Source organism: Bufo bufo, chromosome 10, assembly GCF_905171765.1.
Source record: "Bufo bufo chromosome 10, aBufBuf1.1, whole genome shotgun sequence".
Classification (NCBI taxonomy): domain Eukaryota; kingdom Metazoa; phylum Chordata; class Amphibia; order Anura; family Bufonidae; genus Bufo; species Bufo bufo.
Genome location: NC_053398.1, coordinates 64,109,957 through 64,182,045, shown reverse-complemented (window position 1 = coordinate 64,182,045; position 72,089 = coordinate 64,109,957).

Here is a 72,089-nt window from a genome sequence, read left to right as displayed (position 1 = left end):
TTTAAAGTACAGGTATTACAAGCAACTCTGTATGTAAAGAGAGTTCAGGTATCCCCGGCTGTCAGAATAGGCCACAGTCAGGCCCTTCTATCAGCTACCGCGAAATACACCATAGATAGAGCCTGTCTCAAGGTGTACAGCATACCGTCTGGTACAAGAATTACGAATCAGGAGAATCTGTTTCTGGGGCAGCTTCCTAAAACAGTAATAATAGGTTTTGTTGAAAATGAAGCCTTTAGCGGTTCATACAATCGGAATCCGCTATGCTTCCACCACTATGATGTGAATCAGGCATCGCTGTACCTGGACGGCCAGCAGATACCCGCAAGGCCCTTTCAACCGAATTTTGAGACGGAATCGGCTGTCAGGGAGTACGCGTCGCTTCTCCATATATCGGGAAAACAGAGAAATGATAGTGGATTAGCTATAGACAGAGATGAATTTATAAACGGCTACACATTTTTTGCATTTGATTTGTCACCAGATCAAGAACCTGGTGGTCATTTTTCGCTCATTAAAACTGGAAATCTTAGAGCAGAGGTGCGGTTTGCAGTGCCAACACCCCACACAGTAAATATGATAGTTTACTCTATAAATACAAATATAGTGGAAATTAATAATAGAAGGGAGATAGTGTGTGACTTTTAACTAAGCATCCCTGCAGCTTTGAGGAATGAGTAATCTACAGCTTACGATTCTGGCTAAATCTGATCCGTATATGAGCCACCTATTCGCGGGTGTATTTCCGTGTGACTTTCTACCGGACGAGCCTGTGCTACAGAGGCCTGCTGCATACATTGTGAATACAGATGATTCCCGTAAACAGGGTAGTCACTGGGTCTTAATTATACTGTATGATAAGGACGCTATATTCTTTGACTCTTATGTGCTATCACCGACTTTTGAAATGTACCCTCGTAGCTTTATTCAATTTATAAAAAGGAATTGTGGGCGATATATCTATCAAAATAACCAGTTACAAGACATGAACAGTTGTGTTTGCGGTGAATACTGTATCTTTTTTTTATATTATCTGGCGCGTGGCGTCTCTTATAAGAGTATTTATATTTCTTTAATAAAAAATTTGATCATAATGATAAAATAGTTGAAATATTTATAAAAAATAAGTTAAGAGTCGACCTATGCATTTCTTTACCATGGTGTGTTTATCACCAGGTTTGCACTGCGTATTGTTGTTTGTTTATCTAACAATAAAGCTGTTGAAACCATTATCTGTTTGGTATGTTTTTATTTTTTATCTGGCCAATAAAGCTGTTGAAACTATCTGTGTGGGAATGTAAAAACCTGTTAGAAATGAGTCATACTGACCCCAGAGACCCCTTCCCCATCTACCATAATAATATCAAATACATAAGACCCCTGCCATGAGATGGCAATATTTGTTTATCTATCAATAAAGCTGTTGAAACTATCTGTGTGGGAATGTAAAAGTCTGTTAGAGATTACTCCTGACCCCAGAGACCCCTGAGGCATGTTCAGACACGCTTCTACCATAATAATATCAAATACATGAGACCCCTGCCATGAGAGGAGGTCGAATAATAATATCAAATACATGAGCCCCTTGCCCTGAGAGGAGGATGCTATCTATCATAATAATATAATGTGACATGTCCAGGCCCATATCTACCATAATATTATAATGAGCTGTTGGAAAAAATGTTGGGCATTCTTCCCAATGTTGCAAAAAAATTAGTTTTTTGGTGCTTCTGTTTAGAACGGCATTCATCTTGGCATTTTTTGGGGCCTTCAGTATCGGGGAGTTGGTGGCTAGTTCTGAGTCTTCTGAATCAAGTCTGTTGGTTTCGGATGTCGTAGTTTGTAAGGGCATGATAAAAATTTGAATTAGACATTCTAAGATGGATCAGTTGGGCCGGGGTCAATTTATTTAGTTAAATAGTTAGTCCAATTCTTTGTTGTGTCCAGTCAGAGCTGTTACAGCTTGGCTGGAAATTAGACTGGTAGTGCAAGGTACTTTTTTAATTCACTCTAATTTAAGCCCGCTAACGAAATTTCAATTCAATTCTTTGCTTAAGAAATGTTTAAGTACACTGAATATGAGTCACCTCCAGATATCCTCCCATTCTTTCCGAACTAGAGCGGCTACGGAAGCAGCTAGGATGGGACTAGAGGATACAGTAATTAGGAAGATACGCTGTTGGTCTTCTAACAGATATAAACTATATGTGAGACCAGATTTGTTGTTAGATTGATCTTCTTATGTTTTTCAGGTTTTCAATTAATCATATGGGTTATTGGACATTCGTTAATTTATTGGGCTCAGAAGAGAGCTGGGAGGAGGTTTTACTCTGAGAACTTATCATTTGAGTCCAATAAAATGCATATTTTTGGTGCAGTGTAAAGGGTTTGAAATGGAAGAATCTTATGAATGAAATTAAAAGATTGGCGGTTAAATGGCCTGCCCCGGATGTTTTATATTTGCATGCTGGGGGTAACGACATAGGCAGTATGAAAACTTTAGATTTAATATGGGAAATGAAAAAAGACATGGCCCTGTTGAATGCTCATTTCTGGATGCAACTCTGGTTTTCTCTGAGATTGTCCTGAGATTAATATGGTCTGCTAAAGATGGTTTGGTTTTTAATAAGATTAGAAAGCGGATCAACAGGTCCATGTCAACATTTTTGACAGTCTTAGGAGGTTTTAGTTACAGACACATTGATCTGGAAGGCTTTGTCCCAGGCCTATACAGGTTTGACAATGTGCACTTGTCAGAGGTGGGTTTGGATATTTTTAATTTGGGACTTCAGAATGCAATTAAAAAGTGGCTGTGTTTATTTATTTATTTTAAATTTTTTTTGGGGTGGGGGGGCATGCTCTGTTAGAGGCATGGCTTGTGGGATTTTGTCACCCAGCTAATGCTAGGTGGACTTTTGGTCAAGATTTATTGGTTATTGATGAGATTAATATGATCTATTTATCTATTTATGGTTATTTATTATTTATGCATTATTTAATTGAATATTTATTGTTGAAATTTTATGGGTAACCCCAAAATAAAGCAACACTGCCTTGTTTATCCAAATACATGTTTTTGCTTCTTATCTATTTAGAGCAGGCATGCTCAACCTGCGACCCTCCAGCTGTTATAAACTACAACTCCCACAATGCCCAGCTGTAGGCTGATAGCTGTAGGCTGTTCGGGCATGCTGGGAGTTGTAGTTTTGCAACAACTGGAGGGCCGCAGGTTGAGCATGCCTGATTTAGAGTATTATGTGAATTGTGTCACCATGCATGGGGCCCTCCAGAGCGTTTAGCTTGGGGGACTCATGGGGACACAGTCACTAGGATTATGTGTGGGTTTTTGTTTTAATGTTTTGGCTGTTCAGTGGTTTTTGTGTTCTCCCCCCCTTCCCTATGTTTGTGTTTTGTGTTCACAGGTCTTACCTGAGGTAAATCCTGTTCTAGCTGGTCTAGTTTCTTCTGCCTGGCGATGGTTCCTGATGATCCAGCTATTCATTGGTTCCAGTGTCTTGAGGCGGGATCATTTTTCTCAGCTGATTGGCTGGATCCTCTGGCGGCTGGAAACTTATTTATAAGAAGGGACATTGCCATTAGTACAACTTTATTAGGGTGGCTCACCTGATTATAACCATATATCGGGTGCTCAAAATCTATCTGATTCACCCAATCATCAAATTTAGGATCTATGATGTATTGTATAGACGAGCACTCCTCACCTGGTCTAATGCAGAGCTTTGTATTTATTACTTAAAAATATATATATTTTTAATTATTAAAAAATTCACAATGTATATATAAGATTATACAAATGAAATATATTAACTACTACTAATCTATTGGGACGTTGTGCAACATAACCTCCAGCAATCTATTCATGTACTGTTGGCAACACCAACAACCATAGAAGGATACTACAATTGTCCAACAGGGGAACAGCGACTACAAGACTACCGTATATTTATATATATATTTTTTAAATATATTTTTTGATTTTTCACCAAGAATTACCTACACCAGCTAATCCAACCTCACTAGAACCAATCTGTCCACCAAACAGACTGGACACTACCTTCCCTAATTTATTCTATATTTTATCATTTTTAACTACCCATTTTTCTATTGCACTTGCACTTTTTTCACTATCATTTGCACCATTTGCAATTAAGTTTGTATTGAATACATGTCCGCATCCATGTGGGAATCCTAATAAGCAACTGTACACGCCATTTGATTATTTCATTTGTATAATCTTATATATACTGTAGGAGAGTACCTGGGGTGGTGGTAGACGGGAGGTACGTGCCACCGGGGGTCCTGGCCCCGGTGGAGTAAGAGCCGGAAAAGTGCATTTTGCAGCGGTTATGCTGTTAACACGGCGGATCCGGGCCGGCTCTTACTGAGAGCAGGCAGAAATGCGGGTGGGTGCCTGTCTCCCCACGGTCCAGGCCAAGTTTTGCAGGGAAGGGTTAAAACCCGACCAGCAACAAGGGTGTGGTGTGCAATGTAGAGGCTTTTGTTCTCTGGCTGTGAGAGCTGGAGGTGAGCTGGGCTGTGTGCTAAAGCCTGTAAAGGACTGTTCGGGGAACCGCAGCTGAAGCCAAGATGGATCCGTGTTCCGTGGCTAGAAGCCGGACCCAGGGACTTACTTCACCAAGGAGAAAAAGGTGACATTACTCCTGTCTTTAAATAGATTTCGCTTTATGTGACGGAAACAGGCCTCAAGTAGCCGGCAGCAGTTTTGGGGCCCATTCCGGGACTTGCTGTGATTGAACTATTATTTTGCTGTTGTGTGTAACCACCCTCCCTATGAACTGCACCGCCTTTCACCTTTGCACTGTGTGAATAAACAAAGCACCGTGTTTTACACCAAGACCGGTCTGTGTTGCCTCCATACTGCACTCGCTACCACTGCCTACCAGAGCGTATCCCCACAATACATTGTGTATTTTTTTATAATAAAAAAATAAAAAAAAAGATTTTTTTTAACCAATAAATGCCAAACTCTGCATAAGACCAGGGGAGGAGTGCTCGTCTATACAATACATCATACATCGCCATTAGTACCTGGCAGTTTGAAGAAGATCAGGACCAGCGCCCCACCCTCCCTCCCCTATTTTAGTCGTGTTGCCTTTATTTGGGGGATTTTGTCTGGGTGGACTTTTGGTCAAGATTTAATGGTTATTTATGAGATTAATATTATCTATTTATGGTTATTTATTCTTTATGGAATATTTAATTAAATATTTATTAGTGCAATTTTATGGGTGACCCCAAAATAAAGCAGCACGGCCTTGTTTATCCAAATACATGTTTTGGTGTCTTCTTATTTATTTAGAGTATTATGTGACTTGTGTCACCATGGCACCGGCCAAGAAACCCAATCGTCTCAGTGGGGGGAGGAGTCAGAAAGAACTGGCTCCCCGGGCACACTGACCAGAATGGCCACGTGTATGCTTGCTTGCTTACGCAGTGACAGGCATATCGTTGACATCAAGCAGTCTGATGATTACTGGATAGCCATGCTTTTAAACCCTTGCTACAAAGGCAAAATGGAGGAATGTTTTCCTCTGGCAGAAAGGGAGGACAAATTATGTTACCGTTAGGAAACACTGTGTACACAGCTGGCTGCAGCACTGAAGCCTACTGCCAACGTGTCTAAGCGGGAGGGCCTCGCTCCCACCACCACAAGCAGCATCAGTAGCAACAGCCATTTCAGTCTCCTCAACATCATGGATCAGTTTTTTTCATTTGCTGCGCCAGGCTGAGGCCAGTCAGCAAGCCGACAGCTCCAGCCTCAATGCCCAGGTTCAGGCGTACCTAAACTATGGCCAGTCTCTGCTGCATACCTAGTTCCCTGATCCCATGGATTTCTGGGCAGGCAGACTGGAATAGTAGCCCGAACTGGCACAGCATGCTCTCTAACTTCTTTTTTGCCCTGCCTCCAGTGTCATCTCGGAGAGGGTTTTGTTCAGCATCGTGCAGGGCGTGGTGACACCCAACTGGATCAAGCTGTCCTCTGCCAGTGTCCAAAACATCACTTTTGTCAAAATGAACCAAGCTTGGATTCAGGAGGATTTTCACACTCCTCCGGTTGATTCCGATGTATAGACCTTGCCCAACCTCGTCTTTCTGGTGGTGCCCCATCTTGGCATTGTTGCTGTCTGTGTCACGGTCCCTCCCATGACAGAGGTGAGAAGATCTGAGAGACTGGCAGCACGTGAGGGTATCTGACAGTCTCTCTGTTTTCTCCTTGCAGTGTTGTTGTTTGGTAATGACCACACCTCTTGTCAGGTGCAGCTTGTGGTCATTATTGAGACTCTATTTAGTTCTGACTCACACTGCTTACCATGCGGTTGATATTTCCTGCTGGAGTTGATTAAGTTGGTGTGTTGTTCATTTGGATCTCCTGCTCCTCATCCTTCTTTAAGCTAAGTGCATTTTGTATTGCATTTTGTTGTTTGCTTGTGTTTGTTTTTTTCTAGGCCTCAGGGATAGGGATCGACTGATTATCGGAAGTATCGATATTATAGGCCGATATTCAGGATTTTGTACATTATTGGTATCGGCATCTAACCTTGCCGATATACCGATAATGCGTATAAAGCGAATACTAGTGAGTAGGGTTGAGCGAACCCGAACTATAAAGTTCGGGTTCGTACCGAACTTTAGGATTTTTGGACCCCGGACCCGAACCCAAACATTTCCGTAGAAGTTCGGGTTCGGTGTTCGGCGCTTTCTTGGCGCTTTTTGAAAGGCTGCAGAGCAGCCAATCAACAAGCGGTTAACTGTCTGACCTTAGAAGCCATCACAGCCATGCCTACTAATGGCATGGCTGTGATTGGCCAGAGCAGCATGTGACCCAGGCTCTATATAAGCTTGAGTCACGTAGCGCTGCACGTCACTGTGCTGTTACAAGTGTAGGGAGAGGATGCTGCTGGACTTGTGATTTCAGGGATAGAATAGGAGAGGATCTAACTCACCGATCTACAGAGAAATAGTTGTGTGGGTGCAGTGCACAATCGTTTTACCCTGCCCTGAGGCCATTGACCAAAAAAAACAAAACTTTTATAATTCTGTTAGTTAGGTGGGTGGCGGCGGCGGCAGCCATTTTATGCAAGCTCAGTGCACCAGCACTGCATCTGAGCTTTTGGGACATTGCAAATCACCATTTTTGGGAAAACTACAACATTTGGATTAGTCAGTGTGCAATTTAAGGTAGAAATACACCCATAATTTTTTGGGGTTTGAAAAACACACTTTTTTTTCTCCAAAAAACAGTATTTTCATGATCTGCAAGTGTTAAATTCAAGTTTAATATATACAACATTCATATTCTGTTACCAAAAAAACACATTTTTGGCAATCTACAACATCTGGATTAGTCAGTGTGCAATGTAAGCTAGAAATACACCCATCATTTTCTGGGGTTTGAAAAACACACTTTTTTTAAAAAAAACAACACTATTTTCAGGACTTGCAGCATCAGCACGTGTGAAATTACAGGCTTATATACTACTGTCAAATTCAGTTGTTAAACAAACACTCGTTTGGCCGAAAAAAATTTAGTTGCCAGCCTTTAATGCAGATGTCATTGTGAGATACACCCTTAATTCATTTGGGTTAGATTCAGAGATTTGAAATACCGCCATTTGGTGCACCAATATTGAATTCAGCCCTACACTGGTTCAGGCCCTGTGAGATACCCCCTCTACATACAGGGGTTTACTTAAGGGATTTTAAATACAGCCATTTGAAATACAGCCATTTTGGGCAAAGAAATATTTACTTCAGGCCTACACTGGTTAAGACCGTGTGAGATACCCCCTCTACATACAGGGGTTTGATTCAGGGATTTGAAATACAACCATTTGAAATACATCCATTTTGTGCAAAGAAATATTTAATTTAGGCCTACATTGGTTCAGACCGTGTGAGATACCCCCTCTACATACAGGGGTTTGATTCAGGGATTTAAAATACAGCCATTTGAAATACATCCATTTTGGGCAAAGAAATATTTACTTCAGGCTTACACTGGTTCAGACCGTGTGAGATACCCCCTCTACATACAGGGGTTTGATTCAGGGATTTGAAATACAGCCATTTGAAATACAGCTATTTTGGGCAAATAAATATTTACTTCAGGCCTACACTGGATCAGACCATGTGAGATACCCCCTCTACATACAGGGTTTTGATTCAGGGATTTGAAATACAGCCATTTTGGGCAAAGAAATATTTACTTCAGGCCTACACTGGTTCAGACTGTGTGAGATACCCCCTCTACATACAGGGGTTTGATTCAGGGATTTGAAATACAGCTATTTGAAATACAGCCATTTTGGGTAAAGAAATATTTACAACAGGCCTACACTGGTTCAGACTGTGTGAGATACCCCCTCTACATACAGGGGTTTGATTCAGGGATTTGAAATACAGCCATTTGAAATACAGCCATTTTGGGCAAAGAAATATTTACTTCAGGCCTACACTGATTCAGACCGTGTGAGATACCCCCTCTACATACAGAGGTTTGAATCAGGCATTTGAAATACAGCCATTTGAAATACAGCCATTTTGGGCAAAGAAATATTTACTTCAGGCCTACACTGATTCAGACCGTGTGAGATACCCCCTCTACATACATAGGTTTGAATCAGGCATTTGAAATACAGCCATTTGAAATGCAGCCATTTTGGGCAAAGAAATATTTAATTCAGGCCTACACTGGTTCAGGCCGTGTGAGATACCCCCTCTACATACAGGGGTTTGATTCAGGGATTTGAAATACAACCATTTTGGGCAAAGAAATATTTACTCTTAGGCCTACACTGGTTCATGCCCTGTGAGATACTCCCTCTACATACAGGGGTTTGATTCAAGGATTTGAAATACAGCCATTTGAAATACAGCCATTTTGGGCAAAGAAATATTTACTTCAGGCCTACACTGATTCAGACCGTGTGAGATACCCCCTCTACATACAGAGGTTTGAATCAGGCATTTGAAATACAGCCATTTGAAATACAGTCATTTTGGGCAAAGAAATATTTACTTCAGGCCTACACTGATTCAGACCGTGTGAGATACCCCCTCTACATACATAGGTTTGAATCAGGCATTTGAAATACAGCCATTTGAAATGCAGCCATTTTGGGCAAAGAAATATTTAATTCAGGCCTACACTGGTTCAGACCGTGTGAGATACACCCTCTACATACAGGGGTTTGATTCAGGGATTTGAAATACAGCCATTTTGGGCAAAGAAATATTTACTTCAGGCCTACACTAATTCAGACCGTGTGAGATACCCCCTCTACATACAGAGGTTTGAATCAGGCATTTGAAATACAGCCATTTGAAATACAGTCATTTTGGGCAAAGAAATATTTACTTCAGGCCTACACTGATTCAGACCGTGTGAGATACCCCCTCTACATACATAGGTTTGAATCAGGCATTTGAAATACAGCCATTTGAAATGCAGCCATTTTGGGCAAAGAAATATTTAATTCAGGCCTACACTGGTTCAGACCGTGTGAGATACACCCTCTACATACAGGGGTTTGATTCAGGGATTTGAAATACAGCCATTTTGGGCAAAGAAATATTTACTTCAGGCCTACACTAATTCAGACCGTGTGAGATACCCCCTCTACATACAGAGGTTTGAATCAGGCATTTGAAATACAGCCATTTGAAATACAGTCATTTTGGGCAAAGAAATATTTACTTCAGGCCTACACTGATTCAGACCGTGTGAGATACCCCCTCTACATACATAGGTTTGAATCAGGCATTTGAAATACAGCCATTTGAAATGCAGCCATTTTGGGCAAAGAAATATTTAATTCAGGCCTACACTGGTTCAGGCCGTGTGAGATACCCCCTCTACATACAGGGGTTTGATTCAGGGATTTGAAATACAACCATTTTGGGCAAAGAAATATTTACTTCAGGCCTACACTGGTTCATGCCCTGTGAGATACACCCTCTACATACAGAGGTTTGATTCAGGGATTTGAAATACAGTCATATGAAATACAGCCATTTTGGGCAAAGAAATATTTTATTCAGGCCTACACTGGTTCAGACCGTGTGAGATACCCCCTCTACATACAGGGGTTTGATTCAGGGATTTGAAATACATCCAATTGAAATACATCCATTTTGTGCAAATAAATATTTAATTTAGGCCTACACTGGTTCAGACCGTGTGAGATACCCCCTCTACATACAGGGGTTTGATTCAGGGATTTGAAATACAGCCATTTGAAATACAGCCATTTTGAGAATAGAAATATTTACTTCAGGCCTACACTGGTTCAGACTGTGTGAGATACACCCTCTACATACAGGGGTTTGATTCAGGGATTGGAAATATAGCCATTTGAAATACATCCATTTTGGGCAAAGAAATATTTAATTCAGGCCTACACTGGTTCAGACCGTGTGAGATACACCCTTTACATACTGTCGTTCTATTCTACTATTAATTAAACACCCATTTAGGGCAAGATACTAAATTCGAAAAAAATATGAGGAGAGCGTCAAATAAGGGACGTGGCCCAGATCGTGGTGCTGTTGGTGGAGCTCCTGTTGCAGGGAGACGACGTGGTCGATCTGTGCCAGCTACACGCACAAGTGAAACCCCTTCCTCAGGTGTGAGTAGGTGACAAAACCTGCAGCGGTATTTGGCCGGGCCTAATGCTGCTCTACGAATGGTGAGGCCTGAACAAGTACAGGCGATAGTAGATTGGGTTGCTGACAGTGGATCCAGTTCCTTTACATTGTCTCCCACCCAGTCTCCTGCTGAAAGACCACAGTTGGCACCTGCAGCCGATGTTCACAGTCTTTCACCTCACCCCCTTGCAAATCAGCCAAGCAGTCTGAGCCCCAAGTCATGCAGCAGTCTCTTCTGCCTTTTTATGACTCTGTTAGCAGGGTTTCCCAGGGCCATCCACCTAGCCCTGCCCTAGAAGTGGAAGAGATTGAGTGCACTGATGCCCAACCACTTATCTTTCAAGATGAGTACATGGGAGGACCATCGCAGCACGTCTCGGATGATGACGAAACACAGGTGCCAACTGCTGGGGCTTTCGAAAGTGTGCAGACCGACAAGGAAGGCAGGGGTGAAGACTGGGTGGAAGATGATGTGGAGGACGATGAGGTCCTCGACCCCACATGGAATCAAGGTCATGCGAGTGACTTATGTAGTTCGGAGGAAGAGACGGTGGTCGCACAGAGCCACCAGCACAGCAGAAGAGGGAGCAGGGTGCAAAAGCGGAGCGGCTGTCCTCTAGACAGTACGCCTCCTACTGCCCACCGCAGCAAGGGAACGAGCACACCAAAGCCAGCCACAAGGAGTTCCCTGGCGTGGCAGTTCTTCAGACAATGTGCTGACGACAAGACACGAGTGGTTTGCACTCTGTGCAATCAGAGCCTGAAGCGAGGCATAAACGTTCTCAACCTGAGCACAACCTGCATGACCAGGCATTTAAGTGCAAAGCACGAGCTGCAGTGGAGTAGACACCTCAAAAACCAAGAAAGGTCTCTGGCTCCTCCTGCTTCCTCTTCTGCTGCAGTCACGGCCTCTTCATCCACCTCTGGAGTGACAGTGCCACCTGCCACCCTGCAAGCAGAGGATCTGCCAGCAACACCAACACCTGGGTCACCAAGCATCTCCACAATGTCCCACGGAAGCGTTCAGCTCTCCATCTCCCAAACGCTGGAGAGGAAGAGGAAGTACCCCCCTACCCACCCGCTATCCCTAGCCCTGAATGCCAGCATTTCTAAATTACTGGCCTTTGAAATGGTGTAATTCCGTTTGGTGGAGACGGATAGTTTTAAAGGCCTTATGGCGGTGGCTGTCCCAAAGTACGTTCGGCCCAGCCGCCACTACTTTTTAAGGCGAGCCACCCTTCCCTGCACAACCAAGTAGGGGACAAAATCAGGTGTGCACTGCGCAACGCCATCTGTGGCAATGTGCACCTGACTACGGATTTGTGGACCAGTAAGCACGTCAGGGCCATTATATCTCCATAACAGCACACTGGGTAAATGCAGTGGCGGCTGGGCCTGAGGCGGATAGCAGTTTGGCGCATGTCCTTCCACCACCGAGGATTGCAGGGCGCTTCAGTTTGCCTCCTGTTGCTTCCTCCTCCTACTCTGCTTCCTCATCCTCTACCATCCTCTCCTCATCCTCTACCTCTACCAGCTCCTCATCCGGTGAGCGTAACAACACCTTCACCACCAACTTCAGCACATCCAGGGGTAAACGACAGCAGGCAGTTTTAAAATGTATCTGTTTGGAGGACAAACCCCACACCACGCAGGAGCTGTGGACAGGCCTTGAACAACAGACCGATGAGTGGTTTGGGCCAGTCAGCCTCAAGCCCGGCCTGGTGGTGTGCCATAATGGGCGAAATCTCGTAGCAGCTCTGGGACTAGCCGGTTTGACGCACATCCCTTGCCTGGCGCATCTGCTGAATTTGGTGATGCAGAGATTCCTTAAAAATTACCACGATATGTCAGAGCGGCTGCATAAAGTGCGGGCCTTCTGTGCGCGCTTTCGGCGTTCTCACCCTGCTGCTGCTCGCCTGTCAGCGCTGCAACGTAACTTCGGCCTTCCTGCTCACCGCCTCATATACGACGTGCCCACAAGGTGGAACTCCACCTTGCACATGCTGGCTAGACTGTGCCAGCAGCAGCAGGCGATAGTGGAGTTTCAGCTGCAGCACGCACGGGTGAGTCGCTCGGCAGAACAGCACCACTTCACCACCAATGACTGGGCCTCCATGCGAGACCTGTGTTCCTTGTTGCACTGTTTCGAGTACTCCACCAACATGGCCAGTGCCAATAACGCCGTTCTCAGCATTACGATCCCACTTCTATGCCTCCTTGAAAAAACGCTCCTGGCGATGATTGAAGAGGATGTGGCACAAGAGGAGGAGGAGGAAGAGGGATCAATTAGTAGGGTTTCCGGCCAGTCATTCCCAAGTGGCTCCGAGGGTGGGTTCCTGCATCCATAAACCCAAGGTACACAATTGTCCAGCCAGGGCACAGTTCTGGAGGATGACGAGGTGGAGGATGATGAGGAGGAGATGGAGGAGGAGGAACCATGTTCACAGCAGGGTGACACACAGACCAGCTCATGGCCATCACTGGTGCGTGGATGGGGGGGATACAGAGGATACAGACGATGCACGTAACACAGAGGACAGCTTTTTGTTGCCTCTGGGCAGCCTGGCACACATGAGCGATTACATGCTGCAGTGTCTCCGCAACGACCGCTGGGTTGCCCACATTCTAACTTGTGCTGATTACTGGGTGGCCACGCTGCTGGATCCCCTTTACAAGGACAACGTACCGTCCTTAATTCCGTCACTGGAGTGTGATCGTAAGATGCGCGAGTACAAGCGCACGCTGGTAGACGTGCTGCTGGTGGCATTCCCACCTGACAGCGGGGGCACAGTGGAAGCACAAGGCGAAGGCAGAGGACGAGGAAGAGGTCGCCAATGCAGATGGGGCACCGCCAGCACCTCAGAAGGCAGGGTTAGCATGGCCGAAATGTGGAAAAGCTTTGTCAGGATGCCACAACAACCAGCACCACCAGCTGATATGGAACGTCTTTGCAGGAGGCAGCATTTCACCAACATGGTGGAGCAGTATGTGTGCAAACGCCTACACGTACTGAATGACGGTTCTGCCCCCCTTCAACTTCTGGGTCTCCAAATTGGGCACATGGCCTGAGCTTGCCCTTTACGCCTTGGAGGTGCTGGCCTGCCCTGCAGTCAGTGTATTATCTGAACGTATGTTTAGCACGGCAGGGAACGTGATCACAGACAAGCGCAACCGCCTGTCTACAGCCAATGTGGACAAGCTCACGTTCATTAAAATGAACCAGGCATGGATCCCTCAGGACTTGTCTGTACCTTGTGCAGAATAGACATGTATACCGGCACTAACCAGCCATTGTTATACTGCAGCGCAATTGCTCATGTTTGTATTTTGGATATTTCACACTCTTTTGGAGTGTACCTTAATTTTAAAAAATTTAATTAAAACCAAAAACCTGTGTTGGCTATCTCGTCCTCCTTCACCGCCGCTTCCACCTACTCCCCTACGTCCACCGCCTCCTCATTAACATTTTCTGGTGAAATTAACCAATTTGTGGGTGTATAGTACCACTGCTATACCTAGTAGGCCGGTAAAAAATAAAATAAAATTGTCATTAACATTTCCGGGTGAAATTCACCAATTTTTGGGTTTATAGTACCACTGCTATACCTAGTAGGCCGGTTAAAAAAACTAAAATTGTCATTAACATTTTCTGGTGAAATTAACCAATTTTTGGGTGTATAGTACCACTGCTATACCTAGTAGGCCAGTAAAAAATAAAATAAAATTGTCATTAACATTTTCTGGTGAAATTAACCAATTTTTGGGTGTATAGTACCACTGCTATACCTATTAGGCCGAATAACAAAAAAAATAAGTTTCTCAGTTACATTTTCAGTTGAAATTCAACAATTTTTGGGTGTGATGTACCACTGCTATACCTAGTAGGCCGGTTCACAAAAAAAAATTATTTGTCAGTTACATTTTCTGGTGAAATTCAGCAATTTTTTGGTGTGAAGTACTACTGCTATACCGGTAAAAAAAAAAAAAAACAATTGTCAGTTACATTTTATGGTCAAATTCACCAATTTTTGGGTGCAATATACCCCTCCTCTACCTAGATGACAGCTTAATAAATTTCAATAATTTTTATTTTACATTTTCAGGTGACAATAAACAATTGTTTTCTGTCATAGACCCCTGCTCTACCAAGTAGACAGGTTAATTAATTTCTGTAATTTTTCTGTTACATTCTTGGGTTGACATTATACAATTTTAGACGTGAATAACATTCCTGAAATGCTTCTTTAATTGATGCGCGCCACCTCCTTTGATTCAATGCTTAAACTTAAACAAGTTGTACCACATTTAAGCTTCAATACTTTGTCCCGCATTTCCGCTATACTCTTTTGGCCAACATTTGCGCCTCAATAGCTTTTCCCACAATTCCGTTTGACTCTTTTGGCCCACATTTGGGCTTCTGTAATTTGTCCCACATTTGCGCCATAGCTTTTCCCACATTTCTTCTCGATTCCAATTTTTTAAAATAAATTTATCTCCCTTAAATTTGGTCTTTTTTTCTCACGCTTCCTCTCCGGCCTGGAACCCTGATTCCCCGCTACCCGTAATCACTATGGTAGGCGCATAAAAGAACATTGAAATTTGATAGAGCAGATATCAAATTAGATCGTGAACATCACGGGGACGTGCGACATGGTGGGGCAGTAAGTATGCACACGCCTACACTAACTAACTGACAGGGGTCAGCCCCTGCAACTTCTGGGTCTCCAAATTGGGCACATGGCCTGAGCTTGCCCTTTACACCTTGGAGGTGCTGGCCTGCCCTGCAGCCGGTGTATTGTCTGAACGTGTATTTAGCACGACTGGAGGGTTATATTTCCCAATGTTTTGGGGTGTACCCTAATTTAAAAAAATAAAAATACATTTTAAAACAAAAAGCAGTGTAGGCTACCTCCTCCTCCTCCACCACCACTTCTACCTAAACCGCCACATCCACCACCTCCTCAACCTCCTACTCCATATGGACCTGGTCCTCCTAGATCAAGATTATTATTTTTTATTTTTACGTATTTTATGTAATTTAAAGTCATTTCCCTATCCACATTTGTTTGCAGAGCACTTGCCATGCTCTTAACCACATTTTGACAACATTTGCAGCCCTCTAGCCTTTCCATGACATTTTTACAGGCATTTTAGTGCTCAAAAGTTCGGGTCCCCATTGACTTCAATGGGATTCGGGTTCGGTGTCAAGTTCGGGTCCCGAACCCTAACATTTTTTGGCCAAACCCGTCAAACCCGAACATCCAGGTGTCCGCTCAACTCTACTAGTGAGCACTTCCATTATGGAAGAGCGCACTAGTATGCATCGGGTCCCGGGAGCAGGAAAGAAGTGCAGCAAACGCTTCCGATACTCACCCTCCCTGGTCTACTATGATGGGGCCCGCGCTGTCCTGACCCTGTACAGCGTCAGGACGTAGTGCGCGCACTATGACCTGACGCTGCATGCTGTCAGGTGACAGTGCATCGCGGGCCGGAGAACACAGGGGAGTGAGACGCGGACCCGGAGATGAAGAGGAGCCACGGCGCAGGAGAGATGAGGAGATTTTTATTTTATTCTTCTGAGGTCTGATAGGGGTTAATAAAGGTCTGATCTGAGGTCTGATAGGGGTTAATAAAGGTCTGCTCTGAGGTGTGATAGGGGTTAATAATGGTCTGATCTGAGGTCTGATAGGGGTTAATAAAGGTCTGATCTGAGGTCTGAAAGGGGTTAATAAAGAGCTAAAGTCAGTGAGGAGGGGGGGATGGTGTGGAAATTGGCATTTGCCACTAGTATATTATAAATGTAAATTATAAATTGACAACCAACTACGGATTTTATTAATTTATCATTTACATTTATAATATACTAGTGCCAAATGCAAATTTCCACCACCTCAGTGGCTACCAACTAGTATAATATATATTATGAGACATAAAATATCTGTATAAATTATCGGCCTGAAAGTTCACAGATTATTGGTATCGGCTCTAAAAAATAAATATCGGTCGATCCCTGCTCAGGGAGACACTGGTTCCTTCATCTGGGAAGGAACCAGTAGTTTCATTCCATGTTACCACTCCTAGGGCTTTCCAGAGTCTCCAGGGCTAAGGTTCCAGGGTATGAGTATTTCCACCTTCAGGGTCTACTCATATTGACAGGAGTCAGGGAGAGGTCTAGGGATTCCTAGAAGGTCTCAATCCCTCTCCCTTAGCTTTGAGGGCTAGACTCCGGTCTATTTCCTTCTGTGTGTTATCTGGTGTTTTCCCCTCCCCATTACCTGTGACAGTCTGCTGTCTGCCTATTATATTATAACATTCTGTACAGATGCCTGCATCATGCTACTAATGCCTCTCAATCGTCAGTTTATGTGTATTCACTTTTCACATGGTTGAAATGGAATTATTTATTTTAAAGAAGTTGGTTTGCAGATAGTGATGAGGAGCCACAAAGGAATGACCAAGACAAACAACCAAAGATAGAGATGTCGAGAACATAAAATTTTCCGTTCGCGAACGGCGAACGCGAATTAATGCACATGTTCGCGAACAGTAGAACCGCCATAGACATTAATAGGCAGGCAAATTTTAAAACCCACAGAGACTCTTTCTGGCCACAATAGTGATGGAAAAGTTGTTTCAAGGGGACTAACACCTGGACTGTGGCATGCAAGAGGGGGATCCATTGCAAAACTACCATGGAAAATTACGTAGTTGACGCAGAGTCTGGTTTTAATCCATAAAGGGCATAAGTCACATAACATTCCTAAATTGTTTGGAATAACGTGCTTTAAAACATCCAGTGTGTGTATACGATCAGGTATGATGTTGTATCGATCAGTTAGTGTAAGGGTTACGCCCGCTTCACAGTGACAGACCAAACTCTGACAGACCAAACTCCCCGTTTAACGCGCCGCAAACAACCGCAAAAAGTTGTCGTCAATAGTTGACACACTCATGACATAAATTTTATTCCTCTATGCGTCAATCTTGGTGTAGTGATGACTGTGCTGGTGCGCACGTTCGGGAGATGCAGGCGATGGCGGTTTTTCAAAGCCTATGGTCGTGCTAAGTTAGTTCAGTGACAGTTAAGTGACCCAGAAAACAATAATTCTGCAGTGTGGGCCATTGTTGGGCTAGTAGTAGTTGGCCCTATATGAGTGGTGGGCAGTGGGCACAGTACTGTCTGTGGGCCTGACACTCACTGGCAGGCAACTGCAATTTTATATCAAGACACGGAGGCTCATATTTGCTTAACTCTTTCTTTACTGAACATTTAGCAGCAAAGATAACTGAAGAAAAAATATCAGAGTAACCATGGCAACAACTCCACCCCCATAGCCCCTATATAAGGCGCATCACCACATGAACACTTCCTCTTTCTTTGCTGCTTCAGCTCAGATAAGTGGATGATTTATTTGCTGTTTCATTTGCTGTCTTCATATATATATCTACATTTCTTTGTACTTATATTTTATTAGTACCTTAGTTACACTATTTCTATCCTAGTCTTTTTCTGGAAGACTTGTCTTCCTCCATTTTCTCTATATCCTATATTTAATATATTTTTCTTCCCCTTCCTTCGGGGGTTAATAGCGTTGTTGTTATCTGTTTTCTCTGCCTATTTGCGCTGTCGGCGCATTGTTAGGTTTTTTCCCCATTCCGGCGTCCCATTTTGAGCTATTGTTCCCTTTGGGGTGCCTCGGCCATTTTACTTGTTCCCCTTCTCCCCCCCCCCTTCTTCCCCCCCCCCCCCCCCCTTCTTCATTACCTTTATCCTTGTTCCCGCTCCGTCTTCCCGGGCTTTTGCGGCACAGTTCTCTTCAGGCGCCGAGATCTCGCGATACTGAGCGAGATTCTCGGCCGCAGTCGTTTTGTCTCCGTTCACCTCATTGGCTTCGGGTGAAGGGGAGGAGTCTCGTCGCCACTCTGCATCGCTGCGGCTCCCTTCCTCTCAGTTCTCAGCTCCGGATTCTACAGTACAGTTATTCTTTTTCTGTTCTTCCTTCAGCGCCGTTATTTCTGTCTGTTGGGGTGACTTACTCCTATAAATAGTCCCTGCCAGCATGTCTAACGTCCCTGTGTCCCCGGCCAGCTCTATTCAGGTGAGGCACTCTGGTCATGTTTCACCAGTCCCTCCCCATGGGGTTAATGAGGTCTCTGCTCAGGAATTACAGGCTGCTAACCTCCAGCAGTCTATTTCTGAAGCTGTTGTAGCTGCTATGAGCTCAGTGTCAGTGTCCTTATCCCAATCTATCTCCCAGGCCCTGTGGGCTCAACCTATCACTGACATGCCCCCTCCTGCCTCCAGAACACATGTGAATGTGGGCTCTGTCCCATCTAATGAATGCGCGTCTAAGTCGCGCAAAAGAGCTAACCCTCGCCCGGCAGAAAGGGTGCGATCTTGGAAAACCGCACGGTCTCAACCGGAGCCGGTTTCTGATTCAGACGCAGAGTCTGTTGAGGAGGCTTATGATGATTACCCCCCTTATGATGTGGCAGTTGATCCTGCTATTGAGGATGACCCGTCTTATGCAACGGGGACGGGTGTTGACCCTATAGTGTCCGACAAAGATGCTATCCTGGATCCCATGGGGGACCCTCTGTTCGACCCCGACCAATTGCACCATCCGAGGTCCTCTGAATGGCTTCCAGCCACTCATGTGGCTCAGTATCTGGAAGCAAGGATCCGTAGTCCCCTGTCTAAAGAGGCTCGCAGTAAATTACGGGCGGAATGTCCGCGACCTCTGATTCCGCACAAAATATGCGAGACCCCCAGCGTGGACCCTAAAGTGGTTCAGTTCCTTGCTAAAACGGGGTTCAACCCGCGCAAGGGGTTGGACTCAGCATTGAAAGCTTGCCAAGTCAAGCTGCTTGATTTGACCGGGCCTTTGGCAAAAATCTTTGATCTTGCTGAATGTGCTAAAGCAGCGGGCACACAGGTTGACCCTGAGACCCTCAGTGGTTGGGCCCAAAGGGCTATTTGTCTGACTGGCAATATAAATACTTCAATTGCCATTGAAAGAAGAAAGGCCATATTAATGAAAATTGAGCCAAAATTAGCCAATTTATCCCTATCAGAATCTGGGAAAGAGGCCCAAGGTCTCCTCTTTGGGGACCCATTCATAAAAGAATTAGGAAAATATGTTGGGGCTTTCACGGCCCTTGATAAAGCGCAAAGCTCCATGCGCCGCGTTTTCCAGACGTGTTTTTCCTCCAGGGCCGGCAATCCTAGGAGCCGACTGTCCGGCCGATCCAACTTCCAGCCCAGGGGTACGGGCTGTGGCTCCTTCAATTACCGCCAGTCGCTGCAGGATTCAAAGTACCAACCTACCTTCTTCCCGTCCCGCGGAGGTTCTTCTCGCTTCAGAGGATTCCGAGGCGCTTCCGGGTCTAGACGCCCTTATGGTAAGTCGTCCTTGTGTGTCGTCTCTGATTCCCCAACAGGTTGGGGGAAGGATCCGTCTCTTTTCCCATGCGTGGTCAAAGATCACCTCAGACCAGTGGGTTCTCTCTACGGTCCGGGGTTTTACCATCGAACTGGTATCCTCCCCAACGAACCTTCCCGCTATTCTATGGGGTCCAGTCTCAGACCAAACGCTTTTACATGCAGAACTTTCGTCCCTTCTATTCAAAGGAGCTATAGAGTTGTCCCCCGATCCTCACTTGGGGGTGCTGAGCAGCATCTTTTTGGTACAGAAGAAAGGTGGCCAGTTCCGACCGGTCATAAATCTCAAACATTTGAATGTCTTCGTTCGCTACAAACATTTCAAAATGGAGGGCATCCATCTTCTAAGAGATATGCTTCTTCCAAGAGACTGGTTTGTCAAGTTGGATCTGAAGGATGCGTACCTTACGGTTCCGATAGCTCCTTCATCCCGAAATCTCCTTCAGTTTTTATGGAACGGTCAGACATGGAGGTTTACTTGCCTCCCGTTTGGCCTATCCTCCGCTCCGTGGTGTTTTACAAAACTCTTGAAACCGGTAGTGGCTTGGCTCAGAGCGAGAGGGGTGCGTCTAATCATCTATTTAGACGACATCCTGATCATGGCCCAGAATCCTTCCCTTCTGTTAGATCATTTGGAAATGGCCAAATCCCTTCTTCAAGGGCTAGGTTTCATTCTCAATTTGGAGAAGTCGTGCCTCATACCAGCCACCAGGGTAGAGTTCCTGGGTTTTGCCATAAACTCTTTGGATCTATCCCTCAGTCTTCCTTTAGCCAAAGTCAAGTCTATCCGCAAAGAGATTCGTCATGCGTTATTGCTCCCTCAGTTATCCCTCCGACACCTGGCTCGCCTGATCGGTCTTCTCACTTCTTCCATTCAGGCGATATTCCCTGCTCCCCTCCATTATCGTGCTCTTCAGAGACTAAAGATTGCTCACCTGAGAGCGGGAGCCTCATACTCAGATACTCTGGTCTTGGATTTGGAGACCAGAGACGAGTTAATTTGGTGGATACACAATCTGTCAGTATGGAACGGCCGGGCTATTTTCGGCCCGCATCCAGATATGGTTATCGAGTCCGACGCCAGTCTGATGGGGTGGGGAGCACACTGTCAGGGAGTCTCCACGGGTGGAGCGTGGTCTCCCGAGGAGTCTCGTCTTCACATCAATGCCCTCGAGCTCTTGGCGGGTTCCTTTGCGATCCGCAGTTTCGCTCAGGGTTCAGTTCGGGCGTGTATTCGCCTGCGTATGGACAATGTCTCGGCTGTCCGATACGTGAACTGCCTAGGAGGGACTCGGTCCGGGGTTTTGTCTTGTCTAGCCAAAGACTTTTGGGAATTTTGTCTTTCCAACAAAATTTCGGTGGTGGCGGAATACATTCCAGGCCTCCGCAACACCTTAGCCGACTGGAGTTCTCTTTACATTTCGGACTCCAGCGACTGGAGGTTGGATCCGAGGGTCTTCCGAGATATTGTATCTCTCTGGGGCCCGTTTTGCATCGATTTGTTTGCGTCACGCCTGAACACTCAGCTACCCAGGTACTTCAGTTGGCGTCCGGATCCGCATGCGGAAGCCGTAGATGCCTTCCTTCAGAACTGGGGAGACTCTCCCCACTATGCTTTTCCCCCATTCACACTCATTCCCCGTGTACTCGCTCAGGTTCGTCGCCAACAAGCGCAGTTAGTACTGTTAGTTCCCTTTTGGCAGACACAGTCGTGGTTTCCACAGTTACTGAGTCTTCTCACGGAGGTACCTCGACTTCTGCCGTTTTTTCCTCAACTGCTGCTCGACCCTTACGGTGGCCACCATCCACTCCTGTTGGACGGATCCTTGCAACTACTAGCTTGCCGAGTTTCAGGGGTTCCTGGGATGCCTCACAATTTTCGGCTGCAACCAGGCAGCTGTTGGAGTCAGCTTGGGCTCCAGGCACTAGACGAGCCTATCAGTCTGCGTGGGACGTCTGGGTTCGTTGGTGCGATTCACGGGACTTGGATTCCCTGCAAGCCCCTGTAGCCGCTATTCTTCAATTCCTCACTTCTCTCTTTGAGGCGGGTAAAGCTTACCGTACATTAAACGTGTACCGCTCCGCTATTTCCTCCAGACATTCCGGGTTTGACGGTTGCCCCGCCGGCCAACACCCTTTGGTTTGTAGATTGTTACGGGGGTCTCGCCTGTCGCGTCCTCCTAGACCTCGTTTCTCTACCACTTGGGATGTCGCTACAGTCCTCCGTTTCTTGGAGGATTGGCCTCTCAACTCTTTACTGTCTCTACGACAACTGTCAGCCAAGTTAGTGACCCATCTTTGTTTGGTGGCTTGTAAGCGCGTCTCGGATGTCCGAGCTTTGGACATTGACGCGCGTTATTTTACTCCTCACGGCGTTATGTTCAACATATCTCGTCGCACGAAAACGGGTATTAAGTCGGTTACGTTTCCGTCTTTTCCTTCTTCTCTGCAACTGTGCCCCGTTGCATACTTAAAGGAATACGAGTCTCGCACCCTATCTTTTCGCTGTGGAGATTCCCCTCAATTGTTTATTTCTTTTCGGCGCCCTTTTGCTCCGGTGACCAGTGTTACGCTTTCCCGGTGGGTGAAGTGGATTCTTTCTCTCTCTGGGATTGACACTTCCATTTTTACCGCGCATTCGGTACGGGGGGCAGCGGCTACCTCAATGTCGGTGGCCGGTGCCCGTTTAGAGGATGTCTTGAAGCTGGCGGATTGGTCCCGAGTCTCTACCTTTCGGGAATTCTATTTCAGACCTGATCCGCATGTTTTTACTTCAGTCATTGCTCAGCTTTAAACTTGCAAATATGAGCCTCCGTGTCTTGATATAAAATTGAGGATTTTACTAAGTCATGACGTAAAGTCATGATTTTATGAAAGACACGGAGGCGAGTATTTCCCACCCTTTGTTTTATACCCACCCATCTGGTCTGTGGGGTCTAATGATCTTTTGGAATGTTATTTATTTGTATTTATTTACTTGTTGATTGCTTTATTGTTTTCGCAGGGAATGAGTCCGGGTGTGGTTTTACCACACTCGGTTAGTTAGTATCCATATTACCATGATGTCTTATTTTCTCTTCAGGTTGATCGCCCCTGTCAGCTGCTTCCAGGTGTTCTCCTTGCTGCAATCCAATGTTGTTGTTCGCAGTCGAAGTTCGGGCTGTTTGTTGATCGGTCCAAGTTCAAGGTTCTCGTCGGTTGAAGTCCACAAAGAAAGAGGAAGTGTTCATGTGGTGATGCGCCTTATATAGGGGCTATGGGGGTGGAGTTGTTGCCATGGTTACTCTGATATTTTTTCTTCAGTTATCTTTGCTGCTAAATGTTCAGTAAAGAAAGAGTTAAGCAAATACTCGCCTCCGTGTCTTTCATAAAATCATGACTTTACGTCATAACTTAGTAAAATCCTCAATTATATTACAGAGGAAAAATTAAATGAATTTTTTAACAGCAAGATGCTGTGCCACCCTATATGAGTGGTGGGCAGTGGGCACAGTACAGTCTGTGGGCATAACACTCATTGGGAGTCAACTGCAATTATATTACAAAAAGGAAAAATTTAATGAATTTTTTATATGCAAGGTACTGTGCCACCCTATATGAGTGGTGGGCAGTGGGCACAGTACAGTCTGTGGGCCTGACACTCACTGGCAGGCAACTGCAATTATATTACAGAGGAAAAATTAAATGTATTTTTTAACAGCAAGGTGCTGTGCCACCCTATATGAGTGGTGGGCAGTGGGCACAGTACAGTCTGTGGGCCTGACACTCACTGGCAGGCAACTGCAATTATATTACAGAGGAAAAATTTAATGAAATTTTTAACAGCAAGATGCTGTGCCGCCCTATATGAGTTGTGGGCAGTGGGCACAGTACAGTCTATGGGCCTGACACTTACTGGCAGGCAACTGCAATTATATTACAGAGGAAAAATTAAATGAATTTTTTAACAGCAAGGTGCTGTGCCACCCTATATGAGTGGTGGGTAAAGGGCACAGTACAGTCTGTGGGCCTGACACTTACTGGCAGGCAACTGCAATTATATTACAGAGGAAAAATTTAATGAAATTTTTAACAGCAAGATGCTGTGCCACCATATATGAGTGGTGAGCAGTGGGCACAGTACAGTCTGTGGGCCTGACACTCACTGGCAGGCAACTGCAATTATATTACACAGGAAAAATGTAATGAATTTTTTGACAGCAAGGTGCTGTGCCACCCTATATGAGTGGTGGGTAAAGGGCACATTACAGTCTGTGGGCCTGACACTCACTGGCAGGCAACTGCAATTATATTACAGAGGAAAAATGAAATGAATTTTTTAACAGCAAGATGCTGTGCCACCAGATATGAGTGGTGGGCAGTGGGCACTGTACAGTCTGTGGGCATAACACTCATTGGGAGTCAGCTGCAATTATATTACAAAGGAAAAATGAAATGACTTTTTTATCTGCAAGGTGCTGTGCCACCCTATATGAGTGGTGGGCAGTGGGCACAGTACAGTCTGTGGGCCTGACACTCACTGGCAGGCAACTGCAATTATATTACAGAGGAAAAATTAAATGAATTTTTTAACAGCAAGGTGCTGTGCCACCCTATATGAGTGGTGGGTAAAGGGCACAGTACAGTCTGTGGGCCTGACACTCACTGGCAGGCAACTGCAATTATATTACAGAGGAAAAATGTAATGAAATTTTTAACAGCAAGATGCTGTGCCACCCTATATGAGTGGTGGGCAGTGGGCACAGTACAGTCTGTGGGCCTTACACACACTGGCAGGCAACTGCAATTATATTACAGAGGAAAAATTTAATGAATTTTTTAACAGAAAGGTGCTATGCCACCCTATATGAGTGGTGGGCAGTGGGCACAGTACAGTCTGTGGGCCTGACACTCACTGGCAGGCAACTGCAATTATATTACAGAGGAAAAATGTAATGAATTTTTTAGCAGCAAGGTGCTGTGCCACCCGATATGAGTGGTGGGTAGTGGGCATAGTACAGTCTGTGGGCATAACACTCATTGGGAGTCAGCTGCAATTATATTACAAAGGAAAAATTTTATGACTTTGTTATCTGCAAGGAACTGTGCCACCCTATATTAATGGTGGTGGGCAGTGGGCACAGTACAGTCTGTGGGCCTGACACTCACTGGCAGGCAACTGCAATTATATTACAGAGGAAAAATTTGAAGAATTTTTTTAACAGCAAGATGCTGTCCCACCCTATATGAGTGGTGGGCAGTGGGCACAGTACAGTCTGTGGGCCTGACACTCACTGGCAGGCAACTGCAATTATATTACACAGGAAAAATGTAATGAATTTTTTAACAGCAAGGTGCTGTGCCACCCGATATGAGTGGTGGGTAGTGGGCACAGTACAGTCTGTGGGCATAACACTCATTGGGAGTCAGCTGCAATTATATTACAAAGGAAAAATTTAATGACTTTGTTATCTGCAAGGAACTGTGCCACCCTATATTAATGGTGGTGGGCAGTGGGCACAGTACAGTCTGTGGGCCTGACACTCACTGGCAGGCAACTGCAATTATATTACAGAGGAAAAATTTGAAGAATTTTTTTAACAGCAAGATGCTGTCCCACCCTATATGAGTGGTGGGCAGTGGGCACAGTACAGTCTGTGGGCCTGACACTCACTGGCAGGCAACTGCAATTATATTACACAGGAAAAATGTAATAATTTTTTTGACAGCAAGGTGCTGTGCCACCTTATATGAGTGGTGGGTAAAGGGCACATTACAGTCTGTGGGCCTGACACTCACTGGCAGGCAACTGCAATTATATTACAGAGGAAAAATGAAATGAATTTTTTAACAGCAAGATGCTGTGCCACCAGATATGAGTGGTGGGCAGTGGGCACTGTAAAGTCTGTGGGCATAACACTCATTGGGAGTCAGCTGCAATTATATTACAAAGGAAAAATGAAATGACTTTTTTATCTGCAAGGTGCTGTGCCACCCTATATGAGTGGTGGGCAGTGGGCACAGTACAGTCTGTGGGCCTGACACTCACTGGCAGGCAGCTGCAATTATATTACAGAGGAAAAATTAAATGAATTTTTTAACAGCAAGGTGCTATGCCACCCTATATGAGTGGTGAGCAGTGGGCACAGTACAGTCTGTGGGCCTGACACTCACTGGCAGGCAACTGCAATTATATTACAGAGGAAAAATTTAATGAATTTTTTAACAGCAAGATGCTGTGCCACCCTATATGAGTGGTGGGCAGTGGGCACAGTACAGTCTGTGGGCATAACACTCATTGGGAGTCAACTGCAATTATATTACAAAGGAAAAATTTAATGAATTTTTTATATGCAAGGTACTGTGCCACCCTATATGAGTGGTGGGCAGTGGGCACAGTACAGTCTGTGGGCCTGACACTCACTGGCAGGCAACTGCAATTATATTACAGAGGAAAAATGTAATAAATTTTTTAACAGCAAGATGCTGTGCCACCCTATATGAGTGGTGGGCAGTGGGCACTGTACAGTCTGTGGGCATAACACTCATTGGGAGTCAGCTGCAATTATATTACAAAGGAAAAATTAAATGACTTTTTTATCTGCAAGGTACTGTGCCACCCTATATGAGTGGTGGGCAGTGGGCACAGTACAGTCTGTGGGCCTGACACTCACTGGCAGGCAACTGCAATTATATTACAGAGGAAAATGTAAATGAATTTTCTAACAGCAAGGTGCTGTGCCACCCTATATGAGTGGTGGGTAGTGGGCACAGTACAGTCTGTGGGCCTGAAACTCACTGGCAGGCAACTGCAATTATATTACAGAGGAAAATTTAAATGAATTTTTTAACAGCAAGGTGCTGTGCCACCCTATATGAGTGGTGGGTAAAGGGCACAGTACAGTCTCTGGGCCTGACACTCACTGGCAGGCAACTACAATTATATTACAGAGGAAAAATGTAATGAAATTTTTAACAGCAAGATGCTGTGCCACCCTATATGAGTGGTGGGCAGTGGGCACAGTACAGTCTGTGGGCCTGACACTCACTGGCAGGCAACTGCAATTATATTACAGAGGAAAATGTAAATGAATTTTCTAACAGCAAGGTGCTGTGCCACCCTATATGAGTGGTGGGTAGTGGGCACAGTACAGTCTGTGGGCCTGAAACTCACTGGCAGGCAACTGCAATTATATTACAGAGGAAAATTTAAATTAATTTTTTAACAGCAAGGTGCTGTGCCACCCTATATGAGTGGTGGGTAAAGGGCACAGTACAGTCTCTGGGCCTGACACTCACTGGCAGGCAACTACAATTATATTACAGAGGAAAAATGTAATGAAATTTTTAACAGCAAGATGCTGTGCCACCCTATATGAGTGGTGGGCAGTGGGCACAGTACAGTCTGTGGGCATAACACTCATTGGGAGTCAGCTACAATTATATTACAAAGGAAAAATTAAATGACTTTTTTATCTGCAAGGTACTGTGCCACCCTATATGAGTATTGGGCAGTGGGCACAGTACAGTCTGTGGGCCTGACACTCATTGGGAGTCAGCTGCAATTATATTACAGAGGAAAAATGTTATGAATTTTTTAACAGCAAGGTGCTGTGCCACCCGATATGAGTGGTGGGCAGTGGGCACAGTACAGTCTGTGGGCCTTACACACACTGGCAGGCAACTGCAATTATATTACAGAGGAAAAATGTAATGAATTTTTTAACAGCAAGATGCTGTGCCACCCTATATGAGAGGTGGGCAGTGGGCACAGTACAGTCTGTGGGCATAACACTCATTGGGAGTCAGCTGCAATTATATTACAAAGGAAAAATTTAATGACTTTTTTATCTGCAAGGTACTGTGCCACCCTATATGAGTGGTGAACAGTGGGCACAGTACAGTCTGTGGGCCTGACACTCACTGGCAGGAAACTGCAATTATATTACAGAGGAAAAATTAAATGAAATTTTTAACAGCAAGATGCTGTGCCACCCTATGTGAGTGGTGGGCAGTGGGCACAGTACAGTCTGTGGGCCTTACACACACTGGCAGGAAACTGCAATTATATTACAGAGGAAAAATGTAATGAATTTTTTAACAGCAAGATGCTGTGCCACCCTATATGTGTGGTGAGCAGTGGGCACAGTACAGTCTGTGGGCATAACACTCATTGGGAGTCAGCTGCAATTATATTACAAAGGAAAAATGTAATGACTTTGTTATCTGCAAGGTACTGTGCCACCCTATATGAGTGGTGGGCAGTGGGCACAGTACAGTCTGTGGGCCTGACACTCACTGGCAGGCAACTGCAATTATATTACACAGGAAAAATGTAATGAATTTTTTGACAGCAAGGTGCTGTGCCACCCTATATGAGTGGTGGGTAAAGGGCACATTACAGTCTGTGGGCCTGACACTCACTGGTAGGCAACTGCAATTATATTACAGAGGAAAAATGAAATGAATTTTTTAACAGCAAGATGCTGTGCCACCAGATATAAGTGGTGGGCAGTGGGCACTGTACAGTCTGTGGGCATAACACTCATTGGGAGTCAGCTGCAATTATATTACAAAGGAAAAATGAAATGACTTTTTTATCTGCAAGGTGCTGTGCCACCCTATATGAGTGGTGGGCAGTGGGCACAGTACAGTATGTGGGCCTGACACTCACTGGCAGGCAACTGCAATTATATTACAGAGGAAAAATTAAATGAATTTTTTAACAGCAAGGTGCTGTGCCACCCTATATGAGTGGTGGGTAAAGGGCACAGTACAGTCTGTGGGCCTGACACTCACTGGCAGGCAACTGCAATTATATTACAGAGGAAAAATGTAATGAAATTTTTAACAGCAAGATGCTGTGCCACCCTATATGAGTGGTGGGCAGTGGGCACAGTACAGTCTGTGGGCCTGACACTCACTGGCAGGCAACTGCAATTATATTACAGAGGAAAAATGTAATGAATTTTTTAACAGCAAGGTGCTGTGCCACCCGATATGAGTGGTGGGTAGTGGGCATAGTACAGTCTGTGGGCATAACACTCATTGGGAGTCAGCTGCAATTATATTACAAAGGAAAAATTTAATGACTTTGTTATTTGCAAGGAACTGTGCCACCCTATATTAATGGTGGTGGGCAGTGGGCACAGTACAGTCTGTGGGCCTGACACTCACTGGCAGGCAACTGCAATTATATTACAGAGGAAAAATTTGAAGAATTTTTTTAACAGCAAGATGCTGTGCCGCCCTATATGAGTGGTGGGCAGTGGGCACAGTACAGTCTGTGGGCCTGACACTCACTGGCAGGCAACTGCAATTATATTACACAGGAAAAATGTAATACATTTTTTGACAGCAAGGTGCTGTGCCACCTTATATGAGTGGTGGGTAAAGGGCACATTACAGTCTGTGGGCCTGACACTCACTGGCAGGCAACTGCAATTATATTACAAAGGAAAAATGAAATGAATTTTTTAACAGCAAGATGCTGTGCCACCAGATATGAGTGGTGGGCAGTGGGCACTGTAAAGTCTGTGGGCATAACACTCATTGGGAGTCAGCTGCAATTATATTACAAAGGAAAAATGAAATGACTTTTTTATCTGCAAGGTGCTGTGCCACCCTATATGAGTGGTGGGCAGTGGGCACAGTACAGTCTGTGGGCCTGACACTTACTGGCAGGCAACTGCAATTATATTACAGAGGAAAAATTAAATGAATTTTTTAACAGCAAGATGCTGTCCCATCCTATATGAGTGGTGGGTAGTGGGCACAGTACAGTCTGTGGGCCTGACACTCACTGGCAGGCAACTGCAATTATATTACAGAGGAAAAATTAAATGAATTTTTTAACAGCAAGGTGCTGTGCCACCCTATATGAGTGGTGGGTAAAGGGCACAGTACAGTCTGTGGGCCTGACACTCACTGGCAGGCAACTGCAATTATATTACAGAGGAAAAATGTAATGAAATTTTTAACAGCAAGATGCTGTGCCACCCTATATGAGTGGTGGGCAGTGGGCACAGTACAGTCTGTGGGCCTTACACACACTGGCAGACAACTGCAATTATATTACAGAGGAAAAATGTAATGAATTTTTTAACAGCAAGGTGCTGTGCCACCATATATGAGTGTTTGGCAGTCGGCACAGTATAGTCTGTGGGCCTGACACTCACTGGTAGGCAACTGCAATTATATTACAGAGGAAAAATTTAATGACTTTTTTATTTGCAAGGTACTGTGCCACCCTATATGAGTGGTGGGCAGTGGGCACAGTACAGTCTGTGGGCCTGACACTCACTCTCAGGCAATTGCAATTATATTACAGAGGAAAAATTAAATGTATTTTTTAACAGCAAGGTGCTGTGCCACCCTATATGAGTGGTGGGCAGTGGGCACAGTACAGTCTGTGGGCCTGACACTCACTGGCAGGCAACTGCAATTATATTACAGAGGAAAAATGTAATGAAATTTTTAACAGCAAGATGCTGTGCTGCCCTATATGAGTGGTGGGCAGTGGGCACAGTACAGTCTGTGGGCATAACACTCACTGGCAAGCAACTGCAATTATATTACACAGGAAAAATGTAATAAATTTTTTGACAGCAAGGTGCTGTGCCACCTTATATGAGTGGTGGGTAAAGGGCACATTACAGTCTGTGGGCCTGACACTCACTGGCAGGCAACTGCAATTATATTACACAGGAAAAAATGTAATAAATTTTTTGACAGCAAGGTGCTGTGCCACCTTATATGAGTGGTGGGTAAAGGGCACATTACAGTCTGTGGGCCTGACACTCACTGGCAGGCAACTGCAATTATATTACAGAGGAAAAATGAAATGAATTTTTTAACAGCAAGATGCCGTGCCACCAGATATGAGTGGTGGGCAGTGGGCACTGTAAAGTCTGTGGGCATAACACTCATTGGGAGTCAGCTGCAATTATATTACAAAGGAAAAATGAAATGACTTTTTTATATGCAAGGTGCTGTGCCACCCTATATGAGTGGTGGGCAGTGGGCACAGTACAGTCTGTGGGCCTGACACTCACTGGCAGGCAACTGCAATTATATTACAGAGGAAAAATTAAATGAATTTTTTAACAGCAAGGTGCTGTGCCACCCTATATGAGTGGTGGGTAAAGGGCACAGTACAGTCTGTGGGCCTGACACTCACTGGCAGGCAACTGCAATTATATTACAGAGGAAAAATGTAATGAAATTTTTAACAGCAAGATGCTGTGCCACCCTATATGAGTGGTGGGCAGTGGGCACAGTACAGTCTGTGGGCCTTACACACACTGGCAGGCAACTGCAATTATATTACAGAGGAAAAATTTAATAAATTTTTTAACAGAAAGTTGCTGTGCCACCATATATGAGTGGTGGGCAGTGGGCACAGTACAGTCTGTGGGCCTGACACTCACTGGCAGGCAACTGCAATTATATTACAGAGGAAAAATGTAATTAATTTTTTAACAGCAAGGTGCTGTGCCACCCGATATGAGTGGTGGGTAGTGGGCACAGTACAGTCTGTGGGCCTTACACACACTGGCAGACAACTGCAATTATAATACAGAGGAAAAATGTAATGAATTTTTTAACAGCAAGATTCTGTGCCACCCTATATGAGTGGTGGGTAGTGGGCACAGTACAGTCTGTGGGCCTGACACTCACTGGTAGGCAACTGCAATAATATTACAGAGGAAAAATGTAATGAATTTTTTAACAGCAAGGTGCTGTGCCACCATATATGAGTGGTTGGCAGTCGGCACAGTATAGTCTGTGGGCCTGACACTCACTGGCAGGCAACTGCAATTATATTACAGAGGAAAAATGTAATGACTTTTTTATTTGCAAGGTACTGTGCCACCCTATATGAGTGGTGGGCAGTGGGCACAGTACAGTCTGTGGGCCTGACACTCACTCTCAGGCAATTGCAATTATATTACAGAGGAAAAATTAAATGTATTTTTTAACAGCAAGGTGCTGTGCCACCCTATATGAGTGGTGGGCAGTGGGCACAGTACAGTCTGTGGGCCTGACACTCACTGGCAGGCAACTGCAATTATATTACAAAGGAAAAATTTAATGAAATTTTTAACAGCAAGATGCTGTGCTGCCCTATATGAGTGGTGGGCAGTGGGCACAGTACAGTCTATGGGCCTGACACTTACTGGCAGGCAACTGCAATTATATTACAGAGGAAAAATTAAATGAATTTATTAACAGCAAGATGCTGTGCCACCCAATATGAGTGGTGGGTAGTGGGCACTGTACAGTCTGTGGGCATAACACTCATTGGGAGTCAGCTGCAATTATATTACAAAGGAAAAATTAAATGACTTTTTTTATCTGCAAGGTACTGTGCCACCCTATATGAGTATTGGGCAGTGGGCACAGTACAGTCTGTGGGCCTGACACTCATTGGGAGTCAGCTGCAATTATATTACAGAGGAAAAATTTAAGGAATTTTTTAACAGCAAGGTGCTGTGCCACCCGATATGAGTGGTGGGCAGTGGGCACAGTACAGTCTGTGGGCATTACACACACTGGCAGGCAACTGCAATTATATTACAGAGGAAAAATGTAATAAATTTTTTAACAGCAAGATGCTGTGCCACCCTATATGAGTGGTGGGCAGTGGGCACTGTACAGTCTGTAGGCCTGACAGTCACTGGCAGGCAACTGCAATTATATTACAGAGTAAAAATTTTATGAATTTTTTATCGGCAAGGTACTGTGCCTTCCTATATGAGTGGTGGGCAGTGGGCACAGTACAGTCTGTGGGCCTGACACTCACTGGCAGGCAACTGTAAATATATTACAGAGGAAAAATTTAATGAATTTTTTAACAGCAAGGTGCTGTGCCACCCGATATGAGTGGTGGGCAGTGGGCACAGTACAGTCTGTGGGCCTTACACACACTGGCAGGCAACTGCAATTATATTACAGAGGAAAAATGTAATGAATTTTTTGACAGCAAGATGCTGTGCCACCCTATATGAGAGGTGGGCAGTGGCCACAGTACAGTCTGTGGGCATAACACTCATTGGGAGTCAGCTGCAATTATATTACAAAGGAAAAATTTAATTACTTTTTTATCTGCAAGGTACTGTGCCACCCTATATGAGTGGTGAACAGTGGGCACAGTACAGTCTGTGGGCCTGATACTCACTGGCAGGCAACTGCAATTATATTACAGAGGAAAATTTAAATGATTTTTTTAATAGCAAGGGGCTGTGCCACCCTATTTGAGTGGTGGGTAAAGGGCACAGTACAGTCTGTGGGCCTGACACTCACTGGCAGGCAACTGCAAATATATTACAGAGGAAAAATTAAATGAATTTTTTAACAGCAAGGTGCTGTGCCACCCGATATGAGTGGTGGACAGTGGGCACAGTACAGTCTGTGGGCCTGAAACTCACTGGCAGGCAACTGCAATTATATTACAGAGGAAGATTTAAATGAATTTTTTAACAGCAAGGTGCTGTGCCACCCTATATGAGTGGTGGGTAAAGGGCACAGTACAGTCTGTGGGCCTGACACTCACTGGCAGGCAACTGCAAATATATTACAGAGGAAAAATTAAATGAATTTTTTAACAGCAAGATGCTGTGCCACCCTATATGAGTATTGGGCAGTGGGCACAGTACAGTCTGTGGGGCTGACACTCACTGGCAGGCAACTGCAATTATATTACAGAGGAAAAATTTCATGAATTTTTTAAAAGCAAGATGCTGTGCCACCCTATATGAGTGGTGGGCAGTGGGCACAGTACAGTCTGTGGGCGTGACACTCACTGGCAGGCAACTGTAATTATATTAAAGAGGAAAAATTTAATGAATTTTTTAACAGCAAGGTGCTGTGCCACCCGATATGAGTGGTGGGCAGTGGGCACAGTACAGTCTGTGGGCCTTACACACACTGGCAGGCAACTGCAATTATATTACAGAGGAAAAATTTATTGCATTTCTTAACAGCAAGATGCTGTGCCACCCTATATGAGAGGTGGGCAGTGGGCACAGTACAGTCTGTGGGCATAACACTCATTGGGAGTCAGCTGCAATTATATTGCAGCGTACTCAAGTTAGGGTAAATAGTGTTCCTGGGTGTTGTAGTGCAATTGTGACCACTAACCTGAGACAGCTGACTCTCTGCAAGGGCAGGTGATGATAAGTAATGCTCGTGACGCCAGTGCCAATTAAACGGTGGCACGCCGTTTGCTGATAGCAGGAATAACTGAGGAACCACGTGATGTTAAAACAGAACTCAAACTTTAGTAGTCATCATACATGGACATAGATAGAAGCGCAGTTCCTTTGCAGACAGTTGGTTGCAGTACATTTGATGCAGGCAATATATATAGCAAGGTGACTTCAGAGTGTTAAACACAGGACTTGCAGTACAGGCGGCTTGCACTCTATTCCTGACTGATCCTGGAACTTAGAAACTCTTCTCCAAGGCCCGATGCCCTAGCTCTGGCGTATATCCTTGGTTTTATAATTATCAAGTACCTCCTCTGTTGTCTTTAGTACCTCTTGCTTTTCTGGACTTGCCTCTGTCTCTCCCAGCACTGACTCTAGAAGCTTCTGAACTCTCCTTCCTAGGCTAGGCCCTGCCTATTTATACTGAACTGGGAGCTCCCTCTGCTGACTGGAACAGGGATTGCCTGCAACAGGCCTAACTGGCTTAAAGGGAAATACACATACAACTTAGCAGTGTCGGGTAACCTACCCGTATGCTGCACACCCCCAGACTTTAACGTGAGTAAGGCCTCGTACTCACACACACCTTCCTGAACCGGCATAACATGGTACATAACTTAAGCATTACATCATGAATATAATAGATAATTATTTCACACAGAAAAACATAACATTAATAACTTCATACATAAATGACGCAAGGGAAAGGGGCGTCTTCTTACTTCTTAGACACGGCCGCTGACCTGGCACAGCGGACTTAGGGTGAACCAGGTTAGTCCATTTTTCTTTGGTGGCAGTATAATAACGGAACTACCCAGGGGTTTCCTGTGGGTGTATCACAGGCAAGGGCTCACGTGGGGGAGTCCATTCTTGCACACAAATGTCAAGCAAGGTATTACCAGTAGCAACTGCTCGGGAGGAGACACCACCAGTATAGTCAAAGTCCCCTAAACGGACTGGCGGACGTCCCCTGGTCATCCGGGTAGACCTTCTCAATACAGGGGTCTCCTCTTCCCTTAGCAACGAGGTGGAAGAGAGAGGAGCAACAGGAGGGTCTCCATCAGTGAGATCTTGGTCAGGAACAACAGGAACAACTGGAACAACAGGAACAACAGGAACAACTAGATCCACTAGAGGGGGAACTGGATCCGGGGCATCTTGAACCGCCTCTTCTGGAGGTGAAGATACAGTAGGTGCCGGAGCAGGCACCAGCAAGTTCAACCATGGTGTCAGAAGCCAATGCATGGGATCAGCGTCATACCTTAGATTACTGACAGCCTGCATAGGATCCTCGGGCTGTATTGCTGACTCTGACACAGGGGATTCAGATCCAGAACTCTCGGCACTAGGTTCTGGTGTCAGGCAGAGCTTTAACCGGTTTCGGTGTACAATTTGGGATCCCTTGCCTTCCCGGGTGATCTCATAAGTGTGAGTTCCAACATTTGGGATTGCAGTGACAACATAGGGACTTCGCTCCCATTTACTGTCCAGTTTACTGGTACGGCGGTTATTTTTTAACCATACCACAGCCCCTATTGTCAAGGGTTCTGCATGGGCTGATTGATCATAGTCTCTCTGCTGTCAGTCCCTAGCATAGTCCATACGTTCCTGAACAATGGCTTTGGCTGTATTCAATCGCCTTTGATGTTCAGCAACCCAGTTGGTGTAAGGTAATGGGTTAATGCAATCAGGTACGTGTATGTCCAATGAATGATCAGCAGGCAATGTCCCTTGGCGCCCAAACATCAAATTAAAGGGGGTATACCCGGTGGAACAATGTATGGTATGATTGTATGTGAACATGAGCTGTGGCAACAGATTAGGCCAATCTCCTCTGGTTTCAGGAGGCACGGCCCTCAGCATCTCTATCAAGGTCTGATTCATTTTTTCACATAATCCATTACCTTGAGGATGGTAGGCCGTTGTCCGGATCTTCTTACAGTTGTGTAAGCGGCACAGTTCATGGAACAGATGGGACTCAAAAGCAGGTCCTTGATCGGTGAAGATCTTTTCTGGACATCCGTAGGGCAGGAGGAAGTGCTTCCAGAACAGTTCGGCTGTAGTCTTGGCTGTCTGGTCTCTCACAGGCACCGCTACAACAAACTTAGTGAAATGGACAAAAATTGTCATGGCATAAGCATACCATGAGCGACTAGGCTCCAGTTTCACATGGTCGATGGCGACAAGTTCAAGAGGACGAGTACTTACAATGGGTCTCAGTGGTGCCCTCTGATCATGGTGCTCACTTCGTTTTAAGGCACAGGCTACACACTCTCGACACCACTTCTCCATGTCTTCTCTCATGCCCACCCAGTAAAACCGCTGGCGGATAGTAGCCTCAGTCTTTTGGACCCCAAAGTGACCGGATTGATTGTGGTACATCTCCAACACCATACCTGCATCTCGCCGGGGTATGAGAATCTGGTGCACTCTCTCGTTGGATACTGGGTCTAGGCTTCTCCGTAGCAATAGGCCTTTTTGTATGAAGAGCTGATGGCGCTGTCTCCACAGTTTGATGAGCTCAGGATCTGCACTCTTACGCCGAATCCTCTCAGGGGCTCTGCCACTAGTAATGAAGTCGAACAACTCACCCAGCACTCTACTTTCAGACTGTAGTTTCACCCACCTTTTTTCTTTAGGATCAGGCCTACTGGAGGGTGAAGGAACTGCAGCTCTGTCATTGGTAGCTCGAGCCTGATCCTGTTGAGCAAATTTGTTATAGAAAGCCGGCATCTCTACATCTTCCCAAGCATCTCGCACATCATCAGGAGCTGTCTCTGTGGGAAGCCTGGATAGAGCATCAGCATTATCATTAGTACGTCCAGCACGATATTTTACAGAGAAATCATAGTTGGCGAGGCGAGAGGCCCATCTCTGCTCCAAGGCCCCTAATTTAGCTGTATTTAGATGTGCCAGAGGGTTAATGTCAGTGAATGCAATGAACGGGGTGGCGGCTAGATAATCTTTGAATTTTTCCGTCACTGCCCACACTAAGGCCAGGAACTCTAGTTTGAAGGAACTATAATTCTGGTCATTTTTCTCAGCTCCTTTCAGGGAGCGGCTTGCATAAGCTATCACTCTTTCTTTTCCCTCTTGGATCTGGGCTAACACAGCTCCCAGACCTCGCTTGCTAGCATCAGTATACAGATGGAAGGGCTTGCTGTAGTCTGGATAACCTAACACAGGAGGCTCGGTCAGTTTCTTTTTTAACAATTGAAACGCTATCTCTCTTTCCTCATTCCACTCAATGGGCACAGGAGTTCTAGGACTTTTCTTGGGTTGCCCCCTCAAGAGCTCCTGGATAGGATCAGCTATTTGAGCAAAATGGGGGATAAAACGTCTATAGTAGCCGGCTAAACCAAGGAAACCCCTCACCTCTTTGACGGTAGTGGGGACCGGCCAATTACGGACAGCCGCTAACTTATCAGGGTCAGGTTGCACGCCCTCTCCGCTTACCACATGCCCCAGGTATTTTACTGCAGGTTTGAGCAAGTGACACTTGGATGGCTTCACCTTCAGGCCATATTTGATAAGGATTTCAAATACTTCTGCTAAATGTTTCAGATGGTCTTCATATGATTTTGAGTACACAATGACGTCATCTAGATACAGCAGCACTGTTTCGAGGTTTTTGTGACCCAAACACCGCTCCATTAGTCTCTGGAAAGTTCCTGGGGCATTACATAGCCCGAACGGCATACAATTGAATTCGAACAGGCCCATGGGAGTAGTGAAAGCAGTCTTTGAAGGGATCTGCCCACGAATGTACTCAGCAGCGCGGGAAACTTTACTCCAGGCGGCGGGTGGCCATCTTGGTCACCATTCCCTGACAGCAAGCAGGGTTGTAAAAAGTTCTTAAAACCACACTCCGATGTGGCGATTTCTTTCCTCTTGATAGCGCAACACTGCACAGCGCTTTTTAGAGGTTTTAGGGACACTTTTGGTATGTTTTTCAGTCCACAAAGTCCATTTTAATAAAACAGGCAATTTGTCACTTTGGTCACAGGGCAACTGTATAAGGCACAAAGTTCACGCTTCTTGCACTAGAAAGCGTGCGTATCCTGTTCGTGACGCCAAAAGAGAGGTGCAGCGTACTCAAGTTAGGGTAAATAGTGTTCCTGGGTGTTGTAGTGCAATTGTGACCACTAACCTGAGACAGCTGACTCTCTGCAAGGGCAGATGATGATAAGTAATGTTCGTGACGCCAGTGCCAATTAAACGGTGGCACGCCGTTTGCTGATAGCAGGAATAACTGAGGAACCACGTGATGTTAAAACAGAACTCAAACTTTAGTAGTCATCATACATGGACATAGATGGAAGCGCAGTTCCTTTGCAGACAGTTGGTTGCAGTACATTTGATGCAGGCAATATATATAGCAAGGTGACTTCAGAGTGTTAAACACAGGACTTGCAGTACAGGCGGCTTGCACTCTATTCCTGACTGATCCTGGAACTTAGAAACTCTTCTCCAAGGCCCGATGCCCTAGCTCTGGCGTATATCCTTGGTTTTATAATTATCAAGTACCTCCTCTGTTGTCTTTAGTACCTCTTGCTTTTCTGGACTTGCCTCTGTCTCTCCCAGCACTGACTCTAGAAGCTTCTGAACTCTCCTTCTTAGGCTAGGCCCTGCCTATTTATACTGAACTGGGAGCTCCCTCTGCTGACTGGAAAAGGTATTGCCTGCAACAGGCCTAACTGGCTTAAAGGGAAATACACATACAACCTAGCAGTGTCGGGTAACCTACCCGTATGCTGCAATATTACAAAGGAAAAATTTAATGACTTTTTTATCTGCAAGGTACTGTGCCACCCTATATGAGTGGTGAACAGTGGGCACAGTACAGTCTGTGGGCTTGATACTCACTGGCAGGCAACTGCAATTATATTACAGAGGAAAATTTAAATGAATTTTTTAATAGCAAGGTGCTATGCCACCCTATATGAGTGGTGGGTAAAGGGCACAGTACAGTCTGTGGGCCTGACACTCACTGGCAGGCAACTGCAATTATATTACAGAGGAAAAATGAAATGATTTTTTTAACAGCAAGAAGCTGTGCCACCAGATATGAGTGGTAGGCAGTGGGCACTGTACAGTCTGTATGCATAACACTCATTGGGAGTCAGCTGCAATTATATTACAAAGGAAAAATGAAATGACTTTTTTTATCTGCAAGGTGCTGTGCCACCCTATATGAGAGGTGGGCAGTGGGCACAGTACAGTCTGTGGGCCTGACACTCACTGGCAGGCAACTGCAATTATATTACAGAGGAAAAATTTAATGACTTTTCTATTTGCAAGGTACTGTGCAAACCTATATGAGTGGTGGGCAGTGGGCACAGTACAGTCTGTGGGCCTGACACTCACTGGCAGGCAACTGCAATTATATTACAGAGGAAAAATTTAATGTATTTTTTAACAGCAAGGTGCTGTGCCACCCTATATGAGTGGTGGGCAGTGGGCACAGTACAGTCTGTGGGCCTGACACTCACTGGCAGGCAACTGCAATTATATTACAGAGGAAAAATTTAATGAATTTTTTAACAGCAAGATGCTGTGCCACCCGATATGAGTGGTGGGTAGTGGGCACAGTACAGTCTGTGGGTATAACACTCATTGGGAGTCAGCTGCAATTATATTACAGAGGAAAAATTTAAATGAATTTTTTAATAGCAAGGTGCTGTGCCACCCTATATGAGTGGTGGGTAAAGGGCACAGTACAGTCTGTGGGCCTGACACTCACTGGCAGGCAACTGCAATTATATTACAGGGGAAAAATGAAATGAATTTTTTAACAGCAAGATGCTGTGCCACCAGATATGAGTGGTAGGCAGTGGGCATTGTACAGTCTGTGGGCATAACACTCATTGGGAGTCAGCTGCAATTATATTACAAAGGAAAAATGAAATGACTATTTTTATCTGCAAGGTGCTGTGCCACCAAATATGAGTGGTGGGCAGTGGGCACAGTACAGTCTGTGGGCCTGACACTCACTGGCAGGCAACTGCAATTATATTACAGAGGAAAAATTAAATGTATTTTTTAATAGCAAGGTGGTGTGCCACCCTATATGAGTGGTGGGTAGTGGGCACAGTACAGTCTGTGGGCCTGACACTCACTGGCAGGAAACTGCAATTATATTACAGAGGAAAAATTAAATGAAATTTTTAACAGCAAGATGCTGTGCCACCATATATGAGTGGTGGGCAGTGGGCACAGTACAGTCTGTGGGCCTGACACTCACTGGCAGGCAACTGCAATTATATTACAGAGGAAAAATGTAATGAATTTTTTAACAGCAAGATGCTGTGCCACCCTATATGAGTGGTGGGCAGTGGGCACAGTACAGTCTGTGGGGCTGACACTCACTGGCAGGAAACTGCAGTTATATTACAGAGTAAAAATTTAATGAATTTTTTATCTGCAAGGTACTGTGCCACCCTATATGAGTGGTGGGCAGTGGGCACAGTACAGTCTGTGGGCCTGACACTCACTGGCAGGCAACTGCAATTATATTACAGAGTAAAAATTTAATGAATTTTTTATCTGCAAGGTACTGTGCCACCCTATATGAGTGGTGGGCAGTGGGCACAGTACAGTCTGTGGGCCTGACACTCACTGGCAGGCAACTGCAATTATATTACAGAGTAAAAATTAAATGTATTTTTTAACAGCAAGGTGCTGTGCCACCCTATATGAGTGGTGGGTAAAGGGCACAGTACAGTCTGTGGGCCTGACACTCACTGGCAGGCAACTGCAATTATATTACAGAGGAAAAATGTAATGAATTTTTTAACAGCAAGATGCTGTGCCGCCCTATATGAGTGGTGGGCAGTGGGCACAGTACAGTCTGTGGGCCTGACATTCACTGGCAGGCAACTGCAATTATATTACAGAGGAAAAATTTAATGAATTTTTTAACAGCAAGATGCTGTGCCGCCCTATATGAGTGGTGGGCAGTGGGCACAGTACAGTCTGTGGGCCTGACACTCACTGGCAGGCAACTGCAATTATATTACAGAGGAAAAATGAAATTAATTTTTTAACAGCAAGATGCTGTGCCACCCTATATGAGTGGTGGGTAAAGGGCACAGTACAGTCTGTGGGCCTGACACTCACTGGCATGCAACTGCAATTATATTACAGAGGAAAAATGTAATGAATTTTTTAACAGCAAGATGCTGTGCCACCCTATATGAGTGGTGGGCAGTGGGCACAGTACAGTCTGTGGGCCTGACACTCACTGGCAGGCAACTGCAATTATATTACAGAGGAAAAATGTAATGAATTTTTTAACAGCAAGGTGCTGTGCCACCCGATATGAGTGGTGGGTAGTGGGCACAGTACAGTCTGTGGGCCTTACACTCACTGGCAGGCAACTGCAATTATATTACAGAGGAAAAATTGAATGACTTTTTTATTTGCAAGGTACTGTGCCACCCTATATGAGTGGTGGGTAGTGGGCACAGTACAGTCTGTGGGCCTGACACTCACTGGCAGGCAACTGCAATTATATTACAGAGGAAAAATGAAATGTATTTTTTAACAGCAAGGTGCTGTGCCACCCTATATGAGTGGTGGGTAAAGGGCACATTACAGTCTGTGGGCCTGACACTCACTGGCAGGCAACTGCAATTATATTACAGAGGAAAAATGTAATGAATTTTTTAACAGCAAGATGCTGTGCCACCCTATGTGAGTGGAGGGCAGTGGGCACAGTACAGTCTATGGGCCTGACACTTACTGGCAGGCAGCTGCTATTATATTACAGAGGAAAAATTTAATGAATTTTTTAACAGCAAGATGCTGTACCACCCTATATGAGTGGTGGGCAGTGGGCACAGTACAGTCTGTGGGCCTGACACTCACTGGCAGGCAACTGCAATTATATCACAGAGGAAAAATTAAATGAATTTTTTAACAGCAAGGTGCTGTGCCACCCTATATGAGTGGTGGGCAGTGGGCACAGTACAGTCTGTGGGCCTGACACTCACTGGCAGGCAACTGCAATTATATTACAGAGGAAAAATGAAATGTATTTTTTAACAGCAAGGTGCTGTGCCACCCTATATGAGTGGTGGGTAATGGGCACAGTACAGTCTGTGGGCCTGACACTCACTGGCAGGCAAGTGCAATTATATTACAGAGGAAAAATGAAAAGTATTTTTTAACAGCAAGATGCTGTGCCACCCGATATGAGTGGTGGGCAGTGGGCACAGTACAGTCTGTGGGCCTGACACTCACTGGCAGGCAACTGCAATTATATTACAGAGGAAAAATGTAATGAATTTTTTAACAGCAAGATGCTGTGCCGCCCTATATGAGTGGTGGTCAGTGGGCACAGTACAGTCTGTGGGCCTGACACTCACTGGCAGGCAACTGCAATTATATTACAGAGGAAAAATTAAATGTATTTTTTAACAGCAAGGTGCTGTGCCACCCTATATGAGTGGTGGGCAGTGGGCACAGTACAGTCTATGGGCCTGACACTTACTGGCAGGCAACTGCAATTATATTACAGAGGAAAAATTAAATGTATTTTTTAACAGCAAGGTGCTGTGCCACCCTATATAAGTGGTGGGTAAAGGGCACAGTACAGTCTGTGGGCCTGACATTTACTGGCAGGAAACTGCAATTATATTACAGAGGAAAAATTTAATGAAATTTTTAACAGCAAGATGCTGTGCCACCCTATGTGAGTGGTGGGCAGTGGGCACAGTACAGTCTGTGGGCCTTAAACACACTGGCAGGCAACTGCAATTATATTACAGAGGAAAAATGTAATGAATTTTTTAACAGCAAGATGCTGTGCCACCCTATATGAGTGGTGAGCAGTGGGCACAGTACAGTCTGTGGGCATAACACTCATTGGGAGTCAGCTGCAATTATATTACAAAGGAAAAATTTAATGACTTTGTTATCTGCAAGGTACTGTGCCACCCTATATGAGTGGTGGGCAGTGGGCACAGTACAGTCTGTGGGCCTGACACTCACTGGCAGGCAACTGCAATTATATTACAGAGGAAAAATTTATTGAAATTTTTAACAGCAAGATGCTGTGCCGCCCTATATGAGTGGTGGGCAGTGGGCACAGTACAGTCTATGGGCCTGACACTTACTGGCAGGCAACTGCAATCATATTACAGAGGAAAAATTTAATGTATTTTTTAACAGCAAGGTGGTGTGCCACCCTATATGAGTGGTGGGTAGTGGGCACAGTACAGTCTGTGGGCCTGACACTCACTGGCAGGAAACTGCAATTATATTACAAAGGAAAAATTAAATGAATTTTTTAACAGCAAGATGCTGTGCCACCCTATATGAGTGGTGGGCAGTGGGCACAGTACAGTCTGTGGGCCTGACACTCACTGGCAGGCAGCTGCAATTATATTACAGAGGAAAAATGTAATGAATTTTTTAACAGCAAGGTGCTGTGCCACCCGATATGAGTTGTGGGCAGAGGGCACAGTACAGTCTGTGGGCCTGACACTCACTGGCAGGCAACTGCAATTATATTACAGAGAAAAAAAATTATGTATTTTTTAACAGCAAGGTTCTGTGCCACCCTATATGAGTGGTGGGCAGTGGGCACAGTACAGTCTGTGGGCATAACACTTATTGGGAGTCAGCTGCAATTATATTACAAAGGAAAAAATTTATGACTTTTTTATCTGCAAGGTACTGTGCCACCCTATATGAGTGGTGGGCAGTGGGCACAGTACAGTCTGTGGGCATAACACTTATTGGGAGTCAGCTGCAATTATATTACAAAGGAAAAAATTTATGACTTTTTTATCTGCAAGGTGCTGTGCCACCCTATATGAGTGGTGGGCAGTGGGCACAGTACAGTCTGTGGGCCTGACACTCACTGGCAGGCAACTGCAATTATATTACAGAGGAAAAATTAAATGTATTTTTTAACAGCAAGATGCTGTCCCATCCTATATGAGTGGTGGGCAGTGGGCACAGTACAGTCTGTGGGCCTGACACTCACTGGCAGGCAACTGCAATTATATTACAGAGGAAAAATGTTATGAATTTTTTAACAGCAAGGTGCTGCGCCACCCTATATGAGTGGTGGCCAATGGGCACAGTACAGTCTGTGGGCGTGACACTCACTGGCAGGCAGCTGCAATTATATTACAGAGGAAAAATTAAAAGAATTTTTTTAACAGCAAGATGCTTTCCCATCCTATATGAGTGGTGGGTAAAGGGCACAGTACAGTCTGTGGGCCTGACACTCACTGGCAGGCAACTGCAATTATATTACAGAGGAAAAATGTAATGAATTTTTTAACAGCAAGGTGCTGTGCCACCCTATATGAGTGGTGGGCAGTGGGCACAGTACAGTCTGTGGGCCTGACACTCACTGGCAGGCAACTGCAATTATATTACAGAGGAAAAATGTAATGAATTTTTTAACAGCAAGGTGCTGTGCCACCCTATATGAATGGTGGGTAGTGGGCACAGTACAGTCTGTGGGCCTGACACTCACTGGCAGGCAACTGCAATTATATTACAGAGGAAAAATGTAATGAATTTTTTAACAGCAAGGTGCTGTGCCACCCTATATGAGTGGTGGGCAGTGGGCACAGTACAGTCTGTTGGCCTGACACTCACTGGAAGGCAACTGCAATTATATTACAGAGGAAAAATGTAATGAATTTTTTGACAGCAAGATGCTGTGCCACCCTATATGAGTGGTGGGTAAAGGGCACATTACAGTCTGTGGGCCTGACACTCACTGGCAGGCAACTGCAATTATATTACAGAGGAAAAATGTAATGAATTTTTTAACAGCAAGGTGCTGTGCCACCCTATATGAGTGGTGGGCAGTGGGCACAGTACAGTCTGTGGGCCTGACACTCACTGGCAGGCAACTGCAATTATATTACAGAGGAAAAATGTAATGAATTTTTTAACAGCAAGGTGCTGTGCCACCCTATATGAATGGTGGGTAGTGGGCACAGTACAGTCTGTGGGCCTGACACTCACTGGCAGGCAACTGCAATTATATTACAGAGGAAAAATGTAATGAATTTTTTAACAGCAAGGTGCTGTGCCACCCTATATGAGTGGTGGGCAGTGGGCACAGTACAGTCTGTTGGCCTGACACTCACTGGCAGGCAACTGCAATTATATTACAGAGGAAAAATGTAATGAATTTTTTGACAGCAAGGTGCTGTGCCACCCTATATGAGTGGTGGGTAAAGGGCACATTACAGTCTGTGGGCCTGACACTCACTGGCAGGCAACTGCAATTATATTACAGAGGAAAAATTTTATGTATTTTTTAACAGCAAGGTGCTGTGCCACCCTATATGAGTGGTGGGCAGTGGGCACAGTACATTCTGTGGGCATAACACTTATTGGGAGTCAGCTGCAATTATATTACAAAGGAAAAAATGTATGACTTTTTTATCTGCAAGGTACTGTGCCACCCTATATAAGTAGTAGTGGGCAGTGGGCACAGTACAGTCTGTGGGCCTGACACTCACTGGCATGCAACTGCAATTATATTACAGAGGAAAAATTAAATGTATTTTTTAACCGCAAGGTGCTGTGCCACCCTATATGAGTGGTGGGCTGTGGGCACAGTACAGTATGTGGGGCTGACACTCACTGGCAGGCAACTGCAATTATATTACAGAGGAAAAATTTAATGTATTTTTTAACAGCAAGGTGCCGTGCCACCCTATATGAGTGGTGGGCAGTGGGCACAGTACAGTCTGTGGGCCTGACACTCACTGGCAGGCAAGTGCAATTATATTACAGAGGAAAAATTAAAATAATTTTTTTAACATCAAGATGCTGTCCCACCCTATATGAGTGGTGGGCAGTGGGCACAGTACAGTCTGTGGGCCTGACACTCACTGGCAGGCAGCTGCAATTATATTACAGAGGAAAAATTTAAAGAATTTTTTAACAGCAAGATGCTGTCCCATCCTATATGAGTGGTGGGTAATGGGCACAGTACAGTCTGTGGGCCTGACACTCACTGGCAGGCAACTGCAATTATATTACAGAGTAAAAATTAAATGTATTTTTTAACAGCAAGGTGCTGTGCCACCCTATATGAGTGGTGGGTAATGGGCACAGTACAGTCTGTGGGCCTGACACTCACTGGCAGGCAACTGCAATTATATTACAAAGGAAAAATGTAATGAATTTTTTAACAGCAAGGTGCTGTGCCGCCCTATATGAGTGGTGGGCAGTGGGCACAGTACAGTCTGTGGGCCTGACACTCACTGGCAGGCAACTGCAATTATATTACAGAGGAAAAATTAAATGTATTTTTTAACAGCAAGGTGCTGTGCCACCCTATATGAGTGGTGGGCAGTGGGCACAGTACAGTCTGTAGGCCTGACACTCACTGGCAGGCAACTGCAATTATATTACAAAGGAAAAATTTAATGACTTTGTTATCTGCAAGGTACTGTGCCACCCTATATGAGTGGTGGGTAGTGGGCACAGTACAGTCTGTGGGCCTTACACACACTGGCAGACAACTGCAATTATATTACAGAGGAAAAATGTAATGAATTTTTTAACAGCAAGATTCTGTGCCACCCTATATGAGTGGTGGGCAGTGTGCACAGTACAGTCTATGGGCCTGACACTCATTGGCAGGCAACTGCAATTATATTACAGAGGAAAAATGTTATGAATTTTTTAACAGCAAGGTGCTGTGCCACCCTATATGAGTGGTGGGCAGTGGGCACAGTACAGTCTGTGGGCCAGACACTTACTGGCGGGCAACTGCAATTATATTACAGAGGAAAAATGTTATGAATTTTTTAACAGCAAGGTGCTGTGCCACCCTATATGAGTGGTGGGCAGTGGGCACAGTACAGTCTGTGAGCCTGACACTTACTGGCAGGCAACTGCAATTATATTACAGAGGAAAAATTAAATGATTTTATTAACAGCAAGGTGCTGTGCCACCCTATATGAGTGGTGGGCAATGGGCACAGTACAGTCTGTGGGCCTGACACTCACTGGCAGGCAGCTGCAATTATATTACAGAGGAAAAATTAAATGATTTTATTAACAGCAAGGTGCTGTGCCACCCTATATGAGTGGTGGGCAGTGGGCACAGTACAGTCTGTGGGCCTGACACTCACTGGCAGGCAGCTGCAATTATATTACAGAGGAAAAATTAAATGACTTTTTTATTTGCAAGGTACTGTGCCACCCTATATGAGTGGTGGGCAGTGGCCACAGTACAGTCTGTGGGCCTGACACTCACTGGCAGGCAACTGCAATTATATTACAGAGGAAAAATGAAATGTATTTTTTAACAGCAAGGTGCTGTGCCACCCTATATGAGTGGTGGGTAAAGGGCACATTACAGTCTGTGGGCCTGACACTCACTGGCAGGCAACTGCAATTATATTACAGAGGAAAAATGAAAAGTTTTTTTTAACAGCAAGGTGCTGTGCCACCCTATATAAGTGGTGGGTAAAGGGCACAGTACAGTCTGTGGGCCTGACATTTACTGGTAGGCAACTGCAATTATATTACAGAGGAAAAATTTAATGAAATTTTTAACAGCAAGATGCTGTGCCACCCTATGTGAGTGGTGGGCAGTGGGCACAGTACAGTCTGTGGGCCTGACACTTACTGGCAGGCAACTGCAATTATATTACAGAGGAAAAATTAAATGTATTTTTTAACAGCAAGGTGCTGTGCCACCCTATATGAGTGGTGGGCAGTGGGCACAGTACAGTCTATGGGCCTGACACTTACTGGCAGGCAACTGCAATTATATTACAGAGGAAAAATTAAATGTATTTTTTAACAGCAAGGTGCTGTGCCACCCTATATAAGTGGTGGGTAAAGGGCACAGTACAGTCTGTGGGCCTGACATTTACTGGCAGGAAACTGCAATTATATTACAGAGGAAAAATTTAATGAAATTTTTAACAGCAAGATGCTGTGCCACCCTATGTGAGTGGTGGGCAGTGGGCACAGTACAGTCTGTGGGCCTTAAACACACTGGCAGGCAACTGCAATTATATTACAGAGGAAAAATGTAATGAATTTTTTAACAGCAAGATGCTGTGCCACCCTATATGAGTGGTGGGCAGTGGGCACTGTACAGTCTGTGGGCATAACACTCATTGGGAGTCAGCTGCAATTATATTACAAAGGAAAAATTTAATGACTTTGTTATCTGCAAGGTACTGTGCCACCCTATATGAGTGGTGGGCAGTGGGCACAGTACAGTCTGTGGGCCTGACACTCACTGGCAGGCAACTGCAATTATATTACAGAGGAAAAATTTATTGAAATTTTTAACAGCAAGATGCTGTGCCGCCCTATATGAGTGGTGGGCAGTGGGCACAGTACAGTCTGTGGGCCTGACACTCACTGGCAGGCAAGTGCAATTATATTACAGAAGAAAAATTAAATGAATTATTTAACAGCAAGGTGCTGTGCCACCCTATATGAGTGGTGGGCAGTGGGCACAGTACAGTCTGTGGGCCTGACACTCACTGGCAGGCAACTGCAATTTTATTACAAGACACGGAGGCCTCGTATTGCTTAACCTTTCTTTACTGAATCTACCATAGCAGCAAAGAAAATGGTACAACAAATGGAAACCATGGTAACAAACTCCTCCCCTTATCCCAGTATATCAGTCCTTGTCTGCCTGGGAACCTCCTCTTTCTTTGCTGCTACCAGGCAGATAAGTACCTTCCAGCTCTGAACTTTGACTCAGGGTCTGGTATATAGTTTTTACTTAGTTGTGTTTATCCTTTATTCTCAGGATTATTGCCTTTTCCTTCATAGCTTGTTATTATTTGGGTTTCCTGGCGTTATTTGTATACTCATATACGTTTTTTACCTACAGGTTTTCCCTGCAATCTTTTCTTATCTGTGTTTCCCTTCCCTTGCTGTCACTTGCGGCCCCTCTGTCCTCCGGCGTGGGGCGCGCCATCTCCAGGTTTCCCCTCTGGGTTTTTTTTGCCACTCTATTTACCTTTCGGTCGCCATTTCGCGCGCTCCGAACATTGCGGCCCGTCTTCTTCTCCGCCCGAGATCTCGCGAGACGAGATTTCGGGCGCTTGCTTCAGTTACCTCTATCTCGTCCTTTTCGCGGGCTCCGCGATCTCGCGAGACTTCGGCCTCTTCTGAGATTTGTTAGGTTTGAGCGCACCGGACATTCACCGCCTTGCCTGTTCGTTCGGCCGCATATATATTTCAATTGTAAGTGCCTTATTCCCTACTTTTACATGATCGCTTACCGACAGGATATATATCTCTACAGCTATATCTGTTTTCTTCTCTTTTAGGTCTCTTCTTCTTCTGCTCTGGCTGGGGTGACAAACTCCTGCCATCTCTCTCTTATACTACCATGTCCACTAGGAAAAACTCCATTGCCTCTGCAGCCCCCACTGATCCTCCCCCTGTAGGTCAGGGGTCCCCTGCTGAGGATAGGAGATCCGAGGTACTGCACCCGGATGATCCTAATCTGATGCTGCAGCAATCTATATCAAATGCTATTATCACCGCCATGGGTTCAATGTCATCTGCATTAACCCATTCTATATCGCAGGCCCTCATAGCTCTCCCTAATACCACTATTCAGGCCCCGATTCCATCTATAGGTTTACTCCCGTCTACCTCCAGAACGCCTCAGATTGATGGGCCTTCCTCATCCCATGACAACGCGCATCGCTCGCGTAAAAGAGCCTGTACCCGCCAGGCAGAATCCACGCGGGCATGGAAGACTGCCAGGTCACTTCCTGAGCCACTATCAGACTCTGATAGAGAGTCAGAGGAAGAGGCACCTGATAAGGAGGATGATCTGATTTATGACGTGGAGGATGATTTGGCTGATGTAGCTGTTGACCCAGCTAGTAATGTTTGCCCAGAATCCTTACTAAACAAGGGGTCATCAGTGGATCTCTTAAAGGATCCTTCCGGAGAGCCATTATTCAACCCCGATGAGCTGCACCATCCCCGCTCTGCGGAATGGATGCCCGCCACACATGTGGCGCAGTATTTAGAGGCTCGTATTCGCAATCCTCTTAGTAAGGAGGCGCGAAATAAACTACGGGCTGAATGTCCGCGCCCATTGATACCACACAAAGTGTGTGATACCCCATCAGTGGATCCAAAGATGGTCCAATTTTTAGCTAAAACGGGATTTAATCCCCGCAAAGGACTGGACGCTGCCTTAAGGGCTGTCCAAGATAAGTTACTGGACATTACAGGTCCTTTAGCTAAAATATTTGACATAGCTGAATCCGCTAAAGCGGCAGGTGGCCAAGTAGACCCTGAAGAACTAAGGGGTTGGATCCAAAGAGCCATCTGCGTGGCAGGCAATGTAAATGCCTCACTCGCCATCGAAAGACGTAAAGCGATACTTATAAAAATAGAGCCTAAATTATCCAACCTGGCTCTGACAGAAGCGGGCAAAGAGGCCCAAGGTTTGCTATTTGGCGACTCTTTTATTAAAGAGTTGGGCAAGTATGTAGGAGCCTTTACAGCTCTCGATAAGGCCCAGACATCGATGCGTCGAGTCTTTCAAGGGCGTTTCTCCAACAGGGCCGGCAGTTCAAGGGGCCGACTGTCCGGCCGTTCCAATTTCCATGCCAGAGGTTCTGGCAGAGGCTCCTTTTCCTATCGGGCATCTCTCCAGGATCAGAGACACCAGCCGGCCTTTTTCCCATCACGAGGCGCCCCCTATCGTTCCCGTGGCTTCAGAGGAAATCCAAGTGCCCGACGACCTTTTGGTAAGTTCCATCCTTCATCAGTTACCTTTTTTAGACCACTGTGTCGGAGGCAGACTCCGGTTCTTTACCCATGTGTGGTCAGGCGTGACCTCCGACCACTGGGTTCTCTCTACCGTGCAGGGGTTCACGATAGATTTGATTGCCGACCCAAGTTCCATCCCGAACCCCCCGCCAATTCCGTTACCCATATCGACACAATCCCTCTTTCAGAAGGAGATGTCAGATCTTCTACGCAAAGGCGCGATAGAACGTGCACCCGAGAATCTAAGGGGAGTGGTCAGCAATATCTTCCTGGTGCAAAAGAAAGGGGGCCAGATGCGGCCCGTTATCAATTTGAAAGCCTTAAACGCTTTTGTACAGTACCGCCATTTCAAGATGGAGGGAATCCATCTTTTGAGAGATCTGCTTCTTCCAGGCGACTGGATGGCCAAAATAGACCTCAAAGACGCCTACCTCACGGTTCCAGTGTCTCCTTCCTCGAGGGACCTACTTCAGTTTCTATGGAACGGTCAAACGTGGCGTTTCACATGCCTTCCGTTTGGCCTTTCCTCCGCCCCCTGGTGCTTCACCAAGATCATGCGTCCAGTGGTGGCATGGCTCCGCAGCAGAGGAGTCCGTCTGATCGTCTACTTGGACGATATACTGATTATGGCCCAATCACATGCTCTCCTGCTGAAACATCTTCACATGTCGGTATCCCTCATTTCCAATTTGGGTTTTATTATCAACCAGGAGAAATCTTGTCTGAACCCCGCCAGGTCTATGGAATTCCTAGGGTTTCAGGTAGATTCGGTGGAATTATCCCTCAGTCTCCCTCTCTCCAAGGTCAAGGCCATTCGCAAAGAACTGCGACATGCTCTTCGTTTACCCCAGATGTCCTTGCGACATTTAGCGAGAGTTATCGGTCTTCTGGCCGCCTCAATCCAGGCCATATTTCCAGCCCCCCTCCATTATCGGGCGTTGCAACGCCTCAAAATCGCCCATTTGCGGACGGGGGCCTCTTATGCCGATTCAGTCACGTTGGATGCAGAAACGAGAGACGAATTGAGGTGGTGGATTCACAACCTCTCGGCCTGGAATGGCAGGGCTATCATGGGTCCTCAACCGGACCTGATCATAGAATCAGACGCGAGTCTTCACGGTTGGGGAGCGCATTGCGGCGGAGTATCCACGGGAGGTCCATGGTCACAGGACGAATCCCGTCTGCATATCAACGCCCTGGAGCTTCTGGCGGGGTCGTTTGCCATTCGCAGTTTTGCCAACGGGGTGATCAGTACAGCTATCAGACTACGCATGGACAATATTTCGGCTGTCCGATATGTCAACTGTATGGGAGGAACCCGCTCTGTGGTTCTTTCCCACTTGGCGAAAGATTTTTGGGAGTTTTGTCTAGATCGGAACATTTCAGTGGTAGCGGAATATCTTCCGGGGCTTCACAATACCCTGGCGGACTGGAATTCGCGCTACATCTCGGACTCCAGCGACTGGAAGTTAGACGTCAGGGTATTCTCTGCTATTTCTTCTCTTTGGGGCCCCTTTTCGGTCGACTTGTTCGCCTCCTGGTTGAATACCCAGCTCCCCAGATTCTTCAGTTGGAGGCCAGATCCTTTGGCGGAAGCGGTGGACGCTCTGTTACAACACTGGGGAGGCGCGCTAATGTATGCATTCCCTCCTTTCACACTCATTCCCAGGGTTTTACTTCAAGTCCGTCAACAGCTGGCGAAATTGACTCTGATTGTGCCTTTTTGGAAAACACAGTCTTGGTTCCCTCAGATCTTAGAGCTTCTGGTGGATTTTCCGATTCTTCTTCCCGATCAGTTGTCCCTGCTTCAAGGTCCGTCAGGAGAGCTTCATCCGCTCCTCCAGAACGGATCGTTACGGCTCCTGGCCTGCAAGATCTCGGGGATTCAGGAGGACACGCTGGCTTTTCAGGAACGACTAGATTCTTACTGGACAACGCGTGGGCACCCGGAACTAGACGGGCTTATGGAGCCGCCTGGGACTCTTGGTCTCGCTGGTGCGTCCAGCGGACTCTGGATCCCACTACAGCAACTGTGAATTCTATTTTAGCCTTCTTATCCTCTCTGTTTGAGGCGGGGAAGGCTTACCGTACCATCAATGTTTTTAGGTCGGCTATTTCCTCCAGGCATGCCGGATTCGAAGGGCGTCCAGCGGGTCAACACCCTTTGGTATGTCGTTTGCTTAAAGGTTCACGCTTGGCTCGACCGCCTCGACCGCGTTTCACTTCAACCTGGGATGTGTCCGGGGTTTTAAACTTTTTGAGCGACTGGCCCTCTAATACCCTATTATCCTTACGCCAATTATCAGCCAAATTGGTCACCTTATTCTGTCTTATCTCTTGCAAAAGAGTGTCAGATGTGCGTGCCTTGGATTGTGACGCTAGATCTTTCACCCCTGAGGGAGTTCACTTTAATATTTCTCGTCGCACTAAGACCAATATTCGGTCAGTTTTCTACCCCCGATTTCCAGCATCGCCACAACTATGTCCTGTAGCTTGTCTACTTGAATACGAGGAGAGGACCCGCTCCGTCCGGTTGCCTTCTGTTCCCAACTTGTTCATTTCCTTTCGTAGCCCTTTTTCTCCAGTCACCAGCGTTACTTTATCTCGTTGGGTTAAATGGATCCTCTCCCTTTCCGGGATTGATACGACCATTTTCACGGCACATTCGGTTCGCAGTGCGGCGGCTACTTCTATGACAACATCGGGAGCACGTTTAGAGGACGTGTTGAGTTTGGCAGACTGGTCCAGGACTTCCACATTTCGTGAGTTCTATTTTAGACCAACAACACACGCTTTTGACTCGGTAATGGCTCAGCTTTAAACTAGCAATACGAGGCCTCCGTGTCTTGTAATAAAATTTCAAGATTTTCCTAAAATATGACGGAAAGTCATGATTTTATTAAAGACACGGAGGCGAGTATTGCCCTCCCTGGACCCGCCCTAATGTATACCATGGGTGAGTATGTACCGACTGTTTACCATGGGTGAGTATCTAACGACTGTTTACTCTATGATCAAAATGTCGAGTTATTTGATTTTCCTCTAAACAGGTTGTTCTCTGCTTGATTCACTGGATCATGGTTTTAGGATGTTTGTTTTTCTTTTCCCTCCTAGGTTGAGAGGCTAAAGATTCCATCACTCGAGTTATGCAGTTGCTGATGAGTCGGATGTCCGTTTGTTGTTCGCGGTCCAAGCCGACAAGTTTTCAAGAGATATTGTCGTTGTCCGGTTTTACAACGTCGATAGTTACGGTTTTGATCAGCGCTGGTTGGGGCGCAAAGAAAGAGGAGGTTCCCAGGCAGACAAGGACTGATATACTGGGATAAGGGGAGGAGTTTGTTACCATGGTTTCCATTTGTTGTACCATTTTCTTTGCTGCTATGGTAGATTCAGTAAAGAAAGGTTAAGCAATACTCGCCTCCGTGTCTTTAATAAAATCATGACTTTCCGTCATATTTTAGGAAAATCTTGAAATTATGTTACAGAGGAAAAATTAAAATAATTTTTTTAACATCAAGATGCTGTCCCACCCTATATGAGTGGTGGGCAGTGGGCACAGTACAGTTTGTGGGCGTGACACTCACTGGCAGGCAGCTGCAATTATATTACAGAGGAAAAATTTAAAGAATTTTTTAACAGCAAGATGCTGTCCCATCCTATATGAGTGGTGGGCAGTGGGCACAGTACAGTCTGTGGGCCTGACACTCACTGGCAGGCAACTGCAATTATATTACAGAGGAAAAATTTAATGTATTTTTTAACAGCAAGGTGCTGTGCCACCCTATATGAGTGGTGGGCAGTGGGCACAGTACAGTCTGTGGGCATGACACTCACTGGCAGGCAACTGCAATTATGTTACAGAGGAAAAATTAAAAGAATTTTTTTAACATCAAGATGCTGTCCCACCCTATATGAATGGTGGGCAGTGGGCACAGTACAGTCTGTGGGCCTGACACTCACTGGCAGGCAACTGCAATTATATTACAGAGGAAAAATTAAATTAATTTTTTTAACATCAAGGTGCTATGCCACCCTATATGAATGGTGGGCAGTGGGCACAGTACAGTCTGTGGGCCTGACACTTACTGGCAGGCAACTGCAATTATATCACAGAGGAAAAATTCAATGAATTTTTTAAAAGCAAGGTGCTGTGCCACCCTATATGAGTGGTGAGCAGTAGGCACAGTACAGTCTATGGGCCTGACACTTACTGGCAGGCAACTGCAATTATATTACAGAGGAAAAATGTTATGAATTTTTTAACAGCAAGGTGCTGTGCCACCCTATATGAGTGGTGGGCAGTGGGCACAGTACAGTCTGTGGGCCAGACACTTACTGGCGGGCAACTGCAATTATATTACAGAGGAAAATTTTTATGAATTTTTTAACAGCAAGGTGCTGTGCCACCATATATGAGTGGTGGGCAGTGGGCACAGTACAGTCTGTGGGCCTGACACTCACTGGCAGGCAACTGCAATTATATTACAGAGGAAAATTTTTATGAATTTTTTAACAGCAAGGTGCTGCGCCACCCTATATGAGTGGTGGCCAATGGGCACAGTACAGTCTGTGGGCGTGACACTCACTGGCAGGCAGCTGCAATTATATTACAGAGGAAAAATTAAAAGAATTTTTTTAACAGCAAGATGCTGTCCCATCCTATATGAGTGGTGGGCAGTGGGCACAGTACAGTCTGTGGGCCTGACACTCACTGGCAGGCAACTGCAATTATATTACAGAGGAAAAATGTAATGAATTTTTTAACAGCAAGGTGCTGTGCCACCCTATATGAGTGGTGGGCAGTGGGCACAGTACAGTCTGTGGGCCTGACACTCACTGGCAGGCAACTGCAATTATATTACAGAGGAAAAATGTAATGAATTTTTTAACAGCAAGGTGCTGTGCCACCCTATATGAATGGTGGGTAGTGGGCACAGTACAGTCTGTGGGCCTGACACTCACTGGCAGGCAACTGCAATTATATTACAGAGGAAAAATGTAATGAATTTTTTAACAGCAAGGTGCTGTGCCACCCTATATGAGTGGTGGGCAGTGGGCACAGTACAGTCTGTTGGCCTGACACTCACTGGCAGGCAACTGCAATTATATTACAGAGGAAAAATGTAATGAATTTTTTGACAGCAAGGTGCTGTGCCACCCTATATGAGTGGTGGGTAAAGGGCACATTACAGTCTGTGGGCCTGACACTCACTGGCAGGCAACTGCAATTATATTACAGAGGAAAAATGTTATGTATTTTTTAACAGCAAGGTGCTGTGCCACCCTATATGAGTGGTGGGCAGTGGGCACAGTACATTCTGTGGGCATAACACTTATTGGGAGTCAGCTGCAATTATATTACAAAGGAAAAAATGTATGACTTTTTTATCTGCAAGGTACTGTGCCACCCTATATGAGTAGTGGGCAGTGGGCACAGTACAGTCTGTGGGCCTGACACTCACTGGCATGCAACTGCAATTATATTACAGAGGAAAAATTAAATGTATTTTTTAACCGCAAGGTGCTGTGCCACCCTATATGAGTGGTGGGCTGTGGGCACAGTACAGTATGTGGGACTGACACTCACTGGCAGGCAACTGCAATTATATTACAGAGGAAAAATTTAATGTATTTTTTAACAGCAAGGTGCTGTGCCACCCTATATGAGTGGTGGGCAGTGGGCACAGTACAGTCTGTGGGCCTGACACTCACTGGCAGGCAAGTGCAATTATATTACAGAAGAAAAATTAAATGAATTATTTAACAGCAAGGTGCTGTGCCACCCTATATGAGTGGTGGGCAGTGGGCACAGTACAGTCTGTGGGCCAGACACTTACTGGCGGGCAACTGCAATTATATTACAGAGGAAAATTTTTATGAATTTTTTAACAGCAAGGTGCTGTGCCACCATATATGAGTGGTGGGCAGTGGGCACAGTACAGTCTGTGGGCCTGACACTCACTGGCAGGCAACTGCAATTATATTACAGAGGAAAATTTTTATGAATTTTTTAACAGCAAGGTGCTGCGCCACCCTATATGAGTGGTGGCCAATGGGCACAGTACAGTCTGTGGGCGTGACACTCACTGGCAGGCAGCTGCAATTATATTACAGAGGAAAAATTAAAAGAATTTTTTTAACAGCAAGATGCTGTCCCATCCTATATGAGTGGTGGGCAGTGGGCACAGTACAGTCTGTGGGCCTGACACTCACTGGCAGGCAACTGCAATTATATTACAGAGGAAAAATGTAATGAATTTTTTAACAGCAAGGTGCTGTGCCACCCTATATGAGTGGTGGGCAGTGGGCACAGTACAGTCTGTGGGCCTGACACTCACTGGCAGGCAACTGCAATTATATTACAGAGGAAAAATGTAATGAATTTTTTAACAGCAAGGTGCTGTGCCACCCTATATGAATGGTGGGTAGTGGGCACAGTACAGTCTGTGGGCCTGACACTCACTGGCAGGCAACTGCAATTATATTACAGAGGAAAAATGTAATGAATTTTTTAACAGCAAGGTGCTGTGCCACCCTATATGAGTGGTGGGCAGTGGGCACAGTACAGTCTGTTGGCCTGACACTCACTGGCAGGCAACTGCAATTATATTACAGAGGAAAAATGTAATGAATTTTTTGACAGCAAGGTGCTGTGCCACCCTATATGAGTGGTGGGTAAAGGGCACATTACAGTCTGTGGGCCTGACACTCACTGGCAGGCAACTGCAATTATATTACAGAGGAAAAATGTTATGTATTTTTTAACAGCAAGGTGCTGTGCCACCCTATATGAGTGGTGGGCAGTGGGCACAGTACATTCTGTGGGCATAACACTTATTGGGAGTCAGCTGCAATTATATTACAAAGGAAAAAATGTATGACTTTTTTATCTGCAAGGTACTGTGCCACCCTATATGAGTAGTGGGCAGTGGGCACAGTACAGTCTGTGGGCCTGACACTCACTGGCATGCAACTGCAATTATATTACAGAGGAAAAATTAAATGTATTTTTTAACCGCAAGGTGCTGTGCCACCCTATATGAGTGGTGGGCTGTGGGCACAGTACAGTATGTGGGACTGACACTCACTGGCAGGCAACTGCAATTATATTACAGAGGAAAAATTTAATGTATTTTTTAACAGCAAGGTGCTGTGCCACCCTATATGAGTGGTGGGCAGTGGGCACAGTACAGTCTGTGGGCCTGACACTCACTGGCAGGCAAGTGCAATTATATTACAGAAGAAAAATTAAATGAATTATTTAACAGCAAGGTGCTGTGCCACCCTATATGAGTGGTGGGTAGTGGGCACAGTACAGTCTGTGGGCCTGACACTCACTGGCAGGCAACTGCAATTATGTTACAGAGGAAAAATTAAAATAATTTTTTTAACATCAAGATGCTGTCCCACCCTATATGAGTGGTGGGCAGTGGGCACAGTACAGTCTGTGGGCCTGACACTCACTGGCAGGCAGCTGCAATTATATTACAGAGTAAAAATTAAATGTATTTTTTAACAGCAAGGTGCTGTGCCACCCTATATGAGTGGTGGGTAATGGGCACAGTACAGTCTGTGGGCCTGACACTCACTGGCAGGCAACTGCAATTATATTACAAAGGAAAAATGTAATGAATTTTTTAACAGCAAGGTGCTGTGCCGCCCTATATGAGTGGTGGGCAGTGGGCACAGTACAGTCTGTGAGCCTGACACTCACTGGCAGGCAACTGCAATTATATTACAGAGGAAAAATTAAATGTATTTTTTAACAGCAAGGTGCTGTGCCACCCTATATGAGTGGTGGGCAGTGGGCACAGTACAGTCTGTAGGCCTGACACTCACTGGCAGGCAACTGCAATTATATTACAAAGGAAAAATTTAATGACTTTGTTATCTGCAAGGTACTGTGCCACCCTATATGAGTGGTGGGTAGTGGGCACAGTACAGTCTGTGGGCCTTACACACACTGGCAGACAACTGCAATTATATTACAGAGGAAAAATGTAATGAATTTTTTAACAGCAAGATTCTGTGCCACCCTATATGAGTGGTGGGCAGTGTGCACAGTACAGTCTATGGGCCTGACACTCACTGGCAGGCAGCTGCAATTATATTACAGAGGAAAAATTTTTATGAATTTTTTAACAGCAAGGTGCTGTGCCACCCTATATGAGTGGTGGGCAGTGGGCACAGTACAGTCTGTGGGCCTGACACTCACTGGCAGGCAACTGCAATTATATTACAGAGGAAAATTTTTATGAATTTTTTAACAGCAAGGTGCTGCGCCACCCTATATGAGTGGTGGCCAATGGGCACAGTACAGTCTGTGGGCGTGACACTCACTGGCAGGCAGCTGCAATTATATTACAGAGGAAAAATTAAAAGATTTTTTTAACAGCAAGATGCTGTCCCATCCTATATGAGTGGTGGGTAGTGGGCACAGTACAGTCTGTGGGCCTGAAACTTATTGGCAGGCAACTGCAATTATATTACAGAGGAAAAATGTTATGAATTTTTTAACAGCAAGGTGCTGTGCCACCCTATATGAGTGGTGGGCAGTGGGCACAGTACAGTCTGTGGGCCAGACACTTACTGGCGGGCAACTGCAATTATATTACAGAGGAAAATTTTTATGAATTTTTTAACAGCAAGGTGCTGTGCCACCATATATGAGTGGTGGGCAGTGGGCACAGTACAGTCTGTGGGCCTGACACTCACTGGCAGGCAACTGCAATTATATTACAGAGGAAAATTTTTATGAATTTTTTAACAGCAAGGTGCTGCGCCACCCTATATGAGTGGTGGCCAATGGGCACAGTACAGTCTGTGGGCGTGACACTCACTGGCAGGCAGCTGCAATTATATTACAGAGGAAAAATTAAAAGAATTTTTTTAACAGCAAGATGCTGTCCCATCCTATATGAGTGGTGGGCAGTGGGCACAGTACAGTCTGTGGGCCTGACACTCACTGGCAGGCAACTGCAATTATATTACAGAGGAAAAATGTAATGAATTTTTTAACAGCAAGGTGCTGTGCCACCCTATATGAGTGGTGGGCAGTGGGCACAGTACAGTCTGTGGGCCTGACACTCACTGGCAGGCAACTGCAATTATATTACAGAGGAAAAATGTAATGAATTTTTTAACAGCAAGGTGCTGTGCCACCCTATATGAGTGGTGGGTAGTGGGCACAGTACAGTCTGTGGGCCTGACACTCACTGGCAGGCAACTGCAATTATATTACAGAGGAAAAATGTAATGAATTTTTTAACAGCAAGGTGCTGTGCCACCCTATATGAGTGGTGGGCAGTGGGCACAGTACAGTCTGTTGGCCTGACACTCACTGGCAGGCAACTGCAATTATATTACAGAGGAAAAATGTAATGAATTTTTTGACAGCAAGGTGCTGTGCCACCCTATATGAGTGGTGGGTAAAGGGCACATTACAGTCTGTGGGCCTGACACTCACTGGCAGGCAACTGCAATTATATTACAGAGGAAAAATGTTATGTATTTTTTAACAGCAAGGTGCTGTGCCACCCTATATGAGTGGTGGGCAGTGGGCACAGTACATTCTGTGGGCATAACACTTATTGGGAGTCAGCTGCAATTATATTACAAAGGAAAAAATGTATGACTTTTTTATCTGCAAGGTACTGTGCCACCCTATATGAGTAGTGGGCAGTGGGCACAGTACAGTCTGTGGGCCTGACACTCACTGGCATGCAACTGCAATTATATTACAGAGGAAAAATTAAATGTATTTTTTAACCGCAAGGTGCTGTGCCACCCTATATGAGTGGTGGGCTGTGGGCACAGTACAGTATGTGGGACTGACACTCACTGGCAGGCAACTGCAATTATATTACAGAGGAAAAATTTAATGTATTTTTTAACAGCAAGGTGCTGTGCCACCCTATATGAGTGGTGGGCAGTGGGCACAGTACAGTCTGTGGGCCTGACACTCACTGGCAGGCAAGTGCAATTATATTACAGAAGAAAAATTAAATGAATTATTTAACAGCAAGGTGCTGTGCCACCCTATATGAGTGGTGGGTAGTGGGCACAGTACAGTCTGTGGGCCTGACACTCACTGGCAGGCAAGTGCAATTATATTACAGAAGAAAAATTAAATGAATTATTTAACAGCAAGGTGCTGTGCCACCCTATATGAATGGTGGGTAGTGGGCACAGTACAGTCTGTGGGCCTGACACTCACTGGCAGGCAACTGCAATTATATTACAGAGGAAAAATGTAATGAATTTTTTAACAGCAAGGTGCTGTGCCACCCTATATGAGTGGTGGGCAGTGGGCACAGTACAGTCTGTTGGCCTGACACTCACTGGCAGGCAACTGCAATTATATTACAGAGGAAAAATGTAATGAATTTTTTGACAGCAAGGTGCTGTGCCACCCTATATGAGTGGTGGGTAAAGGGCACATTACAGTCTGTGGGCCTGACACTCACTGGCAGGCAACTGCAATTATATTACAGAGGAAAAATGTTATGTATTTTTTAACAGCAAGGTGCTGTGCCACCCTATATGAGTGGTGGGCAGTGGGCACAGTACATTCTGTGGGCATAACACTTATTGGGAGTCAGCTGCAATTATATTACAAAGGAAAAAATGTATGACTTTTTTATCTGCAAGGTACTGTGCCACCCTATATGAGTAGTGGGCAGTGGGCACAGTACAGTCTGTGGGCCTGACACTCACTGGCATGCAACTGCAATTATATTACAGAGGAAAAATTAAATGTATTTTTTAACCGCAAGGTGCTGTGCCACCCTATATGAGTGGTGGGCTGTGGGCACAGTACAGTATGTGGGACTGACACTCACTGGCAGGCAACTGCAATTATATTACAGAGGAAAAATTTAATGTATTTTTTAACAGCAAGGTGCTGTGCCACCCTATATGAGTGGTGGGCAGTGGGCACAGTACAGTCTGTGGGCCTGATACTCACTGGCAGGCAAGTGCAATTATATTACAGAAGAAAAATTAAATGAATTATTTAACAGCAAGGTGCTGTGCCACCCTATATGAGTGGTGGGTAGTGGGCACAGTACAGTCTGTGGGCCTGACACTCACTGGCAGGCAACTGCAATTATGTTACAGAGGAAAAATTAAAATAATTTTTTTAACATCAAGATGCTGTCCCACCCTATATGAGTGGTGGGCAGTGGGCACAGTACAGTCTGTGGGCCTGACACTCACTGGCAGGCAGCTGCAATTATATTACAGAGTAAAAATTAAATGTATTTTTTAACAGCAAGGTGCTGTGCCACCCTATATGAGTGGTGGGTAATGGGCACAGTACAGTCTGTGGGCCTGACACTCACTGGCAGGCAACTGCAATTATATTACAAAGGAAAAATGTAATGAATTTTTTAACAGCAAGGTGCTGTGCCGCCCTATATGAGTGGTGGGCAGTGGGCACAGTACAGTCTGTGAGCCTGACACTCACTGGCAGGCAACTGCAATTATATTACAGAGGAAAAATTAAATGTATTTTTTAACAGCAAGGTGCTGTGCCACCCTATATGAGTGGTGGGCAGTGGGCACAGTACAGTCTGTAGGCCTGACACTCACTGGCAGGCAACTGCAATTATATTACAAAGGAAAAATTTAATGACTTTGTTATCTGCAAGGTACTGTGCCACCCTATATGAGTGGTGGGTAGTGGGCACAGTACAGTCTGTGGGCCTTACACACACTGGCAGACAACTGCAATTATATTACAGAGGAAAAATGTAATGAATTTTTTAACAGCAAGATTCTGTGCCACCCTATATGAGTGGTGGGCAGTGTGCACAGTACAGTCTATGGGCCTGACACTCACTGGCAGGCAGCTGCAATTATATTACAGAGGAAAAATTTTTATGAATTTTTTAACAGCAAGGTGCTGTGCCACCCTATATGAGTGGTGGGCAGTGGGCACAGTACAGTCTGTGGGCCTGACACTCACTGGCAGGCAACTGCAATTATATTACAGAGGAAAATTTTTATGAATTTTTTAACAGCAAGGTGCTGCGCCACCCTATATGAGTGGTGGCCAATGGGCACAGTACAGTCTGTGGGCGTGACACTCACTGGCAGGCAGCTGCAATTATATTACAGAGGAAAAATTAAAAGATTTTTTTAACAGCAAGATGCTGTCCCATCCTATATGAGTGGTGGGTAGTGGGCACAGTACAGTCTGTGGGCCTGAAACTTATTGGCAGGCAACTGCAATTATATTACAGAGGAAAAATTTTATGAATTTTTTAACAGCAAGATGCTGTCCCACCCTATATGAGTGGTGGGCAGTGGGCACAGTACAGTCTGTGGGCCTGACACTCACTGGCAGGCAACTGCAATTATATTACAGAGGAAAAATGAAATGATTTTTTTAACAGCAAGAAGCTGTGCCACCAGATATGAGTGGTGGGTAGTGGGCACAGTACAGTCTATGGGCCTGACACTCACTGGCAGGCAACTGCAATTATATTACAGAGGAAAAATTTAATGACTTTTCTATTTGCAAGGTACTGTGCAAACCTATATGAGTGGTGGGCAGTGGGCACAGTACAGTCTGTGGGCCTGACACTCACTGGCAGGCAACTGCAATTATATTACAGAGGAAAAATTTAATGTATTTTTTAACAGCAAGGTGCTGTGCCACCCTATATGAGTGGTGGGCAGTGGGCACAGTACAGTCTGTGGGCCTGACACTCACTGGCAGGCAACTGCAATTATATTACAGAGGAAAAATTTAATGAATTTTTTAACAGCAAGATGCTGTGCCACCCGATATGAGTGGTGGGTAGTGGGCACAGTACAGTCTGTGGGTATAACACTCATTGGGAGTCAGCTGCAATTATATTACAGAGGAAAAATTTAAATGAATTTTTTAATAGCAAGGTGCTGTGCCACCCTATATGAGTGGTGGGTAAAGGGCACAGTACAGTCTGTGGGCCTGACACTCACTGGCAGGCAACTGCAATTATATTACAGGGGAAAAATGAAATGAATTTTTTAACAGCAAGATGCTGTGCCACCAGATATGAGTGGTGGGCAGTGGGCACTGTACAGTCTGTGGGCATAACACTCATTGGGAGTCAGCTGCAATTATATTACAAAGGAAAAATGAAATGACTATTTTTATCTGCAAGGTGCTGTGCCACCAAATATGAGTGGTGGGCAGTGGGCACAGTACAGTCTGTGGGCCTGACACTCACTGGCAGGCAACTGCAATTATATTACAGAGGAAAAATTAAATGTATTTTTTAATAGCAAGGTGGTGTGCCACCCTATATGAGTGGTGGGTAGTGGGCACAGTACAGTCTGTGGGCCTGACACTCACTGGCAGGAAACTGCAATTATATTACAGAGGAAAAATTAAATGAAATTTTTAACAGCAAGATGCTGTGCCACCATATATGAGTGGTGGGCAGTGGGCACAGTACAGTCTGTGGGGCTGACACTCACTGGCAGGAAACTGCAGTTATATTACAGAGTAAAAATTTAATGAATTTTTTATCTGCAAGGTACTGTGCCACCCTATATGAGTGGTGGGCAGTGGGCACAGTACAGTCTGTGGGCCTGACACTCACTGGCAGGCAACTGCAATTATATTACAGAGTAAAAATTTAATGAATTTTTTATCTGCAAGGTACTGTGCCACCCTATATGAGTGGTGGGCAGTGGGCACAGTACAGTCTGTGGGCCTGACACTCACTGGCAGGCAACTGCAATTATATTACAGAGTAAAAATTAAATGTATTTTTTAACAGCAAGGTGCTGTGCCACCCTATATGAGTGGTGGGTAAAGGGCACAGTACAGTCTGTGGGCCTGACACTCACTGGCAGGCAGCTGCAATTATATTACAGAGGAAAAATGTAATGAATTTTTTAACAGCAAGATGCTGTGCCACCCTATATGAGTGGTGGGCAGTGGGCACAGTACAGTCTGTGGGCCTGACATTCACTGGCAGGCAACTGCAATTATATTACAGAGGAAAAATTTAATGAATTTCTTAACAGCAAGATGCTGTGCCGCCCTATATGAGTGGTGGGCAGTGGGCACAGTACAGTCTGTGGGCCTGACACTCACTGGCAGGCAACTGCAATTATATTACAGAGGAAAAATGAAATTAATTTTTTAACAGCAAGATGCTGTGCCACCCTTTATGAGTGGTGGGTAAAGGGCACAGTACAGTCTGTGGGCCTGACACTCACTGGCATGCAACTGCAATTATATTACAGAGGAAAAATGTAATGAATTTTTTAACAGCAAGGTGCTGTGCCACCCTATATGAGTGGTGGGTAAAGGGCACAGTACAGTCTGTGGGCCTGACACTCACTGGTAGGCAACTGCAATTATATTACAGAGGAAAAATGTAATGAAATTTTTAACAGCAAGATGCTGTGCCACCCTATATGAGTGGTGGGCAGTGGGCACATTACAGTCTGTGGGCCTGACACTCACTGGTAGGCAACTGCAATTATATTACAGATGAAAAATGTAATGAATTTTTTAACAGAAAGGTGCTGTGCCACCCTATATGAGTGGTGGGCAGTGGGCACAGTACAGTCTGTGGGCCTGACACTCACTGGCAGGCAACTGCAATTATATTACAGAGGAAAAATGTAATGTATTTTTTAACAGCAAGGTGCTGTGCCACCCTATATAAGTGGTGGGCAGTGGGCACTGTACAGTCTGTGGGCCTGACACTCACTGGCAGGAAACTGCAATTATATTACAGAGGAAAAATTTAATGAAATTTTTAACAGCAAGATGCTGTGCCACCCTATATGAGTGGTGGGCAGTGGGCACAGTACAGTCTGTGGGCCTTAAACACACTGGCAGGCAACTGCAATTATATCACAGAGGAAAAATGTAATGAATTTTTTAACAGCAAGATGCTGTGCCGCCCTATATGAGTGGTGGGCAGTGGGCACAGTACAGTCTGTGGGCCTGACATTCACTGGCAGGCAACTGCAATTATATTACAGAGGAAAAATTTAATGAATTTTTTAACAGCAAGATGCTGTGCCGCCCTATATGAGTGGTGGGCAGTGGGCACAGTACAGTCTGTGGGCCTGACACTCACTGGCAGGCAACTGCAATTATATTACAGAGGAAAAATGAAATTAATTTTTTAACAGCAAGATGCTGTGCCACCCTATATGAGTGGTGGGTAAAGGGCACAGTACAGTCTGTGGGCCTGACACTCACTGGCATGCAACTGCAATTATATTACAGAGGAAAAATGTAATGAATTTTTTAACAGCAAGGTGCTGTGCCACCCTATATGAGTGGTGGGTAAAGGGCACAGTACAGTCTGTGGGCGTGACACTCACTGGCAGGCAACTGCAATTATATTACAGAGGAAAAATGTAATGAATTTTTTAACAGCAAGGTGCTTTGCCACCCTATATGAGTGGTGGGTAAAGGGCACAGTACAGTCTGTGGGCCTGACACTCACTGGTAGGCAACTGCAATTATATTACAGAGGAAAAATGTAATGAAATTTTTAACAGCAAGATGCTGTGCCACCCTATATGAGTGGTGGGCAGTGGGCACATTACAGTCTGTGGGCCTGACACTCACTGGTAGGCAACTGCAATTATATTACAGATGAAAAATGTAATGAATTTTTTAACAGAAAGGTGCTGTGCCACCCTATATGAGTGGTGGGCAGTGGGCACAGTACAGTCTGTGGGCCTGACACTCACTGGCAGGCAACTGCAATTATATTACAGAGGAAAAATGTAATGTATTTTTTAACAGCAAGGTGCTGTGCCACCCTATATAAGTGGTGGGCAGTGGGCACTGTACAGTCTGTGGGCCTGACACTCACTGGCAGGAAACTGCAATTATATTACAGAGGAAAAATTTAATGAAATTTTTAACAGCAAGATGCTGTGCCACCCTATATGAGTGGTGAGCAGTGGGCACAGTACAGTCTGTGGGCATAACTCTCATTGGGAGTCAGCTGCAATTATATTACAAAGGAAAAATTTAATGACTTTGTTATCTGCAAGGTACTGTGCCACCCTATATGAGTGGTGGGCAGTGGGCACAGTACAGTCTGTGGGCCTGACACTCACTGGCAGGCAACTGCAATTATATTACAGAGGAAAAATGAAATTAATTTTTTTAACAGCAAGATGCTGTGCCACCAGATATGAGTGGTGGGCAGTGGGCACTGTACAGTCTGTGGGCATAACACTCATTGGGAGTCAGCTGCAATTATATTACAAAGGAAAAATGAAATGACTTTTTTATCTGCAAGGTGCTGTGCCACCCTATATGAGTGGTGGGCAGGGGGCACAGTACAGTCTGTGGGCCTGACACTCACTGGCAGGCAACTGCAATTATATTACAGAGGAAAAATGTAATGAATTTTTTAACAGCAAGGTGCTGTGCCACCCTATATGAGTGGTGGGCAGTGGGCACAGTACAGTCTGTGGGCCTGACACTCACTGGCAGGCAACTGCAATTATATTACAGAGGAAAAATGTAATGAATTTTTTAACAGCAAGGTGCTGTGCCACCCGATATGAGTGGTGGGTAGTGGGCACAGTACAGTCTGTGGGCCTTACACTCACTGGCAGGCAACTGCAATTATATTACAGAGGAAAAATTGAATGACTTTTTTATTTGCAAGGTACTGTGCCACCCTATATGAGTGGTGGGTAGTGGGCACAGTACAGTCTGTGGGCCTGACACTCACTGGCAGGCAACTGCAATTATATTACAGAGGAAAAATGAAATGTATTTTTTAACAGCAAGGTGCTGTGCCACCCTATATGAGTGGTGGGTAAAGGGCACATTACAGTCTGTGGGCCTGACACTCACTGGCAGGCAACTGCAATTATATTACAGAGGAAAAATGTAATGAATTTTTTAACAGCAAGATGCTGTGCCGCCCTATATGAGTGGTGGGCAGTGGGCACAGTACAGTCTATGGGCCTGACACTTACTGGCAGGCAGCTGCAATTATATTACAGAGGAAAAATGTAATGAATTTTTTAACAGCAAGATGCTGTGCCGCCCTATATGAGTGGTGGGCAGTGGGCACAGTACAGTCTGTGGGCCTGACATTCACTGGCAGGCAACTGCAATTATATTACAGAGGAAAAATTTAATGAATTTTTTAACAGCAAGATGCTGTGCCGCCCTATATGAGTGGTGGGCAGTGGGCACAGTACAGTCTGTGGGCCTGACACTCACTGGCAGGCAACTGCAATTATATTACAGAGGAAAAATGAAATTAATTTTTTAACAGCAAGATGCTGTGCCACCCTATATGAGTGGTGGGTAAAGGGCACAGTACAGTCTGTGGGCCTGACACTCACTGGCATGCAACTGCAATTATATTACAGAGGAAAAATGTAATGAATTTTTTAACAGCAAGGTGCTGTGCCACCCTATATGAGTGGTGGGTAAAGGGCACAGTACAGTCTGTGGGCCTGACACTCACTGGCAGGCAACTGCAATTATATTACAGAGGAAAAATGTAATGAAATTTTTAACAGCAAGATGCTGTGCCACCCTATATGAGTGGTGGGCAGTGGGCACATTACAGTCTGTGGGCCTGACACTCACTGGTAGGCAACTGCAATTATATTACAGAGGAAAAATGTAATGTATTTTTTAACAGCAAGGTGCTGTGCCACCCTATATAAGTGGTGGCAGTGGGCACTGTACAGTCTGTGGGCCTGACACTCACTGGCAGGAAACTGCAATTATATTACAGAGGAAAAATTTAATGAAATTTTTAACAGCAAGATGCTGTGCCACCCTATATGAGTGGTGGGCAGTGGGCACAGTACAGTCTGTGGGCCTTAAACACACTGGCAGGCAACTGCAATTATATTACAGAGGAAAAATGTAATGAATTTTTTAACAGCAAGATGCTGTGCCACCCTATATGAGTGGTGAGCAGTGGGCACAGTACAGTCTGTGGGCATAACTCTCATTGGGAGTCAGCTGCAATTATATTACAAAGGAAAAATTTAATGACTTTGTTATCTGCAAGGTACTGTGCCACCCTATATGAGTGGTGGGCAGTGGGCACAGTACAGTCTGTGGGCCTGACACTCACTGGCAGGCAACTGCAATTATATTACAGAGGAAAAATGTAATGAATTTTTTAACAGCAAGATGCTGTGCCGCCCTATATGAGTGGTGGGCAGTGGGCACAGTACAGTCTATGGGCCTGACACTTACTGGCAGGCAGCTGCAATTATATTACAGAGGAAAAATTTAATGAATTTTTGAACAGCAAGATGCTGTGCCGCCCTATATGAGTGGTGGGCAGTGGGCACAGTACAGTCTGTGGGCCTGACACTCACTGGCAGGCAACTGCAATTATATCACAGAGGAAAAATTAAATGAATTTTTTAACAGCAAGGTGCTGTGCCACCCTATATGAGTGGTGGGCAGTGGGCACAGTACAGTCTGTGGGCCTGACACTCACTGGCAGGCAACTGCAATTATATTACAGAGGAAAAATGAAATGTATTTTTTAACAGCAAGGTGCTGTGCCACCCTATATGAGTGGTGGGTAATGGGCACAGTACAGTCTGTGGGCCTGACACTCACTGGCAGGCAACTGCAATTATATTACAGAGGAAAAATGAAAAGTATTTTTTAACAGCAAGATGCTGTGCCACCCGATATGAGTGGTGGGCAGTGGGCACAGTACAGTCTGTGGGCCTGACACTCACTGGCAGGCAACTGCAATTATATTACAGAGGAAAAATGTAATGAATTTTTTAACAGCAAGATGCTGTGCCGCCCTATATGAGTGGTGGGCAGTGGGCACAGTACAGTCTGTGGGCCTGACACTCACTGGCAGGCAACTGCAATTATATTACAGAGGAAAAATTAAATGTATTTTTTAACAGCAAGGTGCTGTGCCACCCTATATGAGTGGTGGGCAGTGGGCACAGTACAGTCTATGGGCCTGACACTTACTGGCAGGCAACTGCAATTATATTACAGAGGAAAAATTAAATGTATTTTTTAACAGCAAGGTGCTGTGCCACCCTATATAAGTGGTGGGTAAAGGGCACAGTACAGTCTGTGGGCCTGACATTTACTGGCAGGAAACTGCAATTATATTACAGAGGAAAAATTTAATGAAATTTTTAACAGCAAGATGCTGTGCCACCCTATGTGAGTGGTGGGCAGTGGGCACAGTACAGTCTGTGGGCCTTAAACACACTGGCAGGCAACTGCAATTATATTACAGAGGAAAAATGTAATGAATTTTTTAACAGCAAGATGCTGTGCCACCCTATATGAGTGGTGAGCAGTGGGCACAGTACAGTCTGTGGGCATAACACTCATTGGGAGTCAGCTGCAATTATATTACAAAGGAAAAATGTAATGACTTTGTTATCTGCAAGGTACTGTGCCACCCTATATGAGTGGTGGGCAGTGGGCACAGTACAGTCTGTGGGCCTGACACTCACTGGCAGGCAACTGCAATTATATTACAGAGGAAAAATTTATTGAAATTTTTAACAGCAAGATGCTGTGCCGCCCTATATGAGTGGTGGGCAGTGGGCACAGTACAGTCTATGGGCCTGACACTTACTGGCAGGCAACTGCAATCATATTACAGAGGAAAAATTTAATGTATTTTTTAACAGCAAGGTGGTGTGCCACCCTATATGAGTGGTGGGTAGTGGGCACAGTACAGTCTGTGGGCCTGACACTCACTGGCAGGAAACTGCAATTATATTACAAAGGAAAAATTAAATGAATTTTTTAACAGCAAGATGCTGTGCCACCCTATATGAGTGGTGGGCAGTGGGCACAGTACAGTCTGTGGGCCTGACACTCACTGGCAGGCAACTGCAATTATATTACAGAGGAAAAATGTAATGAATTTTTTAACAGCAAGGTGCTGTGCCACCCGATATGAGTTGTGGGCAGAGGGCACAGTACAGTCTGTGGGCCTGACACTCACTGGCAGGCAACTGCAATTATATTACAGAGAAAAAAAATTATGTATTTTTTAACAGCAAGGTGCTGTGCCACCCTATATGAGTGGTGGGCAGTGGGCACAGTACAGTCTGTGGGCATAACACTTATTGGGAGTCAGCTGCAATTATATTACAAAGGAAAAAATTTATGACTTTTTTATCTGCAAGGTACTGTGCCACCCTATATGAGTGGTGGGCAGTGGGCACAGTACAGTCTGTGGGCCTGACACTCACTGGCAGGCAACTGCAATTATATTACAGAGGAAAAATGTAATGAATTTTTTAACAGCAAGGTGCTGTGCCACCCTATAAGAGTGGTGGGCAGTGGGCACAGTACAGTCTGTGGGCCTGACACTCACTGGCAGGCAACTGCAATTATATTACAGAGGAAAAATGTAATGAATTTTTTAACAGCAAGGTGCTGTGCCACCCTATATGAATGGTGGGTAGTGGGCACAGTACAGTCTGTGGGCCTTACACACACTGGCAGGCAACTGCAATAATATTACAGAGGAAAAATGTAATGAATTTTTTAACAGCAAGGTGCTGTGCCACCCTATATGAGTGGTGGGCAGTGGGCACAGTACAGTCTGTTGGCCTGACACTCACTGGCAGGCAACTGCAATTATATTACAGAGGAAAAATGTAATGAATTTTTTGACAGCAAGGTGCTGTGCCACCCTATATGAGTGGTGGGTAAAGGGCACATTACAGTCTGTGGGCCTGACACTCACTGGCAGGCAACTGCAATTATATTACAGAGGAAAAATTTTATGTATTTTTTAACAGCAAGGTGCTGTGCCACCCTATATGAGTGGTGGGCAGTGGGCACAGTACATTCTGTGGGCATAACACTTATTGGGAGTCAGCTGCAATTATATTACAAAGGAAAAAATGTATAACTTTTTTATCTGCAAGGTACTGTGCCACCCTATATGAGTAGTGGGCAGTGGGCACAGTACAGTCTGTGGGCCTGACACTCACTGGCATGCAACTGCAATTATATTACAGAGGAA